General features: G+C 43.9%; 5 protein-coding genes and 1 long non-coding RNA gene across 11 annotated transcripts in view; 2 read left to right on the top strand and 4 right to left on the bottom strand.

The window, feature by feature from the left end:
• The first annotated feature begins 19,977 nt into the window (after window positions 1-19,977).
• LOC127344695 (uncharacterized) lies at window positions 19,978-23,304 on the top strand. Its single transcript, XM_051371034.2, has 3 exons — window positions 19,978-20,358; window positions 20,455-20,794; window positions 23,101-23,304. The coding sequence occupies exons 1-3, from the start codon at window positions 20,015-20,017 to the stop codon at window positions 23,164-23,166; spliced, it is 750 nt and encodes a 249-aa protein (XP_051226994.1). The 5' UTR covers window positions 19,978-20,014; the 3' UTR covers window positions 23,167-23,304.
• A 202-nt stretch (window positions 23,305-23,506) lies between these two features.
• LOC127344696 (uncharacterized protein At4g08330, chloroplastic-like) lies at window positions 23,507-24,748 on the top strand. Its single transcript, XM_051371035.2, has 2 exons — window positions 23,507-23,990; window positions 24,105-24,748. Exons 1-2 carry the CDS (start codon window positions 23,935-23,937, stop codon window positions 24,532-24,534), a joined length of 486 nt encoding a protein of 161 aa, XP_051226995.1. The 5' UTR covers window positions 23,507-23,934; the 3' UTR covers window positions 24,535-24,748.
• A 349-nt stretch (window positions 24,749-25,097) lies between these two features.
• On the bottom strand, window positions 25,098-29,405 carry LOC127344694 (serine carboxypeptidase-like 27). The gene is made up of 9 exons (XM_051371033.2): window positions 28,334-29,405; window positions 28,121-28,216; window positions 27,916-28,008; window positions 27,654-27,739; window positions 27,272-27,532; window positions 26,225-26,352; window positions 26,050-26,145; window positions 25,564-25,669; window positions 25,098-25,466 (listed from the first exon to the last, which is right to left on the bottom strand). The coding sequence occupies exons 1-9, from the start codon at window positions 28,677-28,679 to the stop codon at window positions 25,323-25,325; spliced, it is 1,356 nt and encodes a 451-aa protein (XP_051226993.1). The 5' UTR covers window positions 28,680-29,405; the 3' UTR covers window positions 25,098-25,322.
• Window positions 29,406-50,711: 21,306 nt separating this feature from the next.
• LOC127344693 (coatomer subunit delta-3) lies at window positions 50,712-56,814 on the bottom strand. The gene is made up of 12 exons (XM_051371032.1): window positions 56,670-56,814; window positions 55,501-55,583; window positions 55,256-55,295; window positions 54,685-54,908; window positions 54,167-54,409; window positions 53,965-54,079; window positions 53,364-53,680; window positions 52,805-52,991; window positions 52,578-52,731; window positions 51,853-51,915; window positions 51,628-51,724; window positions 50,712-51,032 (listed from the first exon to the last, which is right to left on the bottom strand). The coding sequence occupies exons 2-12, from the start codon at window positions 55,501-55,503 to the stop codon at window positions 50,946-50,948; spliced, it is 1,530 nt and encodes a 509-aa protein (XP_051226992.1). The 5' UTR covers window positions 55,504-55,583; window positions 56,670-56,814; the 3' UTR covers window positions 50,712-50,945.
• A 1,616-nt stretch (window positions 56,815-58,430) lies between these two features.
• LOC127344692 (protein IQ-DOMAIN 3) lies at window positions 58,431-62,796 on the bottom strand. Of its 6 annotated transcripts, none has more exons than XM_051371028.2 (6): window positions 62,612-62,796; window positions 61,346-61,451; window positions 60,846-61,235; window positions 60,134-60,355; window positions 59,582-59,701; window positions 58,431-59,438 (listed from the first exon to the last, which is right to left on the bottom strand). In XM_051371028.2, the coding sequence occupies exons 2-6, from the start codon at window positions 61,421-61,423 to the stop codon at window positions 58,746-58,748; spliced, it is 1,503 nt and encodes a 500-aa protein (XP_051226988.1). In that variant the 5' UTR covers window positions 61,424-61,451; window positions 62,612-62,796; the 3' UTR covers window positions 58,431-58,745. The 6 variants fall into 6 exon arrangements, with proteins under 6 accessions (XP_051226988.1, XP_051226987.1, XP_051226990.1 ...); XM_051371027.2 differs by lacking the exon at window positions 62,612-62,796 and adding an exon at window positions 62,357-62,603; XM_051371030.2 differs by lacking the exon at window positions 62,612-62,796 and adding an exon at window positions 62,357-62,603 and having other exon boundaries at window positions 61,346-61,445.
• Window positions 62,797-68,289: 5,493 nt separating this feature from the next.
• LOC139838573 (uncharacterized) overlaps window positions 68,290-70,641 on the bottom strand; it is a 3,082-nt gene continuing 730 nt past the window's right edge. The window contains exons 2-3 of the long non-coding RNA XR_011755929.1: window positions 70,018-70,137; window positions 68,290-69,590 (exon numbers count right to left, since the gene is read on the bottom strand). This is a non-coding gene — a long non-coding RNA (uncharacterized lncRNA). The remainder of the gene's footprint in view (window positions 69,591-70,017; window positions 70,138-70,641) is intronic.

The raw sequence follows: 70,641 nt of genomic DNA, 5'->3' as shown, positions 1-70,641 counted from the left end.
TTGAATTTGAAACCTTGGAATGATGAAACATCCATTGAATGATTTGAGGTTGAATGTGAACAAGAGAAGATAGTGATTTTTGATGAAAACCTGATATTGGTTTGAATGCGATACCTTTCCAATTTTTGAGTACCCCCACAATACCTGATTATGGGTAGGGCTTAACTGGAAGTTTATAGATTTTAGTATGAGTTCCCTCTAAACACACGTCATAGGGGTTATGCCGAGGCTGCCTCCGTTGTTGAGATATGATGTGAATTGAGGTGAATTGTACGGCCAAGCCCTATGCAGTTCCCAGGTTAACAGTTGGTTTTCACTGGGAGGCCAAGCTCATGGGGAGAGGTGCTCATACTAGGATGTGTAAGTGAAAGGTTATGGTTGATGATCCGCGTACTGTGTTACGATGATTCGGAGTTATTCCAACGGATGAAATCAAATGTTGTGGCACAAGTGTGCAACCTCTGCAGAGTGTAAATCTATTCGAATAGCCGTGTCCACGGTTACGGACGGTTGGAAAGGCCATACAGTTTCCTGTGTCAGATTTTTGAAAACCTTAGTGAATGTGAATGGTGACTTGGTGACTTGTTGGAATTACAACCAATGTTGTGGGGATGACACTAATGTTCCCACTTGAGTTAGTTAGCACATGATCAAATACTTGTGAACTAAAATATGGCTTATGCAAGTAAACTAGAGTTTAGCACCTTTACTTCAAGAGTTGGCATTTTACATTAGTATTAGTTTGCAAGTACTTAAAGTACTTACGGCTTTGTCCCTGGCTATTCAAATGGCCAGAGTACGATGATGAACAGAACTATCACGAGGATGACTAGCAGGACGCCTACGACAACTAGGGGTTTCTGACGTCAAATGTTGGCCTGTGGACTAGAGAGTCCATTCGTTGTTACGCTTCCGCTATGTATGAACTTGTGTATGTTTGTTGATCGATAGATCAACTATTTGTGTAAGATGAATCATGTGATTCAAGGTTGCAAGACATTATGGCTTGTAATAAATAATGACTGTGATATTCGACTATTATGCCTCGCAACAACATTATCCTGGGATTGCGATGAATGACATAATAGGCATCCGGACTTAAAAATCCGGGTGTTGACAGTAGGAATCAATGCACACAGTTGACACACGTGTTTGCTTCTAAGATAGAAAGAAATAGGTAAACTGACTCAACATAAAGTAAAAGAAAGGGCCCTTCGCAGAGGGAAGCATGGATTACTATTTTTGTGCTAGAGCTTTTATTTTGAAAACATAGAAACAATTTTGTCAACGGTAGTAATAATTCATATGTGTTATGCATAAGACATCTTATAAGTTGCAAGCCTCATGCATAGAATACCAATAGTGCTCGCACCTTGTCCTAATTAGCTTGGATTTACATGGATTATCATTGCATAACATATGTTTCAACCAAGTGTCACAAAGGGGTACCTCTATGCCGCCTGTACAAAGGTCCAAGGAGTTAGGTCACATTTGATTTCTCGTTTTTGATAGATCTCAACTAAGGACATCCATACCGGGACAACATAGAAAACAGATAATGCACTCCTCTTTAATGCATAAGCATTCAACAACAGATAATATTCTCATAAGAGATTGAGGATTAATGTCCAAACTGAAACTTCCACCATGATTCATGGCTTTAGTTAGCGGCCCAATGTTCTTCTCTAACAATATGCATACTCAAACCATTTAATCGTGATAAATCGCCCTTACTTCAGACAAGACGAACATGCATAGCAACTCACATGATATTCAACATAGGTGTAAAAAGTTGATGGCGTCCCCAGAAACATGGTTACCGCTCAACAAGCAACTTATAAGAAATAAGATACATAGCAACATATTCAATACCACAATAGTTTTTAAGCTATTTTCCCATGAGCTATATATTGCAAAGACAAAGAATGAAATTTTAAAGGTAGCACTCAAGTAATTTACTTTGGAATGGCAGAGAAATACCACATAGTAGGTAGGTATGGTGGACACAAATGGCATAGGTTTTGGCTCAAGGTTTTGGATGCACGAGAAGTATTCCCTCTCAGTACAAGGCTTTGGCTAGCAAGGTTGTTTGAAGCAAACACAAGTATGAACCGGTACAGCAAAACTTACATAAGAACATATTGCAAGCATTATAAGACTCTACACTGTCTTCCTTGTTGTTCAAACACTTCACCAGAAAATATCTAGACTTTAGAGAGACCAATCATGCAAACCAAATTTCAACAAGCTCTATGGTAGTTCTTCATTAATAGGTGCAAAGTACATGATGCAAGAGCTTAAACATGATCTATTTGAGCACAACAATTTCCAAGTATCAAATTATTCAAGACAATATACCAATTACCACATGAAGCATTTTCTATTTCCAACCATATAGCCATTAACGAAGCAGTTTCAACCTTCGCCATGAACATTAAAAGTAAAGCTAAGAACATCAGTGTTCATATGAACGAGCGGAGCGTGTATCTCTCCCACATAAGCATGAATTTATTCAGAGAATGAACATAACAAAACGAAAATAAAAGCACACAGACGCTCCAAGTAAAGTACATAAGATGTGACGGAATAAAAATATAGTTTCACTAGAGATGACCTGATAAGTTGTTGATGAAGAAGGGGATGCCTTGGGCATCCCCAAGCTTAGACGCTTGGGTCTTCTTGAAATATGCAGGGATGGACCACGGGGGCATCCCCAAGCTTAGACTCTTCACTCTTCTTGATCACATTATATCATCCTCCTCTCTTGATCCTTGAAAACTTCCTCCACACCAAACTCAAAACAAACTCATTAGAGGGTTAGTGCATAATCAAAAATTCACATGTTCAGAGGTGAAATAATCATTCTTAACACTTCTGGACATTGCACAAAGCTACTGAAAGTTAATGGAACAAAGAAATCCATCAAACATAGCAAAACAGGCAATGCGAAATAAAAGGCAGAATCTGTCAAAACAGAACAGTTCGTAAAGACGAATTTTTCTGGGGCACTTAACTTGCTCAGATGAAAAAGCTCAAATTGAATGAAAGTTTCGTACATGTCTGAGGATCACGCACATAAATTGGCAGATTTTTCTGAGTTACCTACAGACGGGGCTGCTCAATTTCGTGACAGTAAGAAATCTGTTTCTGCGCAGTAATCCAAATCTAGTATCAACCCTACTATCAAAGACTTTACTTGGCACAACAATGCAATAAAATAAAGATAAGGAGATGTTGCTACAGTAGTAACAACTTTCAAGACACAACAAAACTGTAATAAAAACATACATGGGTTATCTCCCAAGAAGTGCTTTCTTTATAGTCATTAAGATGGGCTCAGTAATTTTAATGATGCTCGCGCAAGAAATAGAGTTGAAGTAAAAGAGAGCATCAAGAAGCAAATTCAAAACACATTTAAGTCTAACCCACTTCCTATGAAAAGGAATCTTGTACACTAATAATTCATGAGGAGCAAAGTGACAAGCATAGGAAGATAAAACACGAGTAACTTCAAGATTCTCAACATAAAGAGGGGAAACTTAATATTATTAAGATGCATATAACCATGTTTCCCTCTCTCATGATAACTTTCAGTAGCATCATGAACAAACTCAACAATATAACTATCACATGAAACATTCTTATCATGAGCTACATGCATAAAATTATTACTCTCCACATAAGCATAGTCATTACTATTAATTGTAGTGAGAGCAAATTCAATAAAATAGGTATCATTATTATTCTCATCACCATAATCATCATATATAGGAGGCATATTGTAATCATAATTAATCTTCTCCTCAATAGTAGGTGGACTGAAAATATCATATTCATCATTGTAATCATCATAAATGGGAGGTAAAGTATCATCAAAGTAAATTTTCTCCTCCATGCTTGGGGGACTAAAAATATCATGCTTCTCAAAACCAGCTTCCCCAAGCTTAGAATTTTCCATAGCATTATCAATAATGGTGTTCAAAGCATTCATACTAATAACATTGCCATTAGCATGCATATAAAGTTCCATAGGTTTTTTAATTTTCTCTTCAAACACCTAATGTCCTAACTCAAGATAAATACTATAAAGATCTCTAATATTTTTGTTGTTTTCCATTAAGCCTAACTAGTGAAAATAAAAACAAGAAACAAAAAGATATAATTGCAGGATCTAAAGGAGATACCTTCGAGCACTCACACACCGGCAACAGTGCTAGGAAATAGCTTAGTAGTCGGAGGATGTGAATACCTTTTACCTTACCTCCCCGGCAACGGCGCTAGAAAATAGCTTGTTGCCGTGGGAGGCAATTCTCTGTGGTGTAACTTTTCTTCAGATCCCCGGCAACGGCGCCAGAAAATAGCTTGATGTCTACGCACGCTTCTATTCCTGTAGACAGTGTTGGGCCTCCAAGAGCAGAGGTTTATAGAATAGCAGCAAGTTTCCCTTAAGTGATTCACCCAAGGTTTATCGAACTCAGGGAGGTAGAGGTCAGAGATATCCCTCTCAAGCAACCCTGCAATTAAGATACAAGAAGTCTCTTGTGTCCCCAACACACCTAATACACTTGTCAGATGTATAGGTGCACTAGTTCGGCGAAGAGATAGTGAAATACAAGTAATATGGATGATTGTAGGTAGTAATAACAATCTGAAATAAATATGGCAGCAAGCAATCATGTAGCAGAACTTGTTGGAAACGGTGTTTCAATGCTTAGAAACAAGGCTTGGGGATCATACTTTCACTAGTGGACACTCTCAACATTGCAATCATAATTGAATATAAATATAAGCACTTCACTATGCTATTCTGAATTACTCTCTGGCGGGATAACGAACACTAATTCACCGTGTAGGGCTGCAAAAGCAAACCTTAAAGATGTATTCCCAATTACTAATAAACACCCCATGTTGTCACTATGAGCATTCATAGGAGGTACTAACACACCACAATTTCATAGAGACATCCAACTCAAATCATAACCCAGTGAACAAGTATTCTGTGAAATATAGCCTAAGAGACCCACACGGTGCACACACTGTCACCTTTACACACGTGGGACAAGGAGTCTCCGGAGATCACATAAGTAAAATCCACTTGAATAGCATAACAACATCTAGATTACAAAGCTCATCATATGGATCTCAATCATGTAAGGCAGCTCATGAGATCATTGTATTGAAGTACATGGGAGAGAGATTAACCACATAGCTACCGGTAAAGCCCTTAGCCTCGGGGGAGAACTACTACTCCCTCCTCATCATAGGAGACAACAGCGGCGATGAAGATGGCGGTGGTGTCGATGGAGATGGCTTCCGGGGGCAATTCCCCGTCCCGGCAGCGTGCCGGAACAGAGACTTCTGTCCCCCGAACTTGGCTTCGCGATGGCGGCGTCTGCGTAACTTTTCTCGTCTCGTGGCTTATCTTTTTAGGGTTTTCGCGTCGGAGAGACTTTATAGGCGGAAGGGCAGGGTCGGTGGAGGCGCAGGGGCCCCACACCATAGGCCGGTGCGGGCCCCTCCTTGGCCGCGCCGCCCTATGGTTACGGCCCCTCGTGGCCCCACTTCGTAAGCTCTTCGGTCTTCTGGAAGCTCCGTGGAAAAATAAGACCCTGGGCGTTGATTTCGTCCAATTCCGAGAATATTTCCTTTGTAGGATTTCTGAAACCAAAAACAGCAGAAAACAACAACTGGCTCTTCGGCATCTCGTTAATAGGTTAGTGCCGGAAAATGCGTATAAATGATGTAAAGTGTGTATAAAACATGTGAGTATTGTCATAAAACTAGCATGGAACATAAGAAATTATGGATACGTTTGAGACGTATCAGGCGCTGTTCGTTGCGTCGTCTGCCGCGGCGCAATTTTAACCATTGATTTTGCTTCAGACATGGATAGCGACGACGAGATGATTGCCCAACTGCTGGAGGATGAGCAAGCCTTCGACGACGACCTCCGGGGGCATTTGCTGATCATCGCGGCCCTCCAGGGCGTGCTTAACGCCGAGGCAGATAAGAGGAAGAGGCCGCGCTGCGGAGGATCAAGGCCGGGGAGAAAGAAGTCAAAGCCCCGACAGAGGATGGAGGGGCATACCATGCTTCACAACGACTACTTCGCAGATGACGCAACACATGCCAACAATTTTCGGCGCCGGTATAGGATGAGCAAGGGTCTATTCATGAATATCCTCCACGACGTTCGAGAGTTTGACCCCTACTTCAAGCTCAAGCACAACGCTGTAGGCGATGTCGGGTTCTCGTCGATTCAGAAGTGCACCACCGCCATGAGGATGCTTGCATACGGAGCACCTGCCGATACACATGACGACTACCTTCGCATGAGTGAGTCTACTGCCATTGAGTGCATGTACAAGTTTTGCCGAGCTGTGGTGAGAAAGTTTGGCAAATACTACTTGAGAGGGCCAACTGAGGAAGAGACTACAAGGATCATGGCACAAAATGCTGCCAGAGGATTCCCTGGAATGCTCGGAAGCATCGATTGCATGCACTGGTCATGGAAGAACTGCATGTTTGCTTGGCAATGTATATACAAAGGGCGTCATGGATATTGCAGTGTGGTGCTTGAAGCTGTGGCAGATTATGACCTCTGGATTTGACATTCTTTCTTTGGCATGGCCAGATCACACAATAACATCAACGTGTTGCAGCAATCTCCAGTGTTCAGCAGACTAGTGGAAGGGCATGCTCCACCATGCAACTATGAGATCAATGGCCACCAATATACCAAAGACTATTATCTAACGATGATATATATCCAACATGGGCCACTTTTGTCAAAACAATCTCGAATCCATCAGGTCAGAAGAATTCCCACTTTGCTACACGACAGGAGGCTTGCAGGAAGGATGTCGAGCGGGCATTTGGTGTGCTTCAAGCTTAATTTGCAATTGTTCGGTACCCTGCTCTAAGCTGGTCTCACGACCAAATGTGGGAGGTGATGCAGGCTTGTGTGATCATGCACAACATGATCATCGAGGATGACCGCAAGAATCATGCCATGTTGCATGTTGGTTCCTATAAGTGTGAAGGCCCTCTTGCGGAGGTTGATCATGAGTTGCCTGCAGATTTTGCTGATTTTCTTGCCATGCACGCAGAAATCCGTGATAGCAATGTTCACGAGCAACTTCAAGGTGATCTCGTTGAGAATTCGTGGAGGATCAAAGGATTATCGGCAAATGCCGCGGGACATTGATCTAGCCCTGTTTATTTACATTTGTTTAGTTGTTTTATTGTTCGTTGTATTTTAATTTGAAAACAATCTCCGCAAACATATTTATTTGTATGCTATATTTAATAAATAGTTGTGTTTTCAAAAACCCTTATTTAATGTTTAGGGGCGACGTTTGGGGATGCGACTGGAGAGCGACGTCCCCCAAACGCGGCACGAAAGAAATACGTCTCCCAAACACTCAATCGACGCTGTTTAGGGAACGGATTGGGGACGCGAAGATGCTGTTAGTATTGGGCTTAAGAAACTGATAAAAGAGTAGACGTCTCCTGCTTGTCATCACTCGACGTCTCCTGCTTGTCTACGTTATCCGGCCAATGGTAGCTGGATGGGCTGCTTTAGATTTTTTTTTTCGAGCGGTTGCTTTAGAATTTAAAACTGATAAAACAGTCTTGACGTCACACTCTGGATGAGTGCAAAAGGCTATCAGGATACACGCTGGTCGTTGAGCTGTCTCCACACAAAAAAATCCTGCAAAGTTTATCCACTCGAGCGAAATTGAATTTGCCACCAAATTCGTGCCAGTGAAGTAATTTACCATCAAATTCAGCAGTTCAGATTAGAGTATATGTATTCTGATTATGTGTTTGTTAGATTAGCTCGACTGTAGTGTCCACGCTAAAAGCATGAGAAGATGCTCTGGTTTGTTTAGCAGCTTTCCAAGGTTGCGTTTACAGATTGGTCTGCACTGGCACCTCAGATCTGGAAAAGAAGGTACCAGAGGAGAAAAATGGCTGTCATCAGTTCGGCGGTACCGCAACACAGCCGCACCTACCTCCTCGAGCGAGGCAAGGTGGTTTTCGCCAACTTTTCGACGCGCCAAACGTTTCTTTCGTAACATTTGCACGGTGGCAGATTCTTTGGCGAACTAGAGCGAAAGCGAAATGGGTACCTGATATTTTTCTTCCTTCGTTTCTGGCTTTCGGCAGCGAACAAAAGTCTTTTTCTTTTGAAAGTAGCAGCGAACAAAAGTCTAGCATGGCATGTGGCAATGTTTCAGGCAGTGCTAATGGGACTTTTGGTGCAACAAACTCTCCCAAGCGGCCGGTCATCGTGAGAGGTATCTGATGACTGATGGTGCGCTATAGCCTACACTGTCACCAATCATCGGATTTTCCGAAGCTGCAAAGTAGCAACAGACTGTGGCGTCTGGTTGCACTTTGTGCGGGTAGTGCAGATTACTGAGGATTGGTTGGACGTGGTAGAAACTCTAGCCGCCGCTGCCACTACAGCCTTCTCCCCCGATGTCGTTGGAGGATGTCAACGGGCAAAAGCCGCCTGGTCGACCATGGCGGCGGGGCTGTCTTCTCGTGCGGTGTTCGTGCGGGCAGCCCTTCGGATGCGGTGGCGTGTCGCCCCGAACGACGCGGCAAAGACAGTGGAGTTAGGGAGTTGGGGCGGCGGCCCTAGGCAGTAGGGCCCCGAACCACAATTTTCACCTTGTGGGGTTTCAAGGGGATGTGTTCTGAAGCTTTGCTTCTCGTTAACTCCATGGGACATGTCGATGTTTCTGATTTTCATGGTGTTGGTAGAGGTGGGGAAAGTCAAGACGACTATGATCGGAAGATCTGAAGGTATTGACGAAGACGGAGTCTTGAGACGATGGAGATATTGCTTCACAGGATGTTGTGCGGGCACGGCTGAGGATGTTGTTAATGTCTGGATCGTGCATATGCATTCAAGCCTAGTGATTGATGCTTTGCAGCGGCGACCTTGGTGAGTAGGAGCGGCGTCACTTGGAAACTTCAGTTTTGGTAGTGCTCTTCGAGTACTGAGTTTCGATATCTAGGGTGAAAAGTTAAGATCTGGCCTTCATTGGACATTAATAAGAAATTCTAGATTTCCTCTAAGGTAAAAACCTACAATATTTTAACCAGGTGTAATTCTAGATACAGCCCACCCAGGTTCAAGTCCTAGACTTGACATGGGTGTTTGCATTTACCTGGATTTATTCCAGGATTTAACCGGCGCTATGCTTTCAGTGGTAGGTGACGTGCCCGTCAACAGCGAGGCGCCAGTGGTGACTTTGTCAACCTCAAGATATGCCGGCTCAGTCCCTCGGAGGTGCTCATAGGGGTAGGGTGTGCGTGCGTGCGTTCATAGTGTTGGAGATATGCCCAAGAGGCAATAATAAAAGTGGTTATTATATATCTTTATGTTTATGATAAATGTTTATATACCATGCTATAATTGTATTAACCGAAACATTAGTACATGTGTGATATGTAGACAACAAGAAGTCCCTAGTATGCCTCTTAAACTAGCTTGTTGATTAATGGATGATTAGTTTCATAATCATGAACATTGGATGTTATTAATAACAAGGTTATATCATTATATGAATGATGTAATGGACACACCCAATTAAGCGTAGCATAAGATCTCGTCATTAAGTTATTTGCTATAAGCTTTCGATACATAGTTACCTAGTCCTTATGACCATGAGATCATGTAAATCACTTATACCGGAAAGGTACTTTGATTACACCAAACGCCACTGCGTAAATGGGTGGTTATAAAGGTGGGATTAAGTATCCGGAAAGTATGAGTTGAGGCATATGGATCAACAGTGGGATTTGTCCACCCCGATGATGGATAGATATACTCTGGGCCCTCTCGGTGGAATGTCGTCTAATGTCTTGCAAGCATATGAATAAGTTCATAAGAGACCACATACCACGGTACGAGTAAAGAGTACTTGTCAGGAGACGAGGTTGAACAAGGTATAGAGTGATACCGAAGATCAAACCTCGGACAAGTAAAATATCGCGTGACAAAGGGAATTGGTATTGTATGTGAATGGTTCATTCGATCAGTAAAGTCATCGTTGAATATGTGGGAGCCATTATGGATCTCCAGATCCCGCTATTGGTTATTGGTCAGAGTGAGTACTCAACCATGTCCGCATAGTTCGCGAACCGTAGGGTGACACACTTAAAGTTGGATGTTGAAATGGTAGAACTTGAATATGGAATGGAGTTCGAATATTTGTTCGGAGTCCCGGATGAGATCCCGGACATCACGAGGAGTTCCGGAATGGTCCGGAGAATAAGATTCATATATAGGATGTCATTTTATGTGAATTAAAATGATGCGGAAGGTTCTATGGAAGGTTCTAGAAAAGTCCGGAAGAAACCACCAAGGAAGGCCATGGCCGGCCAACCCTAGTGGGGGAGGAGTCCCAAGTGGACTCCCCCTATGAGGGCCGGCCACCCCCCCCCCCCACATGGAAGGGGGGAATCCCACCCAAGTGGGATTCCCACCTTGGGTAGGTTTCCCTATCACATGGAAGGTTTTGGGTTCGGGTCTTATTCGGAGACTTGTAGTCCAACACTTGGGGCTTCCACCTATATAATGAGGGGCCAAGGGGAGGGGGCCGGCCACCCCAAGACCACAACCTGGCTGCCCCCCTTGAGTGGCCGGCCACCCCCTCCCAAACCCTAGCCGCCCCTTCTCCTCCATAGCTCCCGCGTGCTTTAGCGAAGCTCCGCCGGAGTTCTCCACTGCCACCGACACCACGCCGTCGTGCTGTCGGATTCAAGAGGAGCTACTACTTCCGCTGCCCGCTGGAACGGGAGGTGGACGTCGTCTTCATCAACAACCGAACGTGTGACCGAGTGCGGAGGTGCTGCCCGTTCGTGGCGCCGTGATCAAGATCTTCTACGCGCTTTTGCAAGCGGCAAGTGAACGTCTACCGCAGCAACAAGAGCCTCATCTTGTAGGCTTTGGAATCTCTTCAAGGGTGAGATTCGATAATCCCCTCGTTGCTACCGTCTTCTAGATTGCATCTTGGCTTGGATTTCGTGTTCGCGGTAGGGATTTTTTTGTTTTCTATGCAACGTTATCCTACAGTGGTATCAGAGCCGTGTCTATGCATAGATGGTTGCACGAGTAGAACACAATGGTTTTGTGGGCGTTGATGCTCTTGTTATCTTTAGTTGAGTACTTTGCATCTTTATGGCATAGTGGGATGAAGCGGCTCGGACTAACTTTACATGACCGCGTTCATGAGACTTGTTCCTCGTTCGACATGCAACTTGTATTGCATAAGAGGCTTTGCGGGTGTCTGTCTCTCCTACTATAGTAAAGATTCAATTTACTCTTATATTGACAACACTAGTATCACCGTTGTGGTTCATGTTCGTAGGTAGATTGGATCTCACTCGAAAACCCTAAACCACGTAAAATATGCAAACCAAATTAGAGAACGTCTAACTTGTTTTTGCAGGGTTTGGTGATGTGATATGGCCATAATGTGATGATGACTATGTATGAGATGATCATTATTGTATTGTGGCAACCGGCAGGAGCCTTATGGTTGTCTTTAAATTTCATGTTGAGTAGTATTTCAAAGTAGTTGTAATAGTTGCTACATGGAGGACAATCATGAAGACGGCGCCATTGACCTTGGTGCTTCGCCGACGATGATGGAGATCATGCCCGTTGATGATGGAGATCATGTCCGTGCTTTGGAGTTGAAGATCAAAAGGCGCAAAGATAAAAGGGCCATATCATATCACATATGAACTGCATGTGATGTTAATCCTTTTATGCATCTTATTTTGCTTAGATCACGACGGTAGCATTATAAGATGATCCCTCTCACTAAAATCTCAAGATAATAAAGTGTTCATCCTTAGTAGCACCGTTGCCAAGACTTGTCGTTTCGAAGCATCTCGTGATGATCGGGTGTGATAGAATCAACAAGTGCATACAACGGGTCCAAGCCAGTTTTGCACATGCGGATACTAAGGTGGCCTTGACGAGCCTAGCATGTACAGATATGGTCTCGGAACACGTGATACCAAAAGGTAGAGCATGAATCATATGATTGATATGATGAACACTTTGAGTGTTCGCCATTGAAGTTACATCTTGTCTCGTGATGATCGGACTTGGTGTGGTGGATTTGGTTCGTGTGATTACTAAGACAATGCGAGGGATATTGTTTTGAGTGGGAGTTCACCTAGTTTTTAATTATATTGAATTAAAATTTGAACTCAATTTGTCATAAACATTAGTCTAAACTATTGCAAATATGTTGTAGATATGGCGTCCTCAATCAATTTTAACCAGTTCCTAGAGAAAGAAAAGCTTAAGAGCAACGGTAGCAACTTCACCGACTGGTTCCGTCATGTGAGGATTTTCCTCAATGGCGGAAATCTGCAATATGTGCTTGATGCACCGCTAGGTGATCCTCCTGCAGAAACTGAAACCGATGAAGTAAAAGCTGTTTACGAGACTCGGAAAACTCGGTACTCTCAAGTTCAGTGTGCCATCTTATGCAGTCTTGAAGCCGATCTTCAAAAACGTTTTGAGCACCACGATCCACATGAGTTAATCAATGAGTTGAAGACTATATTTGAGACTCATGCGGCCGTGGAATGCTATGAAGCATCGAAACACTTCTTCAGCTGCATGATGGAAGAAGGCAGCTCCGTTAGTGAGCACATGCTCGCCATGACCGGGCATGCGAAGAAACTCAGTGACTTGGGAATAGTGATTCCTAATAGACTAGGGATTAATCGTGTCCTTCAATCACTGCCACCTAGTTACAAGAACTTTGTGATGAACTACAATATGCAGAACATGAACAAAGAGTTACCTGAACTCTTCTCCATGCTGAAATCTGCTGAGATTGAGATCAAGAAAGAGCACCAAGTGTTGATGGTCAACAAGACCACCAGTTTCAAGAAACAGGGCAAGTCTAAGGGAAATTCAAGAAGGGTGGCAAGAAAGCTGCCACACCTCCCGTGAAACCTAAGACCGGCCCTAAGCCCGATGCCGAGTGCTATTATCGCAAGGAGAAGGGACACTGGAAGCGTAATTGCTCCAAGTATTTGGCGGATCTGAAGAGCGGCCTTGTCAAGAAGAAGAAAGAAGGTATATCTGATATACATGTTATAGATGTTTATCTTACTGGTTCTCGTACTAGTACCTGGGTATTTGATACTGGTTCGGTTGCTCATATTTGTAACTCGAAACAGGGACTAAAGAATAAACGAAGACTACTAAAAGATGAAGTGACCATGCGCGTTGGAAATGGATCCAAAGTCGATGTGATCGCTGTCGGCACACTTCCTCTACATCTACCTTCGGGATTAGTTTTAAGCCTCAATAATTGTTATTTTGTACCCGCGTTGAGCATGAACATTATATCTGGATCTTGTTTAATGCAAGACGGTTATTCATTCAAGTCTGAGAATAATGGTTGTTCTATTTTTATGAATAATATCTTTTATGGTCGAGCACACGAAAAGAATGGCTTATTTCGTTAGATCTCGATAGTAGTGATACACATATACATAACATTGATGCTAAGCGAATTAAATTGAATGATAATTCTACTTATATGTGGCACTGCTGCCTTGGTCATATTGGAGTGAAACGCATGAAGAAACTCCATACCGATGGATTACTTGAATCACTTGACTTTGAGTCACTTGATAGATGCGAAGCATGTCTAATGGGAAAAATGACTAAGACTCCATTCTCTGGTATTATGGAGCGAGCTACTGACTTATTGGAAATCATACATACCGATGTGTGTGGACCAATGAGTGTAGCATCGCGCGGTGGTTATCGTTATGTTCTAACCTTCACAGATGATCTGAGTAGATATGGGTATATCTATTTCCTGAAACATAAATCCGAAACTTTTGAGAAGTTTAAGGAATTCCAAAGTGAAGTAGAAAATCAACGTAACAAGAAGATTAAATTTCTACGATCTGATCGTGGAGGTGAATATCTGAGTTATGAGTTTGGCATGCATTTAAAGAAATGCGGAATACTTTCACAATTGACACCGCCGGGAACACCACAACGGAACGGTGTGTCCGAACGTCGTAATCGAACTCTCTTAGATATGGTTCGTTCTATGATGTCTCTTACTGATTTGCCGTTATCATTTTGGAGTTATGCATTAGAGACAGCCGCATTCACTTTAAATAGAGCACCATCAAAATCCGTTGAAACGACACCGTATGAATTATGGTTTAATAAGAAACCTAAGCTGTCGTTCCTGAAAGTTTGGGGTTGCGAAGCCTATGTAAAAAAGTTACAACCGGACAAGCTAGAACCCAAAGCGGAGAAATGCGTCTTCATAGGATACCCTAAGGAAACTATAGGGTACACTTTCTATCACAGATCCGAAGGCAAGATTTTTGTTGCTAAGAACGAAACCTTTCTTGAGAAAGAATTTCTCACTAAAGAAGTGACTGGAAGAAAAGTAGAACTCGATGAGATTGAAGAATCTCTACTCGTTGATCAGAGTAGCGCAGTACCGGAAGATGTTCCTGTACCGCCTGCACCGGCAACAGAGGAAGCTAATGATAATGATCATGAAACTTCAAATGAGATAGCTACTGAACCTCGCAGATCGACAAGGGAACGTGCCACTCCAGATTGGTATGATCCTTGTCTAAATGTCATGATTGTGGATAACAATGATGAAGACCCTGCGACGTATGAAGAAGCGATGATGAGCCTAGATTCCAACAAATGGCAAGAAGCCATGAAATCCAAAATGGGATCCATGTATGATAACAAAGTATGGACTTTGGTAGACTTACCTGATAGCCGAAAGGCTGTCGAGAATAAATGGATCTTCAAGAGAAAAACAGATGCTGATGGTAATATTACTGTCTATAAAGCTCGACTTGTCGCAAAGGGTTTCCGATAAATTCAAGGTGTTGACTACGATGAGACTTTCTCACCTGTAGCGAAGCTAAAATCTGTGAGGATTTTGTTAGCAATAGCTGCATTTTTCGATTTTGAGATTTGGCAGATGGATGTCAAAACGGCGTTCCTTAATGGAGACATTGAGGAAGAGTTGTATATGGTACAACCCAAAGGTTTTGTCGATCCTAAAAATGCAGACAAAGTATGCAAACTTCAGCGTTCAATCTATGGACTGAAGCAAGCATCGAGAAGTTGGAACCGACGTTTTGATAAGGTGATCAAAGACTTCGGGTTTATACAGTGTCATGGAGAGGCCTGTATTTACAAGAAAGTGAGTGGGAGCTCTGTAGCATTCCTGATATTATATGTAGATGACATATTATTGATTGGGAATGATATAGAACTATTAAGCAGTGTAAAGGGTTATTTGAATAATAGTTTTTCAATGAAAGACCTTGGTGAAGCATCGTATATATTAGGCATCAAGATTTATAGAGATAGATCAAGACGTCTAATAGGGCTATCACGAGTACATACTGGACAAGATTCTAAAGAAGTTTAGAATGGACGAAAGTAAGAAAGGATTCTTACCTATGTTACCAGCAAGGTCTTGGGTAAGACTCAAGGTCCAAATACGGCAGAAGAAAGAGAAAGGATGAGTCGATCCCCTATGCCTCGGCGAGAGGCTCTATCATGTATGCCATGCTATGTACAAGACCGGATATAGCACATGCCGTTAGTTTGACTAGCGAGATATCAAAGTGATCCAGAATGGAACACTCGGACAGCGATCGAGAATATCCTGAAGTACTTGAAAAGAACTAAGGATATGTTTCTTTGTTATGGAGGTGACCAAGAGCTCGTTGTAACAAGTTACACCGATGCAAGTTGGAACACCGATCCCGATGACTCTAAGTCACAATCTGGGTACGTGTTTATATTGAATGGTGCGCAGTAAGCCGGGCAAGCTCGAAGCGATGCACGGTGGCAAAATCCTCAACCGAATCGGAGTAACTAGCGGCTTCAGAGGATTCGTCAGAAGCGGTATGGATGAAGAGGTTCATTGTAGAGCTCGGTGTGGTTCCTAGTGCATTGGACCCACTAGTCATCTATTGTGACAACATGGGTGCCATCGCCAATGCACAAGAACCAAGGTCACACAAGACGCTGAAGCATATCAAGCTGCGTTATCATTCGATTCGCGAGTACATCGAAGATGGAGAAGTAAAGATTTGCAAAGTACACACTGATCTGAATGTAGCAGATCCGTTGACTAAAGCTCTCCCTAGGGCAAAGCATGACCAACACCAGAATGCCATGGGTGTTAGGTACCTTACAATGTAATCTAGATTATTGACTCTAGTGCAAGTGGGAGACTATTGGAGATATGCCCAAGAGGCAATAATAAAAGTGGTTATTATATATCTTTATGTTTATGATAAATGTTTATATACCATGCTATAATTGTATTAACCGAAACATTAGTACATGTGTGATATGTAGGCAACAAGAAGTCCCTAGTATGCCTCTTAAACTAGCTTGTTGATTAATGGATGATTAGTTTCATAATCATGAACATTGGATGTTATTAATAACAAGGTTATATCATTATATGAATGATGTAATGGACACACCCAATTAAGCGTAGCATAAGATCTCGTCATTAAGTTATTTGCTATAAGCTTTCGATACATAGTTACCTAGTCCTTATGACCATGAGATCATGTAAATCACTTATACCGGAAAGGTACTTTGATTACACCAAACGCCACTGCGTAAATGAGTGGTTATAAAGGTGGGATTAAGTATCCGGAAAGTATGAGTTGAGGCATATGGATCAACAGTGGGATTTGTCCATCCCGATGACGGATAGATATACTCTAGGCCCTCTCGGTGGAATGTCGTCTAATGTCTTGCAAGCATATGAATAAGTTCATAAGAGACCACATACCACGGTACGAGTAAAGAGTACTTGTCAGGAGACGAGGTTGAACAAGGTATAGAGTGATACCGAAGATCAAACCTCGGACAAGTAAAATATCGCGTGACAAAGGGAATTGGTATTGTATGTGAATGGTTCATTCGATCACTAAAGTCATCGTTGAATATGTGGGAGCCATTATGGATCTCCAGATCCCGCTATTGGTTATTGGTCAGAGTGAGTACTCAACCATGTCCGCATAGTTCGCGAACCGTAGAGTGACACACTTAAAGTTGGATGTTGAAATGGTAGAACTTGAATATGGAATGGAGTTCGAATATTTGTTCGGAGTCCCGGATGAGATCCCGGACATCACGAGGAGTTCCGGAATGGTCCAGAGAATAAGATTCATATATAGGATGTCATTTTATGTGAATTAAAATGATGCGGAAGGTTCTATGGAAGGTTCTAGAAGGTTCTAGAAAAGTCCGGAAGAAACCACCAAGGAAGGTGGAGTCCCGGAGGGACTCCACCTCCATGGCCGGCCAACCCTAGTGGGGGAGGAGTCCCAAGTGGACTCCCCCTATGAGGGCCGGCCACCCCCCCCACATGGAAGGGGGGAATCCCACCCAAGTGGGATTCCCACCTTGGGTAGGTTTCCCTATCACATGGAAGGTTTTGGGTTCGGGTCTTATTCGGAGACTTGTAGTCCAACACTTGGGGCTTCCACCTATATAATGAGGGGCCAAGGGGAGGGGGCCGGCCACCCCAAGACCACAACCTGGCTGCCCCCCTTGAGTGGCCGGCCACCCCCTCCCAAACCCTAGCCGCCCCCTTCTCCTCCATAGCTCCCGCGTGCTTTAGCGAAGCTCCGCCGGAGTTCTCCACCGCCACCGACACCACGCCGTCGTGTTGTCGGATTCAAGAGGAGCTACTACTTCCGCTGCCCGCTGGAACGGGAGGTGGACGTCGTCTTCATCAACAACCGAACGTGTGACCGAGTACGGAGGTGCTGCCCGTTCGTGGCGCCGTGATCAAGATCTTCTACGCGCTTTTGCAAGCGGCAAGTGAACGTCTACCGCAGCAACAAGAGCCTCATCTTGTAGGCTTTGGAATCTCTTCAAGGGTGAGATTCGATAATCCCCTCGTTGCTACCGTCTTCTAGATTGCATCTTGGCTTGGATTTCGTGTTCGCGGTAGGAAAATTTTTGTTTTCTATGCAACGTTATCCTACACATAGGGGTGTTTGTACGTGCGTGTTTGTGAGCGTCTGCATTGTACTGTGTTCTCAAAAAAAAAAAACCTACAATATTTTATTTGCCTTTTTCTTTGTGGCGGAGTATTTTTCCTTTTTCTTTCTTTGTGTTTTCCTTTTTGGTTGTTTGCATCCTTAATGTCTCAACTCGTTCTTGACATTACGTTGGGGGGTCAAGCCAAAGAGAGAAATCACAAAAATAAGCTAACAAATGATTTAATGATCAATGATACGATCCGCCCATGTAGTGTGACCGTACCATATGTCAGTAGCTTCGTCCCGCCAAATACTTTCACACCTTGCAATAGATCGGAGATGCGAGACTTAGAGACACGGTAGAACAAGGAAACCTCACATCCGAAAAGGATCTAGAGTGCAAACTCGCAAAGGGAATCCACCGCTGCCGTTGCTTGGATCTTGGAGGCTTTGGCATCGATCTTCATCATCATCAACACCTTCATCATCTGCATTCATCTTGTTGTAATCCTAAACCCTATTGTGGATTTTTCACTTGTATTCATTCTATCCCTCATATTCCACTCATATAATGATGATGATGTCATTTTCCTTCATGTGTGAGTAGTTCTATTTTTGGGGGAAATAACGAAACCCTAGCAACATTATAAAATTAAACAAAAATTTGTGTTTGCTCTTTTGGAATATATGTGTGGTGGCCTTCTTCAATGATGTTATGTGTTGTCGACCACATAATATTTGTCTTTGAGGCATTGGGGGAAAAACATCATTTGTATGTAATTGGAGGAACATGGGAGTTAAGTACGTGGTATCATCCACCACCTCCACCAACTATGTATAACTCAACAGTTAATATCTATAACGGTAGGGAACCCTTAATTACTTAGGATTCCAGCCAATGGCTAGGGGAACTAGTGGTGATTATGAGGGGCATATGTTAGTGCCACTAAGTGCACATTTATGTGGACCTCATCGTATACACACTACAATGGCTTCGTAATATCCTAATCAAAGACTTCATAATATTGTAGTGGTGAGTCTTCAGCTCCGTGAGGACACTTTATCGTTATTGAGTTTCAAGTCCTTTATATCGTCATGTTATCTCTTCTCTGTATTCACGTTTTGAAATTAGCTACATACACCATGTGCACTTGCAGACATCACCCGGCGAAGGTGACCCCCACCCCCACCCTCAACTGTAAGTTCCTTCCTCCAACAAGCTAGGTTGGCCGACCCTCTCAATCTCTCTCTCTCTCTCTCTCTTATGGTTTCTCTCATGGGTTGCAGTTGAGGTAAGGTTGGGTGGCTAATTGACTTGACTAAGAGTAATATAAATCTCAGCTAGCCGAGAATTAGCAAAACCGGATTATCACCTTATAGACATACCCTTATCATAACAGTTTGATATTAATATATTTCCTTTCATCGAAAAGATGCAGATCTTTTAGGATCCAATCGGTTTTCGTTTTTGTTAGTGTCGTTTTACATTTGACACTTTTTCGATCTATGGATCATATTTGGCATTGGTTGATGCTCTGGTAAGCTGGTCCTTTCGAATCTTACCATGACGACTTTTCATTTATCTACTACAACAAAATTTAATATGGCAAACTTTGTTCGACTTTAGCAATGGAGGAACGAGGGACGACAACGCGCTTTCGGTTCGCATTAGTGTCTATAATCGTCGCTAGCTGGTGTAAAAACCAATTTATAATTTTATTAGTTTGGATTTTTTACTACGATAGACCAGTAGACTTTTTTAAAAAAAAAAAGCTAAGGTAAACACACGCACAATGCACCGGTGGTCCGGTGCACCCACACCGCACAGCTTGGTAGCACTATCACTATCAGACACCCGTCGCCCGGTCGGCCTCTCAGTCTAGGCTACGAGTATACGGACCCGAGGGGACCGACCGAGCCGACTGAGCACGCGAGCGGGATGCAGCAGGCGCTGGGCCTGGGCCGCGCGTGCAGCCTCGGCCATTCCTGCCGCCGCAGCACGGCCACCACTCCTTCCCCCGCCCCTCCACCTCTCCCTCCTCGCACCACCACCACCAGCAAGAGCGGCGGCAGAGCCGTAGCTGTGCGCGCCGAAGCCGCCTCGTCGGCGCCGCGGACGATGGAAGCCACCAAGCGGGAGGAGCCGACGGTGCTCACGCTGCGGGCCGTGGAGGCCACGCCGGAGTCCTTCGCGCCGTTCGGGCAGGTCATCGCCGCCTCCCCGGACGGCGACCAGTTCGGGCCCCAGGACGCCCAGCTCGACCTCAGCCGCGGCATCCCCAGGTCACGCACCCTCTCTAGATTCCGCACGAACCAGCCCCAGCCAACCATCCTCTGCTACCTGGCCTAAACTGAAGATTGCGACCTCCGCTTTGGCAGGTTCTACATCATGAGGCTGGAGAGCAAGCCGCTCAAGTTCTCCACAATCACGCACCACGCCGGCGTGACGCAGTGCCTGGGCTCCATCGGCGGCCAGGACTGGTACCTCGGCGTCGCCAAGCCTTCCGTCGTGGACGGGGCGGCGGAACAGAGTGGCGGCAGGAGCCCCGTGCAGTCGCGCGCTGGGCATTACTACCTGCCTCCCGATCCGGCCGAGGTCTGCGTGTTCCGGGTCTCCGGTCCCAAGTTTCTCAAGCTGCACACGGGCACCTGGCACGCCGGGCCGCTGTTTAAGGCAGACGCCGTGGATTTCTATAACCTCGAGCTCAGCGACACCAATGTGAGTTCTGTGATATTCAAACCATTAATTACTGCATTTAATGCTTCTGGAAGATAATCGTTGCATCTACTAGATTATTTTGTGGAGCTATGCGGTGTCATGAAGTTATAAAATTCTATATATGTAGTGTCATTAAGATTGAGAATCTCAATTGCTTCATAGAGCAGATGCATCAGTAGTGATCTTTAGCAGCAGTAGTGCATCGTGCATTTGATTGTAACATGTCATTAAAAGTTCAAAACCACAACACTAAGGTAAGAGTTTCTTCTAGAATAGCTTCTATGAGGTTTCGTGAAACAATTCATTATGTTTGCTTTTTTTTTTTTTTTTTTGGAGAGAATCGTGTTATTGATTAAACCACATCATTACAAAGTACTTCCTGGATGCACTCTGGGATAACATCAAAAGAAAGATTACAAATAGAATGCTCACTACTATGAGCTAAAGTATGCGCCGTGACATTTGCCTTACTCTGAACTCTGAGGCGAGACGTTTGATATCATCCATCACAAAGCCTACAAGAGACCGATCCCTCGCTGGGGCTGAAATCTTCTGAATCAGAGAGAGACAATCTGACGGCAGTGTAATGTGTCTGAAGCCATGACCCCTTGTGATCACAAAAGGTCTCCGAACCGCCGTAGCCTCTGCAAGTTCAGGGGAGATAATGCTATCACCCCCTTCACTCCAGGCTAGTTTGAGGGTACCTGAGTGGTCATGCACCACAGCACCCAAGCCCATCCGCTTCTCAGCCTTGAACACGGCAGCATCTACGTTCATGCAAACTAGACCGGCATGTGGTGGAGTCCAACGTGAGGGGAGGAGGAATCACACCTTTTTTGAAATGGAGGGTGTACCCCTGGCCTCTGTATCAAAATGATGCACACAGCCTTTTTTAAATAATTGGAGGAATCACACCTGTTAGCCGCCGAGGTTTTGAAGCAGCACTGTACGATGTTGTCCACATAAGCCATGATCTTGCTAGCTATCTGCACTGGTTGCAGCCGGTCATTTCTGTTTCTGGCACCGTTTCTTGCGCCCCATAGATGCCAGCACGGTGACTACCATTGTATTCGTCTGTATAGGAGACACTCTATCCAGGAACTCAAAACTCCACTGTTTCATATCTGAAAAGGAACCTCTGCTGAGCTTATCTGAACATGCTCTTTCACCGCATCCCAAACCGTCTGCAAAAATGGTCAAATAAGATGTGGTCCACTTTTTCCGAACGTACACAGAAAACACATCGATCTTCTGCTGGGATCTCACTGGAGCTGGAACTGGAACCCGGTTGGAAAGCAATGGCGAGCCATTCGCCATAGCACGGTGTTCCAAGCTTTATCTGAACATGCTCTTTCACCGTGTCCCAAGCCATGATGTTTGCATTTTTGTGCATTGTTTACACTTTGCAAAACTAAGTTACTTATAGCAAATTTTGAATGTCTGTCAGGCACTTCATCATGAGTTTGTAATTTTATACTAGTATTTCACTTAGCAGTCTACATGTCTTTTAGCCTTTTAGGCACCTATTTACTGTTTTGCTCACCCCGTGCTGCAGTGCATAAACCTTAGTCTCTCATACTATATGTATATATATGTATGTCAGCTGAGTAGTGAATTAACTTGGTATGTTGCCAAAACTCATAACTTAAACGGCAACCACCTTAACAGAAAACTTGATATGTTGTCTATCTAGTGAATTAACTTGGTTCTCTTTTATTTCTGACTCTTGTTCTTGTTTCTTACTTGTTACATGTCTATAAAGCTTTCACTTAGTCCATGTGCTACTGCTGTGTAGAGCGGTATCTTGTCTTAAGTGAATTATTATTGTGAGCTCAGCCTGACCTAACTGCTAGTGTATCCAGAGCCGGAATCCTGATAAAACTCTTGTACAAATGCATTATTATTGTTCAGCTGGAATTGGTAACCAACTTGTCTCTCCTAGACTGAATAATGTATGTAGAGTTGATAGCTACATGGAGCCCAGTTTTTTTTTTAAATAGAACTGGTGCTCACCTAATCTACAAAATAACTCGATCTTATTTAGACCAAACTCAGTATTATGTGCCTAAAAGATTCGACCGTGTAGTTGATCAACTGGAAGTGTACCATCTCAAATCTTCCATGATGTGACGATGCGAAGCTTGCAAAACCATGCCACTTTACAACTCCCCTGCCAGTACTGTGCTTGAGTTAGATGTTGCTAGTTGAGTTGCAATCGTTGTAATCTTGGGCTTAATCTGAGGCGTTTGCTTCGCTTGGATGCGCTACAGTTCTAGTCTGATGCTTCTTTCTGCAAATATTCGCAGGTTGTGGATCACACCACGCACTATTTCGAGAAGCAGGATGGTGTAACCTTTGTGATCGAGGATTGAAATGGCCTAGGCACGAAGCTGTGGTTGAATGCACCGGCGCACCCACAGCTTTTGTAACGAACGACCCGTATGTAAATGTAATAAGCCACGTAATAATACAGTAACGTGATTACAAGTTACAAGCCACGTATGTCTGACGTCTCGTTAGTCTGCTGCTTCTTCAGTCTGTTTTGTTGCTCGGAGTCGAATTGGGCTGCGCGCCTGCGCCTGTCCAAAACTGGAGCGACGCCCGTTCCGGTACCCCAGCTGCAGCCGGCCGCCCGGCACCACATGGCGCGCGGCCGCCATGGACACGGAGGCCACCAGCCGACCACCGGCAGGTTTCAATAGAGGGAGAAAGTTATGTGGCCGCCGGTTGTCCCTCCATCACGCTTGGCTGGCACGAACACGATGGTTGTATGCAGCTCCCCTCGACACCAACACGTCTCCGCCGTCGTCGCAACAGGCGTTGGGTGCTTTGTTGGTCAGAGCAAGGAAACACAGCACCCATGCCGATTGGCAATTACCCGCTGCTCCCAACTAATTAACAAACGACTTTATTAAAGCGCACGACGCGCGAGGTGGCGACACGGGAGGCGCCGGACGCTGCCCAAATTCCTCCGCGTCTGGGTCTGCGTCTGCCTGACTAGACACCGGACAATCAACCGCTCTTTTTAGTCGTTTTCTCCCCGTCCCCCACTCGCTCCACTCTCCCCACTCTGATCGGCCAAAGGTAAAGCGGACGCCCCGGCGAAGAAGCTCTCGAACGCCGCCGATCCATCGTCGTCCATGGTGAGGTCCCAGTCGCTCGACAGCTACTCCTCCGTCCAGGACGTCACCTACAGGTTCCAACTCCATCCAATTCCACCGATGCTTCTTCAGCTCCTGTCGCCTGCCTGTTGTCATCTTCGCATCAGGGAAACTGATGTATATGTTGCGCTTCCTCCCTGACTTGGCAGCTGCGGCTACTGCGGCTACGCGCTGAACCTGAGCTCCTCGGCGCGGGACACGGCCACCATCGGCTACTCCAAGTACGGCAAGCAGATCAGGAAGGGCGTCGTCGCCTTCCACGCCGTCGACGAGTCCCGATTCACGCTGGCCGACGAGGTCACCTGCGCGCCCCACCTCCGCCCGGGGCGCGCCTGGTCATGGTCGTGGGGCCTCTTCAGGAGGAGGTCCCGCCTGCTCTGCCGCAAGTGCGGCGGCCGCATCGGCGCCGCGTACCAGCAGGACGAGGGTGATGACGGCGGCTCGGACGACGACCTGCGCACGAGCTCAGGCGACAGCGGCGGCGGTGGCGGCGCGTCGAGAAGGAGGAGCTACGTGATCAAGATCAGCGCGCTGCAGCCCTCGTCGGACGATTTTACCGCTGTTCCCTTCTCTCTATGACGAGTAGGGCGTCGCGAATTGCCTCCATTAAGATTTAAAGAGTGTATACCGCGAGTATTGTTGCTCAATTTTGTTTCTCTGATTGTACTAGACTAGAAGAGCTTGATGTACTCCTTATGTAAATTGGATCCCGCAGAGTTTGTGTTTTGTAGTGAAGTTCACCATATGTCACAGTTTTGAGTCACCTTGTACTATGTATCAATGGCTTAATTTCTGTGTGGTTTTGCCTGTCCATGGACACCAGTTACTGACATGAAATTCTATGTAGACATCTAAAGGACGATTAAATATTTTCCGTTTTTTCCAACATAATAAGCCGACTTGGAAAAAAATCTGAATATGAATTTTGGTTGTGCTTAACAATATCAGTTCTTCTAACTCACTGTGAGTTGGGAATTTGGAGCACAGTCTGAAGGTTTGCAGTCAGGACTCCAGGTAAGTCAATGCAATCAGTACCTCAGTTAGTCAGTTGGATGTCATGGCGAGTCCTCGCCATCCGACTAATCCAAAAAACTTGGATATGCAAAAGGCCAGTCATTCTCTTTCTGTGCAATCAGTAAATCTAGAAAATTGCACTGCTCAAACAATCACTATCATTATCATATACAAGGACCTGTTTAGCTGCTGCACTACACTTGCCAGGTTTCCCTATTAGCTATGAAACATACATACAATTCAATAGGGATAACTGAATAACATGTTGTAATAATAAAATCAATCGAAGAAGAATGTAAAAAAAAAACAGTGAATATGACTTTCGTGGTTTGCTATCGTTTTGCTTCTAGCGGCTATTGAGATGGCATTGGTGTGTCCTTCAAAAAATGTCTGAATATTATTAACGCTTGTCGAGGCCGGTGCAGAGGCACCTCATGCCCTGCACCTGCTACGGTCACGAGGGTTAGTCCTTTGTAAACCTGACTCCAACCCCCAACCTGCAAAACAAAGAGGAGTACTCAATATCAAGCTGAAAATAGTTCTTTCTCAGCCAGAATTTTCTCGATTTAGTGATAAGCCTTTTAGTAAACCGACCTTTCCGTGGTCATACCAAGGGTACCAATTCATCAGCGTTGGTAGCTTCAGAGCACTTATCGAGTATCTTGTTGCAGTTACAGGAACTACCGCATCAGTATCCCCACTGTGAAAAAAGTAAATTGCATGGTCACTCATTATTCTAGGTCATGATCATACAATAGATTATTTTGCAGCAACCAGAAATCATTTCAGAATGTGGTAACAAGGAATTTTCATTCCTCTTCCTTCCTTGAAGGGGGAATAGTAAAAAAAAAAATGTTTGGAGAAGATCTTCACTTGTACAATAGGTCGACAACAATATAAGGTGGTACTAATATACCGTAGTTAGTCGAACATAACACATAAAGATGAAACAAGACAGTCTCCATGTTAAGCTGCCTAAACCATGTACTAGACATCCTGAAATAAAACTTAGTAGATGGCTCTGTCATGCAAAATATAGGAGATCTCAAATAAGCAAGTGCTGGGCCTTCTGGCGCTTACCTGAAAACCCATATCTTCATACCAGCTGCAATTAACTCGTGGTAAATAGGAAGCATAGATTTGGGGGAATCCGCCCAGTACGGGCCGACAATATCACTGCAAAAAATAGGTAAATGAGTACTTAAAATAAGGGAAAGAACTTTAAAATTTATTTTTCAGTCAAAATGATAAAAACCTGCAAGTTTGCCAAGGGTATTGAATTCCAGTAGTGTTAGCATGTAACGCCATCTGCACTTCTGGTAGATTGTAGTAGATATTTGAATATCTTTCCGTGCAAGGATCATAAGCTCTAGACAACCAAGGCTGTATATAAAGTAAATTTTAAAAATATAATTAAAAAATACGTAGTTATGTACATTCACCCATTCAATCAAGTGGAAAATAGCAATTCTAGGTACACAAATAAGAAGCAAAAATGGAGCAAATAGTTCAAGAGTGATGAAAGTTACTGTAGCAAATTTCATAGCATGACCTTTCATGTTAAGATACCTATCAATCGGAAGTAGAATACTTGATACAATTATACCCAAATTCAAGCAGTGTTAATGGCCACAGGTGCATGAATGCACTCTCTACAAGAACACCCAAATGGAACCCTCTGAAAGAAAATGCAAAACCATCTAATTGGAAGTAGTCATCACCAAATTAAGTTGCTTAACAGATTGTGTTTCACCCATTACATCACTTTTAGTGATTTTCTAATTTTTGGTTCCTATTTATTGGAACACTGGCAATTTTATACTTCATTATTTCTTAACCACCGCTGCTGAGCCTCGAGAGTTGAGACTGAACTACTTGCTCATTGTCCAGCCTAAAATAATGGTGAACCATTTGGGTGATAGTAAATCGATCTCAACCGTCTACTCAGTTTCATGTTCTCTAGGTTTATATGCATTTACTACAAGACATCATGTGTCAAAGTAACATAGCAGTGCCATGTTAAGTACTCTTACTCTATTAATAAAAGGCCGTGTGCATCATCACGATGCAGAAGCCGGGGTTCCATTCCCCATTTCGAAAAAAAAAAAGTTAAACACTCTGATGTTTAACTAACATTTTGTGTTCGACAATGCACCGATGCCTGCTCGTAGAATCCATACTCCAATTATCTTGTAAGCAACTAGTTATAATAATACTGTACCATTACATTTTGATGTAACAATTAGAATTAACAAAGTTACAGCAGGATCAGTTTTCAAGATTTAGAAGATAAAATACTTACATAGCGTCCTCCGAGGCCAAGTTTGAGAGAGGCTGTGTTATTGCAGGGCTTTGTATAGAGACTGTAAGGATCAATATTGCCTTCTTCGGCACTAGCCAGGTTCAGGTTCTTGGCACATTCAGGAGAAGGGTGCGTTGCGGAATCAAAAATGCACGTCGCCTTCAAGTTGTGGTAAGTGCTATCAGAGATCAGACCATGGCTCCACCAGTACTCAAATGTGCCAAGATAGTCGTGGTAGTCGTCCGTAACCGCATTCCCCACCTTTCATGATCAGGAATAGTATGTTTTCAGAAACTAGCATACATAATATTCACCACATGGATTTCACCACATGTACTCAAATGAAACTTGTACAATCAAAACATGGATTTCAAATATTCACCACGAATCCTTTGAGGTTAAGTATTGGGTTCTGAATGCCCTTGTTCTTTTCGTATATGATCTTGGCTAGTTGCGGAACATAATGCCCTGAAAATATCACACATGCCATATAGTTTGAGTCTTCCTTTTGGCAAAAACGCCAGAACAGCAAATTAAAAATTCAGGCCCCGTTTGGAACAAGGGGGGGTTTCACCAATTCCTGTAGAATATTTTTTACAAAATTCTTGCATTTAAAACAAGCCTTTATAGCATACAGTATATACCTGCATAGCTCTCTCCAGCAATGTAGAACTCCCTGTACTTGTACTGTGGGAATCTCTCCAGCCAATTCACCAGAAAAGCGTAGGAATCCAGTGCTAGAAGACAAAAATGACACCAAAGGACAGGAAGTTGGTACCAGAATTCTGAAGAATCAGTGTCACCGGACGGCTTTGCACAAAAATGGTCAAGAATGGAGCAATCAATTACCAGTCTTGGCATCTCCCGCGGTGTACAGATCCACCGTTGTGTTGGAGTAGGAGAAGCCCACGCCGGCCGGCGACTCCAGGAAGAGCAAATTGGCCGCTGCAACCACAAGCAACATTAACACACTCACACTGAATAAAAATTCGGCCACTAGCGATGATACACTGCTGCTGCTGCTGCTGCTGATAAGCTGGAGCTGAAGTGAAGAAGACGGACCCTTGTTCCAGGAATTGGGGTTGAGAGAGAGCGTCTTCCCGTCGGGCCTGATGCGGAACGGGCCGACCTCCTCGGACGCGCCGTAGCCGACGGAGGAGCAGCCTGGCCCGCCGTTGAGCCAGAGGACGAGCGGCGCGATGGGCCCGGCCGCCGGCTCCGCCTCGACGAGCCAGTAGAAGAGCGCGCGGCCGCGGGCCTGGTTGACCGTGACGTAGCCGGAGTACTGCGAGAAGGCCACATTGGGCGGCTGCCCGGGGAGCTGCCGGATCCGGTCGCTTTCCTGGTCGGCCAGGGCGGCGGCCGCTGACAGCAGTAGCGCCAGCAAAGCCGCGACCTCGCGAGCCATTGGGGGTGGAGCAGACAGAGCAGCAAGCTTCAGCGGCTGGAGCTGGACCGGCTGTTGGCCTGCTGCGCGCGCAGCGGCACTCTATAGTAGTCTGAGCTGAGCTGAGCTTGCTTGCGCTTGCTCAGTACGCAAAGCTTCTTGTGCCTGCTGCAGGCACTGGAGAGTGGAGACTGACAGCGGGAGAGGAGCTATAAGAAATTCATGGCCAGCACCAAGAAGTCGGGATTGCTTGCATGGATTTCAGCTGCGGGCTGCAGGGGATTTTGGTTTTCGATCCTTACGCCAGCGACAGCTCAGGTCAAGGGACCTCGGCTGGGCTGGGTCCCCTCGACGGAAGCGCTAGCTAGAGGAATGGTGGTGGTGGCGGGCGGCCGATCTCACATTCTCATTCCTTCTGACCGGCGCGCCCCACCGAGGCGCGCGGTGGGTACGGGGGAAGCAAGTAGGAGATGAAAATGTGCCAAGATTTTTTTGCTTCGCGTGATGCGATGATTGACTAGCAGAAGTAGAGTACAGCTCAGGGGCGAAGGAGAAAGTGAGAATCAGATCGTGTACTTGGCTCAGTGGATTTCAAGACTAAATTAGGTGCCCTTCGTGCTGCCGGTGCTGTGTGCAGTGTGCTACAGATCGGTGGGCATTGCGTTGCGTGGTTAGCGGCGCAACGACGCGGAAAGTGGCCCGTCCGTCGGCAATAGTATAGTGGCGGGTCGGCGAGCGTGGGTTTGTGTGAACGGAGGTAGACGAAGCTGGAGTGGGCACATGGGGGTTGGAGGGAAAACGGGAGGTGGTGGCGCGCGGCAGCCAGCAGCGAATAGTAATAATTCATTGGGGAACGCATCTATCCGCTGTTCGCCGCGGCAGCTAGCGGTGGCCGTCGTGCTCGTGCACGCGTTGGGCGGCCGGACCGCCGCGACACGGGCGCGGCAGTGAGCTGTGCTCGTTCCCGTGTCGTTAACCACCGTCTCCTATGGTGCTCGGCCGACATGGACAGTCTGAGACGCGCTGGACGGCTGGAGCGGATAAACCAGAGCCGGTGGACGGCAGACGGCAGTAGGAATCTGCCCTGCCGCCACTGTGATCAGCAAAAGGGCTTTGGAGACGCTGTGATGATGGCGAGCGGTAGTACACTGCAGCGTCGGAGGCTCCCGAAAAGAATAACATGCTGACTGCCGCATGATTGCAGTGCGCACACGCAGAACAGAAAGCAGAGATTGCTTGGGGGAAAGCGCTCACGTTTACGCGCGCATTATATTCTTTATAGGCTTCCATCTTTTCTAGCGCACCGTCTGTGTCTCTCTCACTCACGTTAGGCTCTTCTGTCTACAGCGCCCAACAACGAACCTCATGTCATGTGGGTGGGCGCGTGCGTCGTTGAGAGATGAAATGATGTGGCCTACGTGCGTGCAGGCCCTATGCCAAGTTTGGTGCCCGTAGCGACGTGTCGACGTATCAGCATGCTCTTCAGCGTCGCCGTGTGTGGCATGATATACGCCCAACTGAACTAGTTCTACGCGCTGACCGGCGGATCTCGGATGCCATCAAACACTGAATCAGTATGCCCTCCGTACAGTTGCGGAGGGAGGGATTGAAGTGGGCCGGGTCGGAGAAATAAGTTCTACTGTATTTTTTTTTTTACAAAAAAACACGTATTCAACCAAAAATCCATATCTTGTGAGTTATGATGTAACAAACTATATATCCTGACCAATGTCAATCCTTGTGGGTGGACAGGAGCCTGGTCTTGTAATGATCTTTTGAATCAATATATTTAGGAGGGGAGTTTTTCCCCGGTGAAAGTTTCAAAAAGAAAAGCGGCTCCATATCGGTTCAATTTGCACATTTCATCAAGTATAACTACAAAATGGCTAAAAATAATTAGAATGTACAAACTAAAGCTACATTTTTATAAGATAGTATCACACTATTAAGTTGTATCAATTTGGCAAGTTGAAACTGTCGAGGAACCGTAGCATAACCTTCTTGTCATCATTTTTTTGCAAATATCTCTTTGTCAACATAGCTTGTTCATTATCCTATAACATTGAAATTGAAATTAATCTTCAGCAATCTCTTACGCACTACTAGTCACTAGACCTAGTCACTAAACAAGTACACCTAGAAAATAAAACTGACATTTGAAGTAAAAGGGGAAATCAAGGGGGAGACTCGTATAGGATCTCTACTTTGGGTGAGATCCTAGGATCTACACATAAAAATCATATTTAAAAATTGTGAAAAAATCTGAAACTTCTATACAACATACCTACGGGTTGTTTCTACAAGTCCAAGAAATTTTTGGTTCAAATTTGACCTACAGTTAGAGAAACAAAAAAGACAAATTGTACAATGAATAGTGTCAGTTTTGGGTGAACACTATCCACAAGCAAATTTATCCTTTTTTGGTTCTCTAAGTATAGGTCGAATTTGAAGCTGCAAATTCTTGCTCTCCATATGTAGCATAGATGTGTATTGTCAACTTTTTTGAGAATATTTGAACATGTCTTGCCTTTTCAAAAATAAATGATCTCATAGATCCTATATAATGGTAGATCGTACCCAAGTCATGCCCGGGAAATCAACCTCCTGCTGTGTTGTTGTTGGTGTGCCCTCTTTCTCAAGCCTTTTGCCTATTTTTCTTGCTAAGCTAGAGCCAGTGCCGATGTTTCTTCCTCCTCCACTTGAATCCACTCAGCTTCCTCGTTGGCGTCCATTGGAGCAGGGAGGGCAGACGCAGGGAGTGGTGGGGCAAACGGGCACGACTCGATCAGGGCCTGTTTTCTTTTTGCCTCGAACTGAGCCAGTTCGGTCGACCAACCTCGACCCCCCTACTGGCTCTGCATGTGCCTCCGTACCCTGGGTGTTGGGTGGCTTGTATCAAACACTTGATCAGTATGCAAAAGTACTATCACCAAATTGGATATACATGGCATCTAGGGAGATGTCGTTTGAGACCCATATGCCGAGAATAACCCGGCCTATGAGATCGGAGATCACGTGAATTAGGACCTAGGAAAAAAACCAAAGCAACTATGTTAAGAGAAACTTTTAGTAGTCCCACTCTGATGCAGATGCAACTCTCTCATAGCTATAGTAAGGCATGTTGAGATGTGCGGCTCTTAATGAGCAAAGAGGGTGTCCCACAAGGCAATCTGAAGGAACACACATATATGAGCAACACTGACACATTGTGGGAGAATTGGGTGAATCTCTAGCAAGTTCATGAAAGACTGGGGAGTATGATTTGTAAGCTCCACCCGAGGAAAGCCTATGGAGCCTAGTACAATACCGACATTAAGTGAAACTTGCTGCACAAGACTAACAATACAAGACATACTCAATTATTCACTTGTAGTCAAGCGTAGCTCCTTATCTAAGTGGAAGTTTAACTTAACAGTCTCCACTAAAGTGTATGTATATTAATTGGTGATTGAAACTAATGTGCCTTTGAGATCTGGTAGGGGATTTGTCGGATGTAGATGGGCGGAAAGCAGCCCATATAGCCTACAATTTTTGAAATCTCAAGACCCATCACGTGAGGGCTTGGAGATAACTTTGGGGACTAAAGTTTAGTCCCACATTGCTAGTTGCGAGGGAGTCGGAGCTGTTTATAAGGGTTGCTGTTCTAGTCCTTGTAAGTTAGTGCGAAGAGAATGAGTCATCGCGCACTCTGTAACTGAAAGTGCATGGAGATCCCATGTGTGGTTTTGGTAATTGATGACAATCCCCTATGGACTAATGTTTGCATCGAGTTATATTTGTAGGAGTTGTCCATAGGATGCTTGAACCATATGTTGGATTCAAGGTTGTAATAAGGAGAAATTGATGAATAATATCAAGTGTCAAGTATGTCTTGAAGATGAAGATGAAGAGAGCCCTCAAGTTTAACTTCAAGACATCAACATGATGAAGAATGAAGAAATGAAATGCAAGTTCAAGATGAACCATCTCGAAGAGATCATTTACTTGAAGTTGACATTCATATGGTGATCATGGATATGTGAAGATGCGCCGAATAAGAATCTCTCCCATGGTAGATTATGGGGGAGCAATCCACAAGATTTCTTCATGCAAGCACTATCAAGAAAGGCGTTCCATCTTGTTACGGTCAAGATCATCATCATCGAGCTCAAGAGGAACGTGCAAGGTTAAGGTTTTCTCTTGATAGGGTTTCTTTCTTACCGGTCTCATGTTGTAGTTGGAGATCGATTATAGTTTAGTTGCCGTACTATCAAGAGAGCTCTCGAGTGAGTAACTCGATCGTATTCTTCGGAGAGCTCAAACCTTTGCATCCTTGCATCACTTTATTGGTTGTTATTTAGATCTTATCCATGTGATGTTTTACATCTTGTGCTTATTCTCATGACAAGCTCTAATTTATAGAGAATGGTTTTTGGACGGGAAACTTGTTGCATTTTTGAGGTTGGAGGTTTTACCGGTTTGTCTTTTATAGATATGTCAAACCTTTTATCGTTTTTTTCTATCATCCCTTGTTGTACTATGAGGGTTCCCTGCATTATCTTATAGATCTCGTTACTAGCTTCAAAACGAGCCCAAGATCATCAAAATCGGTGTCTGGATGCTCAAGTTATGGTCTTTCTCGTTTTGATGTTGCTGCTAGTTTTCCCCAGGCCGGATAATCCGGGGCCGGATATTTGCAATATCCCCCTGAAAAATGCTAAGGACTAAGCGGCCGAGCCCCCAGTATACCCTATGGATATTTGGCCGGATATTTTTCTTGGATTATCCGACCCATGGTATTCCCCAATGGATCGATTTTCTGGGGGATATAAATACCCCCTTCTTCCTCCTTGGGCGGTAGCTTCTCTCACTCTCTCTCTCTTCTCCATTGTTGACCTTGAGAAGCTTGCTCTATCTCTCAATCCCTCCATGATGCTTGCCCCCATTTGAGGAAAAAGAGAGAGGAGATCTTGATCTACATTTCTACCAATCGAATCCCTATCTTAGTGAATGGAATCCTCTAGATCTTGATCTTAGAGTTCTATGTGAATTTCCTTATTTCTTCCTCTCTTCTTCCTCCACAAGCTTTTGTAGCTTTGGTGAAATTTGAGAGTGAAGGATTTTCCATTGCATTTGGTGCATCGGTTTGAGTTCTCCACGATGATTCGTGGTGGTGAAAGGAAGAAGATTGTTGCTCTTAGGTTCTTGGAACCCTAGACGGATTCTAGACCTTTGTGGTGATTTGTTGGGAACCTCCAATTAAGTTATGGATGTGTTCCCCAACCTTTGTGTAAGGCTCGGTTTCCGCCTCGAAGGAAATCCCTTAGTGGAACATTGACCTAGGCCTTTGTGGCAAGGGTCACCGGAGAATAAGGTGAGGCGCCTTCGTGGCGCTCGGTGTATGGTGTGACTACCGCATATTTGGGTGAGGCCTCTATGGCGTTGGTGTGCATCGAGCAACCACACCTGAACATGAGGCCTCTTGTGGCGTTCGGGAGCACTAAGCCACTGCACCTCTCCAACGAAGATTAGCACTCGCAAGAGTGTGAACTTCAGGATAAATCATTGTCTCCCGTGTGTCTCGGTTATCTCTATACCCCGAGCATTTTACTTATGCACTTTACTTTGTGATAGCCATCGTTCTTGAAGTTATATATATTGCTTAGCATAACTTGTTGGTGCACATAGATGAACCTTGATATATAGCTTTGGACTTGACAAAGTAAACGCTAGTTTATTCCGCATTTGTTAAGCCGATCTCGTAAAAGTTTTAAACCGCCTATTCACCACCCTCTAGGCGACATCTGTTTCCTTTCAGTAACATCCCAACTTTGTTTAATAAATAAAGGAGCGATCATGTATATTTCATGCATCTAGTTTGTATTTGAGCAAAATTTGCATCAAACCCTAATGTGCAAATTCTTCTCTATTTTTAATTGCTTTCAAAATCTCTCATGTTTTTACAAGATAAGCATCATGGTTTTGTTGTTATTCAATGATCCCATGTGTGCTTTGAAATATCTCTGAAAAGTTTGAGTTTTCAAACCACATTCAAATAGATTCAAATTCAAATTTGATTTGGGAAATAAAAACCAGAAAAAAGGAAAAGAGAGAGAGAGCTCACTTCTCTCTCCCCTCGGCTCAGCCCACTTTTCCCTCTCTTTCTCCTCTCCCTGGACGAAGCCCAACTCGGCCCAACCAGCAGCCCATCGGCCTAACATTTCCCGCAGGTTTTTTTTTTCGCAAAAGCGTCTTCGTCCCCGCGCCTCCAAGCTTCTCGCTGGCAGCCTCGCTGACCACCCGATGCACCAATTGCGTGGAAATCCTCCGCCACCGCCCAGGGACCCTAGGTCTCCCAGTTCCCCCTCTCTCTCACTCCCGCGCCGGAGAACCCTAACCTTAACCCTCGTAGATGCTGGCCACCCCTGCCAAACTCTTCACCGGCGAGCCCCCTCCAGCCTCGCCGTCACCGCCATCGCCACCAGGGTGAGCCCCTCTTCCTCTCCATGCCCTCGCCCTGCCCGATTGCGCCCCGTAGCGCTGCCGCGACGAGGCACCTGCCTCGGCCGCCGCTCGGCCTTGTCGGTGGCCACTCTCCGACCACCATTTGGTAGCGGCGTCGCCAGCAAATGGTCGGCCACATCGCGCTGCCCGTTTTCCCCTCGCGCGCGCCCTCTCGCGGTCGAAATCGCCGAAGCCAAGCTCGCCTGTGAGCTCATGGCCATGCTGATGTCAGCATCACGCCATAACTCTTTATTTTCTGTAAATATTTCTGTAATTCATTTTTCTATTTAGGAAAATAGTATGACATGTGGGACCCTCTGTCAGATATTTGATTATTTCTTAATTATTTAGAAAATAATAAAGTTATGACGAGTGGGCCATATCTGTCAAAGTTTTAATAATTTATGGAAATTTCAGAAAATGTTTTAAAATGAATTAAACTTTGGAAATTCATTTTAAATCAGGAAAATACAAATAATATATCAAAATGTTCAAAAAAACAAATCCTAACTGTTTATCCATGTGTCATACATGCTTGAACCAACTAAAATTCAAATCTTAGCGGAACCCTAATCAACCCCTCTCATATATCGGGTTCGATGCAGATTCCCCTTTAATTTCAGTTGATGCACCTAGGGTTGTTCCAACCCCTTTAATTGTATGTGCATTGCATTGTGCCATGTCTTGTTTGTGATCTTCCTTTCCGGTATTTGGTTCTTCTCGATAGGGACCGAACGCGAGCCCGTGATCAACGCCACCGAAGAGCATCACACGAACAACGAGGGACAAGGCAAGCCCCAACCTGGTTCATATATGGTTTTGAAATGTTTTTACTTCTGGTTCTTACATATTCCATATGCTCCAAATATGTATTATTGGTAGTTATAGTTATCCTATGTGTGCATATTCCATCCTTGTAGCCTAAAGTTCCTGATCCACCGCTCCAACCAAAACTAGGTTTGAGCTTGTACGCATCGCTAGAGTCGTATGAGATATGCTTAGCCATGCTTAGTTGCTGAAGTCTGATCCATCCGGTTGATGAATCAGAGCTACGAATGAACCTAGTATGACAGGATGATGTGGTATGATCAGTAAAGATAATAATCATGTTTAAACACTTGGATGGGCCACCACATGGGGATGTGGTGATTTGAGTCGTTCTCGTCGATACTAGGACCTGATTTCTCGCCATCAGAACCAAGACTGAGCGTACAGACACACGGGGCCTATGGGAACCCCTTAGCCCGAACTTGCCTAGCTTACCCATGAGTCACTTAGTTTGCGAGTTCCATTTTCCATACGCATGGGGAAATGGTAGAAAAGGTTTTCAAAGATGCATCATACAGGGCGTGGCCGGGGCATTAAACTGGATCCTATGCGCACAATAACCGGGACCGCCTCGAAGAATGGCTACCTACGATGACGGAGTTCTCCAGTTAAGTTGACTCATGGAATATGCGAAGTAAGGGAAATGTTTTAGTCGACCACCCTCTGCTGGCACACCAAGGAAGTGTGTTAACCTAGTGGCATTAAGAGTCAGTCGGCGCGTATGAGTAAAGTTGTACACCCCTGCAAGGTTAAATCTTTTCGAAAAGTCGTGTCCACGGTTACAGACGACTTGGTGATGGATTCTGTGATCATAGATAACTTGGACATAATTGTAAAACTTGTATCAAGTGTGTGAATAAGGATCCGTTCTCAGGGTATTGAGGGGGTGATCCTAGTTGATAGGTTCAACAAATGATGAAGATTCGGTGGATTCAACATGATGATATAGAGCTAGAGTTGTTATCACTCTATTATCCGTTTTAAAAATGGTCTGGATAGACGAGCTTCTTCTCCCTCTTGTTTACAAAGGAAAACTGGCTTTACACAAAATAAGCTCCATATAAAGCCTCACATACCCGCTTTGCTAACAGGTTGTACTAAGTCTTGCCGAGTCCCTGTACTCAGCTTTGCATACTTTGTTTCAGACAATGCCCCTCCAACAGATGGTGATTTCTACCTTGACGTCGTCGAGTAGTTTGGAGTTCCCAGGCGGCAGCCTGAGACTTATGGGCTTGGATGTCGCCTTATGTTATGGCCTCTTAGGCCGTTTGCAGTTTTGTTATATAGAATAGCATAATTTGTTTCCGTTACTTGTTGTAATGTGGTCGGTCAGTGACCACTACGTGTAATAATTTGGATCTTAACTCTGTTAAGAGTTGTAATATATTTTCTTTCAGCCGTAGAGTCACTGTTGTATTACCGATTCTTACACTGTAGGCCCTAGAGATCTAGGTTAGGTTTATGCCAGATGTGAATCTGGGTTTGTCTAGCCCCGACCTCCGGGGTTCCCGACACACTCCTCCTCCTCAGCACCCCCCCCCCCCCCCGCGCGCGCCTCACCTCGTCAAGCATCGCACACACGTGCGTCGTGTTTCGTGACTCGAGTTCTAGTTCGAAATCAGTTTTGTGGAGCCTAATTTTTTTGCTTGGTGCACCAACTGAGAAGGGTACGTGTCAGCGTACGTGTGCATGCTTGCCGCGTGTATGCGACTTTTTACTCATGGCGGTTGGAACGCATCTAGAGTTCTCCACTCACCCCCTCTCTCTCTCTCTCTCGCCATGTTTCTTTTGTTACGTCGCCCTCTAGTCTTCCCTATCGCGGCGACTAAGTGCACGGCCGTACAGGAGAGCAGGTTTCCGAAACCCCGCCTGTCGACATCCTGCACCGAGAGGCGGATGATAAGGGTTTTGAGAGCTTCTCGGCGCGACTGCTCGATGATGTTCGTCTTCTTCCGCGTTGTCCTTATTTTTCTTCGACGGATCCGACCTCTCCGACAACAACATGGGCGACATCAACAACGTCCATTGTGTGATATGTGTGCTCTTCATCTCAAATATTGCAGCACTACTTGTTCCATATTCAGGTATGTCCCATGTGTTGAGTCTGATGTGTATGGTTAAATATGCTAGTGCAATTTTGGTATTGCTTTTGGTAATTAAATACAATCGGAATTTGCCTAATAAATATCCATAGAAGTAACTTCTTCTCTTTTAATCCTTTAATTTCTATAACGAAATTAAGTACTTGGGAGACTATACACATGGCTTGACCCTATTATAAAAAATTGGATATAATCCTTGTCTCTTCTAAGTGTGGAGTTTGGCTTTCCCCTAGCTCAAATAACGTGGGAACAGTGATATTCTGGATCATGGATCATGTTCTTTTATGGTTATCTTGCGCCTCCTCAAAAGTTTCTTAGTGGATCGAGGATTTCTTTTTTGGTGGGAAGGATAGAGGAGAACACTGCTCCAACAAGTGTAGCATATGCAAGGGTATGAACTTCGGGATACATCATCGTCTCCGTGTGCCTTGGTTACTTCCCAACCCGAGCTTCTTTACTTTGCAATAACTTCCATGCTTGATATTCTATAACCTTGCTGCTTATATTGCTTAGCATAGGTTGTTGATGCACGGCAAACCCTAGTTTATAGATTTTGTGCTTGATAAGTAAAAATGTAATTTAATTCTGCACTCGTTTAAGCCCCAGCGTGGAAGTTTTTTTAGACCACTTATTCATGCCCCTCCCACTCTAGGAGGCATCCTTGGTCTTCCAGAAGTGCAAAACCATACCCACCATGGCATGATAAAAAAGAACACATTGCATGCAGTGGCGCAGAATGGTTCGAAATGTTGGTATGACCAACGTAAAAGACGTAGTATTGTACATGGGAAACTGCCCCCCCCCCCAACACACACACAGACATAGGAATGTAATGTATATGTGTCATGTGTGCTCCTCCCTTCTCCGCCTCCCCCTCCCCTCCTCCCCCCCCCCCCCCGCGTCAGGACGCGTTGAATGAGCCGAGAGCCGAGCGGAGGTAAGACATGTGCCTCTGTATTATAAATCAATCGACCATTTAATCAAAATCAGTCTATCCAATCATTTAGCTGCTTGCTACAGACCATCCAACCCAACTATTTAGAAATTCCAAGCACATCCAATACAACTACTTAGAAGCTTAACCCGCGTCTACTAAAAAAAAAGCTTAACCTGCATGTACCATTTTTCTTCGACGGGGGTGAGTAGTGGTACTAGCGGCAACGACTTGGTCTTGATTGGTTGGACCCGATATCTAGGATGAAAACCTAGCCCCAGCCATCTCATGATGGACATGGCGACAAGATCAGCGCGAATGGTTTTCCCTTTTTCTTAATCGTGTTGCAACTAAAGAGGCGATTTTGGCATAGCTGCTTTTTAAAATGGTGGTATCTGTTTATTTCATTGAATAATTTTGTGGTTCTTCCCTTGCTGTCTATTCCATGTACCAGTAGATGTCTTTGGTGCTCCAAAATTCAGCAACGGAAACGCACGGCGACATCACACGGGATCAAATTGCCATGTCCAATGCGGGCTCGATGGCAGATCGCGGAGTCCCTGGCGGACCATCATGTGCGCGTAGAACTCCATGCTACTGTTCATGCATCATTTTTTTTCTTCAGAAAAAGCCCAAAAGGTTGCTACTATATGTAAGCATAGCCACGTGTGTTAAGACGAAAAGGAAAAGGTTAGGAGGTTCAAGTCTTAAAGCTGCAGAACCAACCTGAAGTTAGGTGGTTAGGAGGGTGGTTGTATCCCGAGTCAGTGGTGAAACTGTGAGTGGTGGAGCTGCACTCGGTGCTACCGGTGCTGTAGGGCACCATCCCAGCAGCTACACTACAACGCGTTATTCCTCCGTTTTAAGGTTACAAACATGAAATGTCTAGCTAATTAGCACCACTAAGCCTGTATTAGCACCACACTTGATTGTTTCTAGCTCCATCCCTGCGCCTAGCCCACTAGAGTTTAAACCCCAGATTTGACATTTGTGTGTCTCATAAAGGAGGAATATTCATTCAGTGGGAGGCGACGTTCCCGTCGACAATGAGACACCTGTGATTTCGGAGGTGCTCACAGAGGTAAGGTGTGTATATGTACATTCATAGTGGTAATAGTGAGGTAAGGTGTGTATATGTACATTCATAGTGGTAATAGTGAGGTAAGGTGTGTATATGTACATTCATCTGAAGGTATAATAGCTGCCCCCCCATGGGGGTCTCACAGCGATTAGCGCTTCGTGACCGTTAGATCTTGTCAGATGGTGAATCTTGGCCGTTAATTTTTTTCACTGCCACATATAAAAACGAATCCTCCAGCAGAAAACCCTAGCAGCCATTCTCTTCTGCCCCTCACGCTCGCGTCCGCCCCCAATCAGCAGCCCCCATTCCTCCCCAACCCCTGCCCCGTCTCTCCCCCAATCCCCTCTAGATCCTCTTCGCCCCGTTCTCCTCCGCTGGTCTTCTCCATGGCTGGAGAGACAAAGGGCCAACCATGGCACCATGGATGAGGATGCGGAGCTCGATGTGGAGAAGCACCCCGGGATGCCCAGCAGCGTCTCAAGGAGGATTTCCTCACCATCTATGCATCATCCCCATGTGTAGTAGTCATTTTTACCTTGCTTCCCATCTCCATCCTAAAACATCTTCTTATTTGCTCTATTGTTGTGAGGTTGCAGGTATGCAGAGAAGGTGTTTGTGTAAATGCCTAATGGCAAAAACTGCTATGGTGACGCCCTCACCCTCTACATCGACCTCCCGAGCTCCAACCCCCTCAAATTTGACCACCTCCAGTACCCAGCATCGACAATGACGTCATCCTGCTCTAGCTCGCCTCCCCTTCATGCTCTGGCACGGTCTGGTTTCTCCAGATCGGTGGTATGGTGGTGGTGGTGACCGTGTTGTGATGGTGTTGCAACCTAGGTCAGGTTCGTCGTGGCCTCCCATACCTCCACTCGGTGGTAGGCTGCGGCTAGCCCGGCCCCTACTTCGACTACGACGTCTCCCTGGACCATGGCCTCGGTCGCCCATCAAGGGTAAGATACGCTTTTAGTGATCATCTCTTATTCATCATAAATCAGATAAGTAGGGAATAAAATCTGATGCTATGTTCTAGGCTAGCTTTCGTGGTGTTCATCTATGATATTTTTGGTAGTACTGGTGGTCTCCTGGACGTGTGTATATGTGTGTCCATGTGCTGAAGATGAGCTCTAGGTTGTGAGATGTAGATTGTAGTGGTATATGTAGTTCTTCTGATGCACATGTATATGTTGTGTGGACTGATACTGGTGGTAATTGTGGTGCTCAAGTTTGGATGATTTGGAAGAAGACAACTCGCCAACAGTGGCCATGGTGCATATCTCTTCTTAATTTACAGAGGCTTACTATTATGTTCAGGTTATTTGATTTATTTTCCTCTTGGTGGATATTTAATTTGGTTAAAAGTATGATTTTTTTTAAGTCAATGTTGTGAAATTTCCACATATTTACCTAAGAGACACGCTAGAACACCCAGTCGAGGCGAGACGCCAGTACTCACCATACAAGAGCATCGCGCGGATGCTTTGATGATGGCATCAGAAAGGGTGATGATGCCACCAAGGTATGTGGTCAGAGGACCACAACAAGGTGTACGAACAGTTGCGGCGAGACGCCACTACTCACCATACGAGAGCGTCGCTCGGATGCTTTGATGATGGCATCAGAAAGGGTGATGATGCCGCCAAGGTATGTGGTGAGAGGACCACAACAAGGTGTACGAACAGTTGCTCCCCATCCGCCCCATGCCAGGAAAAAAATCTCATTTATATTCATCGCATGATGTTTCTAAATTTTGTTAATTTCTACAGCAGGGAAGAATAATCATATAGATGCCATGCTTGTATGATTTATTTATGACTGAAACTAATGTAGCTTTGAATCCTTTTGAGTTGTGTCCGGCCAGTCATTTCTCTGATTGTCCTATTGTCTCACCATGGTCATTTTCATTCCAGTGTTTATAGATGGAGAAGGATCATCTAAACAATGATGTACTAAATTGGAGTCGGAGGTTCAGCTACATTGATACCCTTGCTGGATATGCGCCCACTAATGAAGTTGTTGATGCTCAATCCATGGAAAAGGAGCAAAGAGCAAAGCCAAAACATGTAAATCTACCCACAGTAAATGTCTTTGTCTGAAGAGGATTCTCTTCCCTTATATTTGCATGTCCCTTGCAGGGATTGGATGGCAGACATCCTCTCTTAGGAGAAGACCAAGAAATACACACCTAGGGGAAAGAAGAGGAAAAAGGGGCGTAGGGATAATCTGGCATATTGAAGTAAGTGGCATATTTTCCCGCAAAAAAAGAGAGAAGTAAGTGGCATATTGAAGTAAGACAGTGACATTGTTCCCTACAACCCTTTCTTGTTTCTTTCCCTCGTGGCGAGTTTGCTTCTGCTGGCTGCATATATATGTAACTGATATAACATTGGTTGTTGCATGTCAGCAGTGTGTTTGATTCTGTATCTTGGTTTCTTGTGCTAAAGTTAATGGAAATGCATGTCTTAATTTTTTTATTGTTTTGGTATGTCAGTTAGTTTATTGCTGTTGACCAGTTTATTAATTTACTGAATTCTCTCGATGGTTTTTTGCCAAATCTAACAATCCATGGTTGACACTATTAAAAATTGCCATCTATTTTGAAAATATAAATGGTTCCTAAATCAAAGCTTCGGCGAAAGTTATGCGGTAATCAACATTAGCCTTTTAATTGACACTTTTATCTTAACAACAACACAATACTGGATGCGTAGCCATTTTGAGTTAACTGCTATAATCAACTGGGGCATGTAAATAAAATATGATTTTCTTACTCAAGAAAGAGGAACATGAGTTTCACAGCAGGTCAGCTTGCATTGTTGACTTAAATGGATGATTCCAAGGGTGGCTTTCAGTCTAATTGACGGTCTGTGACACCGAATCTCCAGTGACCAGCGTGCCGTTGAGCTGGTGTTTGGACCTTCATCATCTGCTTCCTTGCGGTAACACTGCACCAAGCACTGTTGGCGGAGCCTCTTCGACGAAGAAACGAAGTCCTCACAGTAGAACTATGGCACACCAACAAAAGCACCATGGCGACATTCCTCTATTGGGGTTGTGTCATCTGGTTCTAGAAGCAAGGAGCAATATAAGAATTTAGACGCCATCAAAAGTAGACGTTCGTAATTTGTTGAGCATGGAAATTTTTGCATACAATTTTACAAATAGCTTTTTTTCGAAATGGGGATTTTACCCCAGCCTCTACATCAAAATGATTTTAAAAATAGCTACATTTCTTAGTTGTCAGCTATCTCGACGGAATCTTAATACCGAGGCATTTGTAAAACTACTAGGGCTGCTAATCTCAAAGAAAATGTCAAGTGGTGCACTTATCGGATTTGGTAGGGAGCAGTTAATTTTGCGTTGTTTGCAATGCTTTATCAAGTGATGATCTTGAACAAAAATGGTAAAAGAAACTTCTGTGAGCATATTTCTATCTTATATAAATATATTCTTTATTTTGAGGCATCTTTTTATGCAGGTGAGCAAGGCAGGTGATGGCTACCGGTGCCGGGCGAGCTAGCGGGTGAGAGACCAGAGAGTAAAGGGAAGAAGGCGGCGTATCAAAAGATAGCGTGTGGCGATGGCTGGCCCTCTTTGGCATGGCTCTGAGCATGAAAAGAATGAAGGTGGGCTAGGAAACGATGAGGAATCGACAAGGTGAATCTGACTCCTTCCAGTTTCTCTCATTCTTTGCCTCCTTGCTGTTTTCTTTTCCCTCATGTTGATTTGTTGTCTGATGCCTCTGGTTTTTGTGAAGAATTGGACTATGTCCTGTTCATTTGCTGCGGCAGTTTTCATTGAATTTGTGGTTGTGTATGCCTTCCATGAGTGTATGTGTTGTTGATGTCTGCTGCTCGTCCGCAAGGTCAGCCCCCTTGGCCTCCTCTGACCCATGTCGGCATCGTGGACTTCAAAAAAGAAAGTAATCTTTTTTGTTTTGCATGCCATACATCTATACAGATTCAAGATATTTTCAAAATGGGGCTTTTGTTCAATACTTCATTTTCTGAATGATATTGTATTTTTCTACAGTTCCCTAGCTTTTCTTCATAGCAGCATCATTGAAGGTGCTATGATGCATTCGTACCCTTACAGTGTGCATATCGATTCTATCTGTTGATAGATATGAGAGGCAGTTAGGAAAGCAACAGTGACCATCTTCAGTAAAGCAGTATGTCTCTTGTGGTGTGATAATGTGCGCACATACCGAGATCCTAATGGTAGCTTGATTTCTCCAAAAAAAAGTATGAATATGCACTTCTTATGTTCAAGTTCAGTTCATAGCCATCAGTATCTATCAAGTAGCACGTCTTATTTGCAGTCCGTGCATCAATGGATAATCATGAAGCTTCTAATTCATAATTACCTCATGGATTCTTATTTATCACTCTAGGTGCACCGTCATTTCTTATCTGCCTGATTACCTTGATCTCATTTGGCTCTAAATTTGGCTCGAAATGCAGCAGAGTGAAGATGGTGTAGTGCTGCTTTGTACATCAAGATATCGCAGAAAGGTTTTCTTCAAGCAAGGCCATGTGAAACCAGGAATAGCTTGCTTCGTCACACATGGATACAATCTGGCATCAAAGAGGGAAGAGAATGGTAAGGTACACAAATCTGTTTTGCCTTTTTCTCATAGGTCCTTTGCTGTTGGGCATCATTCTTGGTCCTACTTATGTTGGCTATTGATTGAGTTTGCTGATGAATTATTTGTTCACCATTGACCTTTACAGTCAACTGTTTTTGTTTCTCAATCAGGGTTCGAGATTTCAACAATGTGAATACTAATTAATCATGCTTTTAAATAATTGTAGTTTTTTTGAGCGAGGTTAGAAAGAGAAAAGACAGTTACAAAGAGGTACAGTTCTGAACTTATGTCCTATTTTCTCACCATATTAGTATTCCTTTGTCCGCTTCAGGGGTTGCCCATCGGCGACCCGGTCCATTTACATTTCTATGTATTATCTTATTCTCCCGCTGTGGAATGATATTGTTTTCCTAGATCTTCTTTAAATATAATCGTGCTTAAAAGTTAACGGAAGAACATTATTTTTTTCTTGGAGCAGCCACACACCATATTATTTTATAAATAAATTTCAATGAGTGTTATACATATTGGTATGTCTAAAAAGAAAAATTAACCAACTTACATGTCAGAGATGCTTGCAAGATCGATTGATTAATCTATGGATGCATTAACACATTTACCGGGACCAACATGTGAAATAGGAATCTAAAAGTCAACAACCTAAGTGGATGAATTGATTCATGGAATAACAGATCCTGGACACTTCATTCGACATAGAGAAGATGAGAACACTCAAATGGTTTTTGTTATGTTTGGTTTCCTATATTCTTTGCTTGCTTAATTTTCATTAATTTGTTTAGGTAACCTTAGTCAATTGGTAACTGTCCTGTAGCAAATCATATGTCAGATTTTAAGCTTCAAATTGGGGTTTATGAAGCACCGCATTTGAAGTCATGAAATTTGTTGTGGGTATGCCATTGACTCTATTTTTCTTGCGTATATATGGTAGCCAATTATCGTGACTCAGTGTATAGCCTACGAAAGTTGTTGTATGGTTCTTATGCGTGTGACTATACAATGACTAAAAAAGCATGCACATTAGTTATACGTCAGATTATGCAAGAATATATATATGAGAAATTAACATGTTTCAAGCGTATACATGATACATATATGGTATGTTCTTTGTTGTCGCAGATGCATTCCTCTTGATACTTTATGTGTTTGAACATGGATTCTTAGTTCCCACTAATGTATAGGCTATACTTATGTACTGAACTTTGGTTATCGGGTTGTAGCATATTCTGGCAGCTATATTTGTGTGGGAAGAGACAACAGCAAAAGGTATATGCTTACTTATCAGAACCATGTCCTAAGATGCATTCATCTTCATACTTGATATGTTTTGGTTCCTACTAATCTAGAGTTATACTTTTGTGTTCAAATTTGGTTATCAGGCTGTACAAAATGCTGACACCTCTATTTGTGTGGGAAGAGACAAAGGTAAAAGGTATATACTCATGTATCAGAACCATTTCCTTGCGGTAATTGGAACGAGCCAAAAAAGAAGAAGATATCGAATGGCATTCTACTAAAGTTAATCCAATAATTTTTGGTATTGTCTCAAACAGATAAAAGAGTACCAAATGAGCCAAATACAAGGTGAAGTGGAGACATACCTTAGCTTGGACACTGTCTGCAAGGAAACCACATAACAATTGCATGGAGAGCGGACACCCCTAGGAATTTCAAACCACGAGCCGAAGTTGAGGGTTGGTTTTGCCCCTACAAAACATCAACCAAGCCACAGGTTTATGCAATGGTACATGAATGACTATCACAGAGCTGGGAAATGGATTCATTGAGGCACAAATAATCATAGTAACACATGCATGCAAAAAAGGTATACATAACAAAACTCACCATGTCACCAAGAAGACACAAAGTGGGTTTTCGTGTTGAAAAGAAGATTATCCGCTATCAGTATGCTTGGCCAAGGTCAGTCTCGCATTATCAAGAGCAAAGGACCAAAGATCCCGATTGACAACAATGAGTGCCCAAGCGAAGACAGAGATATTGTAGCTCCATTTGCAGTTCAAGAAAATTATGCACTAAATGTTGAGATGGAAAAAAGGTTGTCCATTTGATGATTTGATGAAGAGTGTATAGACATATTATAGATTGCAGTTCTATTTTTTTCCTTTGCATGGTTACAATACATAAGGAATTATGTTCTCTTATGATGTACTGCAATAATCCAAAGGTTTGTAACACATCTACTTGAATGTAAAGAAAATATTCAGGTCAATTATGGATACTATTCCCAGTTTTTAAAATACATATATGTTGACAAATTGACTACCTAATGCAAAGTCAAAAGTGTTACACCATTTTCCAAACCAAGATGCTGGTAGAGAACTAGACTATCAACACTTCAACAGTAATCTCAAGAAACGATTTAAATGGTGAAAATGAAAGGACATGCATAGCCAACCCGGAAGTGTGGGTCAACAATTGAGAGGAGGTGGTCGTTAAACCAAAGGATATGAGAACAGGGCAGTCACCTCAGAGATTGGACACGAAGACCATGATCAATTCGGTCGGAAATGGACATTCCACCCAACGACACGACTCCTCCCGGTGACTCCCGCTTGGAGCAACGCTGGTGACGTCGAGGTCGGTTTGCACTTTGCATCATCCCCAACCTGCCGGCAGCACCGCCGCACCCACTCGCCTCCAGCTCCAATTATGCAGAGAAGGTAGCCGACGCCGCTCCTCACAGCAGCAGCAGCACCACCCTGTTGACAACAACCGTCGCCGTTTTCAGCAGAGACATCGTTCGTCGTAGCATCGTCGTCGCTGGTCCGCGTAAGTGAGCAACTTTGGGGGACGGCTTGTAGCAACGCCAGCGGCCACTGCAGATAGTGTCGGCGGCCGGTGGTAGCTGATGGCCGGCGGCCGGTGGTAGCAGAACCGACAGCCGGTTGTACCAGCGGGGGCCATCCGGCCATGGGGGACTTCGAGGGGGTAGGGGCAGTGGGCCTCTGGGGTGAGCTTGCCGGCATCAATCCAGACCTCGAGGAGGCGGATCTCGCAGTCCACTACGACCCATCTTGGACACGAGGTGGCGCTTCGACCGGCGTATGCCACCGGCTGTGAGCGGCGGCGATCTGGCGCATGGAGGAGGGCGCTGGGCTGCAGGGTAGCTGCCGACGCCAGCGCCGGGAGGTGTGCGAGCACAAAATAAGTGGTCTGTGAGAGGGAGGCGTGGCAGAGGGGACGAGCTCGTGGAGAAGATGCTCATGGAGAAGACAAGGTTGGAGCGGCTCTCTTTTTCTCTCCACGTGGAGGGAGACACGGCGTGCAAAGAAGCGGTGGATCGCCAGGCCTTGTTTCCCTCAGATAATATTCAGCATTTTCCAATTCGTATAGAAGACAAATGGTAATTTTTCTTTGGTTTCTTTTCATAACGGAGAAATGCAGAGATGGGCCATGGGCATGCCTTGGCCGCTAGGGCCTGGTCCGCCTGGAGCCCTGGATGCACTAAAACGTGACCCGGTTTTCAATGATTATTAGGGGAAAAATTGAGATGATGATTAGGGAATTTAACTCGGTGAAGAATGTGCAGGATACTGCTCTAACCTAAAAATATAAAATAATAGATAATTACACGTAATATGTGAAAACATAGGGGCATACCATTAAATTAATCAGACTAAATCTTGTGAATATGAAGTGTATTTCAAAATGATGTTGAATTTGAAAATAAAAATGCAGGGGAATATAATCTGATCCTCAAAATTATCAAAAAGCAAAATGCTACCTAAATTTATATTTATAATCTATATTCTTTAAATTCTATTAGATATAGAAAAATGCGTTTGTTAGAACACTATTAAGCCACAACTAAGAATTATGAGTTCAAAATAGCAAGGAGGACTAATCAAAAAGATTTTTAAGAACTTCTTACGAAAATGATTCAATCAGGCAGAATTTATCTATGGTTCATTTGCATGTTCCTTCTGGTTCTTCCAATTTGTTGAGATACAGTTACTTCATGCTCGACTAAATTTTATGTACTTCCTATTGGAATGATTTAGTCATATGTGTTATTCATGTACCGATTATTCAGAATATATTTTTATGTATAGTTAGTATAGTGGTTGACAAATCGTTTGCCAACGTGAATGGATCCGATTATTCATAATATACCATGTTAAATATATTCTCCTATTTCCGTGTGTATGTATCTGTTTGTTATCCCGTTCGTAACTTCGTGTGCTTTATGCTAATTTTATCCTTTCGGTTTCATTTTGTAAAATCAAAAAAAGTACCATTATTTTTTCACCTGACTTTCATCATCGTTACGTAAACTGTAAATCAATGAATTTAGCGGGGTCGTGCGCCAAAGTAAATCAGGTTACCAATTCACACTATTCCTGAACTGTGTAGTTTGGAACAGCAAAGTAATACTTCACTTTTAGATGTATAACATGTATGGCTGGTTTTAGCCACATGACTTAACTAGCAGGTTATTTCTCTACTAACAGTAGCATTTAGCTGAACCAATATATTAAATCAGGTTTTGTTAACAAATTATTTTTACAAAAAGCTAATGCAAAAGCTAAAATCCAAGTTAACTGAAATATTCCGTTGAACCATGTGAACTAAAATCTGTTTTTAAACTAAAATAAATTTGAGTTAGCATCTACAGCTGACTTCAAACTAAATCAAAGTGCGCAAAAATAATTTACTTTCTCAGACTACATATAAGAAAGCACAAATGTTCTTTATGTACAAGGCAAGGCTGATACCTTTTACCCTTAGCTAATATAATCGCCCGTCCTTTCTTACCAGGTTTAAGCCATGTAAGTCGTTGAGATTCCATCCATGGTCATGATGAAGTCGGCTTCCAAAGCCATTGTATAATGGTATACCCACGAAGAGGAGCGAAGTCCTTCGAGCAAGCAGTGTTGCCTATATAGTTAGCACCATGTAGTAAGACATATTACAATACCGAAGATTTACATAGTGTTTCACCCATCAGGTTATCATTGATTTCTACAAATGCTTAATATGGCGTTTTATAAAGTGTTTGCAATTATATAAGGGTGTGCTACTCCTTTCATGATTCCAGGGGTCTTATCCTAATTTTGTTCTATGGACATTATTTTGTAAAACCATATTATTTCCCCTCTTTATTTTCATTGATGTTATTTAAACTGTAAAAATGGCTCAATCTTACGGGGTCGTGCGCCAAGGCGCACATCTAAATCTAGTAGTGGTAATAGTGGTAAGTGTATGCACTTATGTGTGAGCGTCTGCATTTATACTGTGTTTCTAAAAAAAAAATTAAAGCTGCATGCACGAGTAGTAGCTTTGCGTTGCCTCCTACAGAAAATTGAAATTCTGTCAAAAAAAACAGAAAATTGAAATGCACGCTCGATTGGGTGTTCGTGAAGATGGCGGGATACATACCATTTTTTTATTTTTTTTTTGAGGGAGGCGGGATACATACCAAGCTTCGCGGTGTGGCGTACTTCGTCTACGCGGGATTTATTCAGGGTTCAGCAAAGAAAGTGCCAAAATTTATAGGACTGCGACATTTCGTGCCGTGTTTTGCAGGTAAACAGTCAACCTGCGCCTGTGCACAGTATGATTGGGGGAAACATTGACTAGCATTACGGATGACTTGAAATATTATTCATACCTTTGGTATTCGTGGCGGGTTCCAGAAGTAACCATAGATCAACGCAGTTTCAAGCAGAAAGGGAGCAATGGCTATGAATGTACAGAGTACAAAAGTGTATAAACGCACACAACAGTACAACACATTGGCCAGCAACGACATGATTTCGTTTTCTAGCCATCAACAAATGGGTCTTGCTGGAACGTAAAAGAAATAACACAGACCAAGGATCCAGATTCCAGAACCAGAAGAAAATTGCAGTCGTGCTTCCTAAGCAGCCAGAGACATTAAGGTGAAAGCACGTCTCACTGAACAGATGACCACACAATAAGATAAAACCATATGATACTGGATTGATATTGCAACCCGATTAGTCACCTTGCCTATATGACGATTCAACAAGGCAGATAATATCACAAAACGAGCATCGAACGAAGCACATATTTCCATGTTGTATGTGAGTAGGAAGAACGCCAGCATTTCGTTCAACACTTCAAAATATAATAAATTACAAAAAGGTAAGGTATTGTCTGTACTAAATTTTTATCCATGTGCAATGGCCCCACGAGTCACGAGAAAAACAAAAACCCTATGTACTTCCAATGCCCTATCATTTGACCAGAAAAAAACTTCAGTGGGACGTCAAACTACTTCATATTTGTCAGTGACCAGTCGAACCCGCTGGGAATATTTTGAGCTACCTCCCCCCAATGGACGAACGGCAGTAACCTGAAACCAGAATTTGCAGGAAATCACAAGAATTATAAATTTGAAGTGGAGGAACATGAAATTTGGACAGTTGAATTAACTCAACCAAAGCAGAATGTTTCTGGAATTATAGGGTACAGTGACAACAGATAAACAGTAAGAAATACTGTATCAGAAAGGCCATCATAAAATGAGGTGCAGCGTAGAAACATATATAAACTTTATCTGGTTAAAGTGCTGCTCCAATGAAATGACATGGCAAACCGGTTTTAGAAAAGTGTATTTCTGTACAAAGGGTGGAGATAAAAAAAATTGAAACATGGCTCAATTTTTTTTATTGCAAATCAGAGTAGATCAAGAAGTTGTAAAAGCCAGTAGGAGGGCCATCTTACTGCTTGGTATAGTTCACCGGCTAACATCACACTATTCTGTGAACAGGAAGTCCCACAATAAACCACGGTTGTTCCCAATCAATTTTCAACTAAGTCCAATGCTAGTAAAATGATGTAATACAGCAGGACATCCATGCGAATTCCACGCTAGTTTCGAAGGCACTAGAACAAACAAAGGGTAAAGCAAGTATGCATATATCACTGAGAAGTATAATAAAACAAACCTTCAAACTACTGAATGTATTTAATGCAGAAAATCCAACAGAGATTGGGAAAAATGTTGATGGATCGGCTGCAGGAACAGAAAACTCCATGGAACCACTGCAAATGGAGAAAAATGACAAGTGTTACTAACACTGTCGAACAAACTGGAGGATATAAATTTTGCAAAAAGGAAAACGGAGGATATAAAAGTAACACTGTATTGAGAAAACGTATACTGCATGTACCTTCGGTTGGATTGATCAATAAGAATAACAGACCATTCCAGAACTGACTTTCTCGGGTCATACCTGGATGCAAAAAAATAGATAAATCGAAAGTATAACTGATGAATGCAGGTAAAGTTGAAATAGATGGTTGATCAGGGGAAACTTGAGTCCAGTAAAAACTGTTTACATATAAAGTAATAAATGATAAAGAATAACCGGGCTGGTGGCCAGGAGAAACTACAATCCAAGAAAATTATTTTTCTATTAAGAAATGAATTTAATTGTAACACTTTGTTTCTAAAGTTGCTTAGCTTATTAGGCTACAGATGAAATGGAACATCTAGCCATTTAAAATAAAGACTTGATGCTAAATATACACCAAATTGCTACTCCCTCCAATTGACTATATACTGTCCTCAGTTTACTGCGTGAATCAAGAACATAGTAATTGCCATATTTCCACTCCATAACCTCACAAACTAGAAAAGAAGTTAAGAGGGTTGTTGTAACATGTCAATACAGTAGAACTGAAATTTATCATTAAATTTCTCACAATTTTAGCGTTCCTTGGTCTGTGCACATGGTGCACTGCTCGACGAAACATCATATATAGTTTTGTTATTCTCTTGCAGGTGTACTGTGTAAAACCTAGAGCTATTAGCATTACTCTGGCTGTACAGGACAGTCTTACACATCCATGTTAGCATGGTATTTAGGACAAGATGAGGGAATCAGAACATTACTTCCATTCTCCATCTATATGTTTAACACTCGGAGCCTCCCTGAGTGCAGGCAGAGGGATAGAGATGACAACATTGTCCAAATCGAACATCTCCGAAGCTTCATAATCAATGTTAACATTGGCTGTATTTCCATGCACGGAAGGCCAGCAATTGACTACAAGTGGCAAAACCAGGTTACACAAGTCCAAAGTGGCAAAGCTATGAGAACAAGCAAAACTGCAGTATACCTGTCAATGGCAGAAAAGATTCACCCAACCCCTCGATTCTCCACCTCACCAGATGTGTTTCATTTTGACCACTGGGGAAAGGCCGGTTTGGATCTGTTGCCCCAACAATTTGCTGACCGTTGAACAGCTCTTTGTTAATATTAGGGTGCGTCTTGAAGGTAAGTCCAGGCACATCTTGTTTCTCAATCTGTACCAAATGCATAAAAAATTAGTACCTTCAAATTTAAATTTTAAGTCATTTCCAAAGTGCTGCTAACCAAAAAGGCAGTGTTTGCAGGCAAGCAATTCCTAAACATGTTGCTATAGTAGCACTATAGCCAGGGATACTAAACAAAGTTGCAACCAATTTTCCTGATGCTAGTGGCTCAAACGAATATTGAGGAACCATTTGAGATGTACAAAAAAAAGTGTGACTATATACTATAAATACACATGAGCAAAAAGCAGTTTGCAGCTTCACATTAAAACTGAATTAACAGACTGCAGCTCAATAGTCTGAATGTTCCAAACAGAAGTCTTTGGATAATGAGAATGATTCAGAATCAAATATAGAGAGGACCTGCAGCTGGAGAAAACCATCAACAACATTAAGAACTTGGAGAGCAAGAGTTCCTTGAATATAAAAATTACTAAATCCACCATCCATTTTAACAGTGGCATTGAGCTTCTCTTCAATGGTCACCGTGATAGGATCACTTGGTGGAATAGATGATGAAGACCTTGACTGAATTGCGCTTAGATGAGTATCCTCAAGAATAACTTCTCCTTCAGCTTCCAAAGACTTTATGAACTGATCTGTCTTCTTCTGTTCTTTACTTAACACCATTCCCTTAACTGGCGCTTTTTTCAGAGCATCAGAAGGAGCAGATGGGTGCTCTGTACAAATGGCCATAGGAGTCAAGACAAAATAATAGACACAAGACAAAATATTCAGACATGACTGCATGATCTCTCCTCTAACCACACGCTTGCTATAAAATAAATGCTTTATATATATGAAGTCATGCACGGTCCCAGCAATTGAGTGTCAGAATGCAGATTTATTTTCCATCCGGATTTGTTGTCAATCAAAACACATTGAAACTTCCAAACACAAATATGTTACTAATATGCGCAGACCTTTCTGTTTCCACACAACATCCACATGTTCGAGTACATACCTTTCGCCTTGTTAGGTAACAGGTCAATATCATGAAATACTGGATCCCTGTTCATGTCATTGTTTGGAGTTCTCTTGGGACCAGATTTTTCATTCTCAGTCTTGTTTCTCTCAATCTGCATGAATTCCAATGAAATGATAGTTATATCCATGTGTCACGGAGGAGGGGGGGGGGGGGGGGGTGTAGGATATGTAGAACAGACCTTGATTTTCTCAATCTCAGTTACTTTCCTCCGCATGACCTCGTTAGTATCATTTATCTTGCTTTGCATCATCAGCTTGTGCAGCTTCTCTCCCTGGCTCTCCATTTCGCAATTTTGTATAACTTGTGCAACAGTTACGTTTTCCTTGTTTCCAAGAGAAAGGGCTTCATCGAAAGCAAATATAAGTTGAAATGCTGCCTTGCAGACACCCTCTTCATCCAATGAAGGGGAGTATTCAGGTACCTTTACACATGTTCAAGGAAACCATTGCATTGGATTGATTTACATAAAAAGCAAATTATATAACTATACCCTGAGCCCCTGAGCAAGAACAGATGGTAACAATCTACTGATTTGATCACCAAGTTAACTTTTGCTTCAAAACAAAACTGATTATCCAGTTGCAAGCATTTTGTTTTGTTTTTTCGCGATTGATATAACTTTTCATTTCGCAACTGCAACAACCTAGTTTCTGACAATAGAATATATAACACGACTGAAATTTGAAAATAGGATACAAGTTTGGAGAGCAGCCTCAGTGTATCCAGATCTTCAAGAATGTTACTCTGCTTATTTGTGATGAGTAGCAGATATAGCGCTTCAATTGGTTGATAAACATAACGAACATTTTCAGTCTCCACATAAGTATGTTGCTTTCCAGTTCCAACCAGCTTTGGAAATGCTGCAAGCAGGCCCTCGATCCTTATCCGGGACATATCAACAAATTGCCTTGAAGCAAGTACTGCAGTTCAAGTAATAAATAAATAAATAATAAAACCACTTCACGATTGTTAATAATAACATCACAGGAAAAGAAATGGCACTATCTTTGTTCTTGACATCGTATCAGATGTAGTATAAAACTATTGATGCAAACACGGGCTAAAACATTCATAAATTTATTAAGCAACAGTTAAGCGGAAAGGCCATTTCAGTGCTGTTATTTTGAAGAACTGTATTATCATGTACATAGCATATGACATCAAATTGAGATATACGCTACAGCTACTAAGATTCTGTTGCATTTTTTTTTTTTTGCCTGAAAATTCATAAAGACTTCAGTGACTAGGGACTTTCAGAGAAGCTCACCTTTTCCAGACTTTGATATAATAGAAGCCGCAAGAACCACCTGTGTTGCATATAAAAGAAAGTCATTTCTTCTTCTCACTATTATACTGAAAAAAATACTACTTAGAATAAACTAATAATAACACATATTCTTTCACTGTGATGCATATCCAGACACCTGAATGTCCAGAAGTAAATCAGATTGCAAAATGGAGAATAAAATACTACAAGAGTGCAGGACAACAATTTGAAGCAATCAGTCATACCATTTTCAACGGTTTTGTCAGTCCCAGGAATTACCAAAGCCAAGTAGAGAGTTGCCCTAAAAAAGCCTTGACAAGGTATGTAACTGCAAGAGAGTAGCTAATTATTTCCAACACAAACAAGCCATAATTGGGAGGAAGTAATTCATTGGAACTGCAAATGCACAACCATTAATAGTACACACAGGATGGTCCAACAAACAATGTTTTTTGCGCATATCAAACAGCATACAGCAGAACGAAAATCAGCATATCAAATTATCTTAATGATGATATCCAGATACCACAAGGTGGCCATTATTATTGAAATACAAGAACAGAAGACAAGGAAACAACTGCATGAACATAATCATTATGAAGAATTGTTAATTCAGATATTCTCCCCAATAACAGCTTTTATGAATTCCGAAAGTACAGTGTGCAGATAACTGATAGACGCAGTTCAAACTAACGCTATGCCAAACCGCCACTCGGTGTGATGAAAATGCAGATTGTGATCTGAGAGAACACTTTCACGCCCATAGATACCAAACGGCAAGAACAATATGATCAGGTGTGCGTAATCAAACAACTTCAGGCCCCGATAAAAAAAATCAAAAACTGTAAAGCTAAACTAAGTTGGTCATCCAAGTCGAGCATAACGTTCAGAGGATATACAGATCGAGAACCCAAAAATAGTGGTGTGACAGCAGATAATTGGTAATCCAAATTGCGCGGTACGCTTCACAACTCGTCAGCCCGCACAATCCTCGCACTCCGCGCACGAACCATCACACGGAACCCAACCGGACGCACGTCGCTCAGAGAGGCACGAAGCAGCGCTCCTAACTAGCGAGAGCCGTACGGGAGCCTTACTAAGATCCGAACTAAATTTCAGCAAACTGCAGTACGCACAAGACCCCCCCGTAGAGAGAACCCGAAACCCGCGAGATTCCGCTCGGAAAAAACTCACGCAGAAAATTAAACACGAACAATGTCGCGCATGAAACGATTACGGACTCACGGATCTATCTAAGAACGCCGGCGAGAAAGTTGGCACGGCTCGTGGGCTGATCACAGCAGATCAGATCATGGCGCGCGCCCTAGGAGCGGAGCAAACCCTAGGGGGGGCGCGGGGAGAGACGGGGGCGGAGGAGGTGCGACGAGGAGGGACGGGAGAGCTGCGCGCGTACCTCAGATCGGCGAGCAATGGAGGGCGAGGGAAGTGCAGAGGACGGAGGAGGGCGGCGAGGAAGGCGAGTTTCGTGAAGTGGTGCCTTCGTACGCCGGCTTCCTCCAGGATTTGATGCCACGCGGTTACTTCGTTGGTAAGCCGGATTCCTTCTGGGCCAGGTATTGGATAGATACAAGATTTTGGGTCAGGTTATGTCGGTTTCGAAGCTAGCAGGCCCTGCTGCATTGATATGGGCCGAACGCTACGGCACGATGAGCGGCATTTCTTATTTCCCGGCCATAAATTTATTGTTTTTTCTTTTTAGCTTTTTTCCCTGTTTTCTTTGGTCTATTTTCCTCTTTTTTGTTTTTTCCTTTTGCCTTTTATCACTTTTTTCTAGTACTTTATTTTTTCCTTTTTAGTAATATATGGATATATTTTTAAGATACACAAAAATTAACCTTATGATACATGAGTATTTAATTCATTTTATTTATTATTAAATATGTTAATATTTCTCTTGTATAGATGAATATTTATTAGAAACATATGAAAATTTGTTTCCATATCATTGACATCTTCTTCAAAATATGTGAAAATGCATTTTCACATTTATGGATATACATTTATAATGCATGACACATTTTATTTTCAAACCCGTGAAAATTCTTCATTTAGTACACTTAATTTATGCATGTAATCATAGACAGTATCTAAAGTGATAACAACATAACCACGCAAGATGACATTTTGTATCTCTTAGAAACGACAACAAAATTATGAGGCGTGTCAAAACTTTCTGCTGCACTTTTCGAACTGCTGTTGTGTTGTTGGCATTAGAGAAAACCTTTTTTGCTTGTCATAGATGTTATGTTAAGCCCCCGCTAACAAAACCCTGGAAGATTTCAGAGTGGGCTTTGAGAAAGTCTACATAGTTCACGCCTTGTAACGTAGCCAAACATAAATCTAAGGGTCTCTTTGGTTCGTATGATTTCTAAAATACACGAATAAGAAAACGTACATATATGAGATCATGGTATGTTCAATCCCACAGAAATTGAAACACATTGGAAAATGCAATAGATGTCATAGTTATTGGTGGAATTTATATGAGATCATGGTATCCCACAGAAATTGAAACGTACATATATGAGATCATGGTATTCCACCAATAACTATCGCAGAGAATTTTATTGGAAAAATTTTATGTATGCCATAGTTATTGGTGGAATAAAGGAAAAAAAATCCTTTAGTTTCCACTCAATGGTTTTTTAAAATACATATAAAAGAGCCATGAAAATTTTGTAAAGCCTCTTATTACTGGAACAAATTAATAGGCGCGGCCATATACTATGTCCAGTACAAGCGTACTCCTCAGCTGTGTCAATTAATTTGGGCTGGTGGGAGTATCGCCAAGCACAACCCATGAAAGGACATCAAGATTGGGTAGGTGATAAAAAAGTGTACTCCAATTAGTGGTGCCTTAAACGAAACGTTACGGCAGGTGCAAGTGCAAGGCAATGAGTTCTGGAGTACAAGTCAAGTATGGCGAACAACCACGGATGGAAACAAATGAAAAGCGATGGTGATGAGATAAGCGTTTATCCTCTTCTCGCTACGCGCATGATAGGAAAAGACATACCATTACTCCTGCATACCGCAACACTGGAGTAACAGTTAGCAACACAGTAGGGATTTTAGGCATACATGTGCAACATCAAAACTGAGACTAGCCCAAGTACCAGGCCACTTATATTTTTACAGCAACAACATCAAGAAGTCAGGAAAATTCAACAACTTACATTTCAAGCATCATAATGTACACTGAAAGCCACGCACACACTTCATCCCTCCTCTTTTACTCCTCACCAACATCACACACGCAAATACGCAATCCACAGAGAAAAACCTCTGTCTGTTAACAGTCAAGAGTCGTCTCAAATTATAACCCAAACACATCATACATTTCATAGAGGGCTCAACCTTAAGAGGAAACAATCTAAACTAGAAAATACCAAAATGAAAAACAAGGCGATCAAACAGTCATAAGCGATGCGCCTGGTGTCATTTGATCATAGAAGTTCCTTCGATCATATCAGGGAACATGGACGTCTTTCAGGGAGGCAGGATCCACCTTCGGAGGTTCTGAATGACGCCTCGCTCTTTCCATCGGCTTATCAGCAGTAGCAACATTTGGTTTTTCTGCCACTGGGAAGGATAGGCGCTTCTTTATTGACGACTGGACCAGAGATGCTCTTTGAGGTACCTCAAACTTGTCGGCGAATACCATGTGGTACCGGGACTTTGCCCTTGCGGACTTTGTGGACTGCATGTAGCTGGGGAGAGCAGGCGTGCTTGTTAGGCTTGCATCATCCTGGACCGAGGCTCCACCTGTGCTCAGCCTCCTTGGCCGCTCGGAGCGTATGCTTGTGATGCTCCTCAGGTCATCATCCCTGTAGAGCCAGCTATCCCTTGGACTTGATGGTCTGAACTTTCCTGCAGACCAGGGGTCCTTTGATGGGGGTGTCGATGGTGATTGCCGGCTCGGTGGACGGCTTGACTTGCTTGGTGTTGCCGGTCTCTGGATTGAGAGAGCACGGGGTACAAAGGTTCGAGCGGCGCTAGTGCTGAGATTTTTCGTAAGAGCAGAGTCTTTAAGATCCTTGTTTGGCACCACTTGGTTATCGCACGGCCTTGCTGACATCCAGCGTTCCATCCAGCTCCAGCCCCAATTAGGATTCCCTTGGTCTGTGAATGTTGGTGTTACAGTTCGGCCAGAATTCTTCCACTGCATGAGGTTCAAAAATTTAGATATATAATGATAAATACAACGACATATGCTGAGCAGAACAGTACAATTACAGTAAGTAAGAACAAGGAGTAAACAATATAAGTAAAAGCCATCAAGGGAAACCAAAGAAGTGAACTTGCCTGATGAGAAAATGCATATGCAAGCCCTCTTTCTCGTCTTAGTGCAGCTTCCTGTTTCATCATTAAGCTGGCCTCGATCTGTTCTTTCGATTGATGGCTATGATCCCAGTCTTCATCCATCTGCCAAGTAAATTAGATAGTAGAGCGATATAAGATATCACATGAGAACTATAATTCTCATATTACTGCAGAAGTTTAAATGCCACTAATCAAAACGATATATGGTATCTCAATTCTTTCTTCAATGCGATTGGTATGTTTTTATTATTTATCACTAATAACTCTTTCTCCTATAAACAGAAAATAGGTAATCCCAAAAAGAGCCTTCTGCGAGGTCAATCAGATAAAAACAAGAAAGAAATACTTTAAGATGAAATTATGCTGAACCAGTTGGTTAGAGGTGCACGCACAGGTCCAACCAGCCACCCACATTCTTGCCTTTCCTTAATTAAAAAGGGCACTTGGGATAGTCTCTGCTGGTCTAGTTTTATGTTCGAGAAAAATAAAAATAAAATTATGAGGTTGCATGGGCTACATAAAAAAGGTGCTCACCTTCATTTTCTCGAGTTCCCTTTGGTGCTTCAACTGGAGCTGTCTTTGAAGAGCCTGTTTTTCCTCCTCCATCTTCACCCTTCTAGAGTAGATTTGGGTTTGAACTCTTGTCATTGTTTGTGTGCAATGCAAGGTGTGGGCTGTTTGGCGTTTGACAGCATTTCCATCAACTAGCGACTTTAGCCTAACTAGTCCTCTCAGTGCCCGCAGTGCTCTCCTTGCCTACAACATTATATTTTCCATATTTAGTAACTAATGAAATTTTCTGTATTAAAAAAAGAGAGTAAGCACTAAAACACACATGTATAACTTGCCATGCAAGATGAAATAATGTACACATTTTTTTTCATTCAGCTGTCATATCAGCATTGACACTCTCAGGTGCAAGAACAGCAGAATCATCAGTTGAATATATGATTGAAAATGACCAGCAAAGCACAATCTTGGTGGTATTCCAAAATGGACATCACACTGATACATTAGACAGCAACTCTGTACCAACCAAATCAGGTATCTTAATGGATCTTAACTCATAGCAGGTTGGTATCTTACGTGCATACTCGCAAATGCTAATAAAAACTGAAGATAGTGACCCAAACCAATCACATTGTCTGTTTGTTATTGTATTGCTACTGCAAGGACATACATTAATACAGATACAGATAGATAACAACAGCAAGCAATAAACATCCAGCGAGCATAGTTTCATTACCAGATAACCCCTGAAGGCGGTCTGAATCTTGACAGCAGCGAGTTCTTCCTTCGAGCAAACATGCGATTTTGGTGTAGCTGTGGGGACCGCTGTGAGACGGACGACCTCAGCAGCGGCCTGGGCGGCAACCGCAGCAGCTTCTGCAGCGACAGCGGAGGCAAGGGCAACAGAGTAGGCATGCTTGTTTTGTTCACTCTCCGTTTCCACTGGCTTGATATCCTTAATCTCCTCGGATTGCGGCTGAGGAGGCTCCGTAGGCGGAAGTGGCAGCGGCAGCGGCGATGGAGCTACTGGAGCGACCTCTGACACTGGCATGGTCGGTGGATCGAAGCGCTTTGACTTGCCAAATGGCCATTTCTTCCTGGATTTCGGCTTGTCGACCTTCTCAGTCTACAGGGTCACCAAAAGTCAAAATGGTTGAAAGGACAAGCTTTCATGGAAATGGGGGCAAATGCAAATTGAAGTAATTTTAGCACTTGTCAAGTACATGATTTTTATACCTTGGCTTCCTTCCCCTCCGGATCAGAGGAGCTGAAGACTCTCCTGACAGCACTGAACCACTTCCCTTTCTTACCCATACTTGGTACTCCTTTTCTGCGCCTTCACCTTGAAGTACAAGAACAGATCAGAGCTTCAATACACTGATGATACGAAAGAAAAAGAAAAAAAGAAAAAGACAGGCAGGCAGGCAGGAAAAATCAAAGGCTTTCAACATAAATCAGAGCATATGCAGGATCGGCCACAAGGACAGCTGTTCCATCAATACATTTAGAGATCAGAGGTTCTAACACTTGTCGTTCCCGAGCAAGCACCATGTGTAAAATCAATACATTTATTAGGGATCAGAGATTCTAACACTGCCGTTCCCAAGCAAGCACCATGTGTAAAATCGGGCAGAAGGAACGTTTTGACACCGTAAAAACAAACATTACCAACAGAAAACCAGCATCTCGACCACAAATCAGAACGAAATCAGCTACCGAGGGCGGAGCTAACAAGCACGCAAGCAATTCTGAGGACGCGGAAGGCTTTAGCAGAATCTACTAGTAGGGAAAAAAATCAGAAGGAACTGAACTCCAGGATGTAGTGCGTCAGAGAGCGAAATTCGCCGCTAGGAGGGTATAATTCTTCGCCATAAAATCACACCGTTTCACGAAACATGCATCAATCGGGCAGTGGAAGCAGAAACTGAAATAATCAAGGCGAACAGCAACCGAAACGGACTGAATTTTTAATCCCCCGCATAAACCCTCGGAGCAGCGCCGCCTACCTGAAGCCCGCGCACACTCCTCGCGAGAAATCAACCGAGCCGCGCCCCAGATGAAACCGAAGAAGTCTACTCAGCCGCGCGCCCGAAATGAAGTGCGCGACCAGCTGGAAGAACCAAGCATGGCCGAGGGCGCAGCGCCCAAAACGAAACGAAAAAGAGAGATCTCAGAATTTCACAGCGAGAAAGGCTCGCTTTCACCCCGAAAGCAAGCAACCGCCGAAAGCCGGCCTACCACACGCACCTTCCTCACCTCACTGAAGGCGGCAGGAACCCGAACCGCTCCCTGCCCGTCCTCGGACGCCACCTCCCTCCTCCGTCTGGTGGCTCCGCCTGCGGGTCAGATCAACCCGAGACCGAGACCGAGACCGGAGGCAGCAGCATTTCTAGTGGGCGGAAAGGGGTGGGAAAAATGGGAAAGGAAGGAGAAGGACGGCAAAGGGGGAATGGGAAGTAGCCCAGACTTTTCTACTCCGTAACTTACTTTTTCTCACCTCACCTTCAGCCGTCGAGAGACGCCGCCGCCCCGCTTTTATCGGCTCACCGCCCCGCCGAGAATTGATTCCCGTCGGCGGGACCCGCCGCTCCCGCACACGGCGACCACGGCGACCGAGAGGACGAGCGGCCGTTGGCGCCGGACGGGACCCGCCGGCGGAGCGTACGACGGCGAGCCGTTTCCTGATCTCCTCCGTATTCTCTCTCTCTCGTCTTGACGGCGTCGCGCGCCCCAGTGCCAGCTGAAAGGCAATGTCGCTGTCGATTCTTATGGGAGGGAAGGAAGGAGGCGGGTGGGCCCGACCCCCGCCCGCGGCGCGTGCCATGGACCAGAAACGGCAGAAGCCGGATCAGGCCAGTCCAGTCACGTCACGTCGCGGCAGGAACGGGCGCGGGACGTTGGGCGGGGAATACCGGCTGCCGCGCGCGAGACGCCGTTTTCTTTTTCTGTGGCCGGGCAGGGCGGGCTCGGGGTTGGTGGCCCACGCGTCAGTGGCGCGCCGCTAGCGACGCCCGTGGTTCCTGTAGCATCTCCCGAGTACGGGACGGCTGAACCGGGCCCGCGTGAACCGTTCCTTCTCTCGAGATGGATTCGTGTCCCTTTCACTTAATGCCGTGTTCAATGGGATGTTTAGGTTATCTTCAGCGGCACGATCGTAAAACAAACATTAAAAGTTGTATATATATATTTATTTTATTTAGGTCGGTTCCTCGATATTCAAATGGTTTTCCGGTCTCCTTTGTTTGTTTAGGTTGGGTGACGCAAAAAAAATAATATTATTTTTTTCGATATAAAATAAATTACGTAGAACAGAAAAGGTAAACAGGTAAAAATTAAACCTAGGCTGACTAGGCTTGCTGCCGGCATTGATGCCTACTCGTCTTCGTCCTCAGTGACGACGAGCACGGGAGGCGCCCACTGACAAGCTCAATACAAGGCGCCATGTGTGAGCGTAGCCATCGGTGTCGGAGGGTGTTTTGCTTGTGCCATCGGTGTTGATGTAGGCACTGCTATCGCTAGATGAGGTGGTGGCGCGGGCAGGTGGTTCCGCACAGGATCACTGAAGGGGTGATTGGCCTGCCCTGTCCAGCACGGACTCACGCAGCTGGACGGCGAGGCCATTCCAGTGTGCGCATTCCTCCAACTCACGCTGTGTCACTGTGTGGTTGCCATTTCTAGCGCCATCGTCACTGTCGTCGTCGTTCCCTCCGTCATCGTCAAAGGGGCCGCGGCCGTTCTCACGGGCGAAGAAGCCGACGTCGTCGAGATAGCCCGCGTGCCGGTGTGGGTTGAACTCCGAGGACCCAGTGTCCTAGTTCGCCAAGTCCAACGTGTAGATCGAACAACCCGATCTGTTTGCGTCGGATCGTTGGGCGGCTGAAACAGAACTTAATTTTGACCACGCGAGCCTAAACAGTATACATATTTTAGGGTGCGCAAAATGTCGCGGGGTTTGGAAAAGGCTTTGCACCCGCTCGCCGGTTTTTTACCTGCCAGCTTTTGTACCAACGCGTGTGCGATCTGTAAAGCGCACTCTACCTCTTGGATTTTGTAATCTCTTTGTAGCGCGAGCTGTTTCTTGTGGTTTTTCTTTTCGCCATCTTTCGCAGGCAGCCGATCAGATGCGCCTCGATGAGCATACGGATCGGGATGATTAGAATAGGATTGGGTGTCAGCGAGAGCGAGCGGGAGGCTCTGCCTGGCCGATGATGAGGCGGGATCCGTCACTTGCTAATTGTTTATCTCGGTGTGCCAGCCTTTCATGCGGTGTCTTGGATCTTGGTGGGGCTGGGGACTGAACCGGAGACACTGGACTGAAGGAGCTAGCGGGCTATGGATGGCCTTTGCCTCCATCGGTTCCTGCTGCAGGCTGCACATGCAGAATGCCAGATCGGGCAGGCGCAGGCCCGACCACCCGGCTCGGGACGCCTTTTCTTTTCTTTGCCTCCACGCCCGTACACCTACCACCAACGGCTCTGGCATCTCGCTGCTGCGTCTTTCCTTTCCGATTGCCTGTTTACCTCTGTCAGGCGCAGTGATACCGCTGCATTTCGGATCCTCGTCGCGACGGTGAAAAGTCCGTCGGCGGCTGCTGGTAACCTGCAGCTTTTCGCGCAGTGATCCCTACAATAATGGTGGCGCACACTGGCGCTGTGGTGGTGTTTCTGTATATACGTGTGTGTGTGTTGGCGGGTCGTCTTGAACAGTTGCTCGGAGACTCGGAGCACTTGTGGATTCACTAGTCACGCATGCACTCGTCCTCCTCAATAATCTCAATTGGTCAGTATAGCGGTACTACCCAATACCATAGTTTAAAATAGCCAGCTATCTCATTCAGTCTTGATTTTTTTGGAAGCTATAAAAGACTATAGCCGGGTTATAGCGGGCTATTCCATTTAGCACTTTTTTTCAAAAAAATGGAATATTTCTGTCATATCTTACCAAAAGAAGAGGAAACTATGACTCAAATACGATTCGTGATGCAAATTATTCAACTATTTAAGACAAATAAGTATTCAGTTATTCAACTCACAAGTTTTATTTAATTATATTGAACGCAAATTCAAAAAACAAGAAATGAAAAAAGAAAAAGGAAGATAAATTCAAAATGCAGGAGGTTTAGCGGCTAAATCAGAGGCTAAATAGGGGCTAAATTAGGCTATAGCCGGACATTAGCGATTTTTTCTCATTTAGCCTATAAAAGGTATAGCCGCAGCAGCAGATCTCCCGAAAGGCTATAGTCAGGCTATAGCCAGACTATAGCCGGCTATTTAAAACCATGCCCAATACTTCAATGATGCACCCGTAGTCTTCGTAGAACCAGTATAATGGCCCGACGCAGAGTGCAACGGCAACTGTATTTTCCGATGTAGCGGTCCTAGTCTCATAGACACATAGTGCAATACTGGGAGTGGAATCGTAGAAATTTACGTTTGTCCTCTACGCCCGCGTCAGCCGTCAGACCACTGATCTGCTCTCTTGTCATTCCTCTCCGTTATTATTAGCGGAACTACAAATCGTTTGTCTAATCAGCTAGGCCATGATGATGGTTCCTCGTGATGATGATTGGTCAGATCCGGATGACGATGCTTAGACAGGCTCCCTTCAAAATCCTAAGGCCGGGTGCGTGTTCATTAAAAATAATACAGAATGTACTAGTAACATGGACCGTTTGTTCGACGCGATTTTGTACAAGCCATCGCAATATTTTACAGCTTAGCAAATTGGCATAAAGAAAGAGAAGAAAATAAGATTTAGTACATTAGCATATTGACTCGTGGCATAAGCAAGCAAGATGTGTACATGTATCATGTATGGTATGGAGCTGATCATTGGATTGATACATGGAGCTAGTAAATCAGTCGAGCCATCAGCCTTACATGAGCATGGGCCACGTCCAGGCAGCTATAACATACACAAGCGCCTAAGCTGAGTATACGTACGTACACGTACATACGTCCGTCGGCTTGTGCATACGCGCATGGGACAAATATACCCGGATTAGTTTGTCTCAGCTAAAAAATATTTTGGCCAATATATTTTGATCTATCTAGATGGCCGGATGAGCATCGTACTGGCACGCCAGGTTTGGCCGGTCGCGTTTGGCTTGAAAGAGTTAGCGCGTGCGTAGGTGTATATCAATGAGATAAGCATCAGCAAAACAAATCCGAAAAAAGGGGCAGCCCATCGTCATCCACCGGCCGCGCCCGTTGCCTATAAAAAGAAGAGGTAGAAGAAGAGACGTGAAGAGAGAACACACGCACGCGGAGAGGTGAGGAAAAGAGAGAACGCACGCGGCCGCGGGAGGAAAGAAAGGCACGATCTCGCCACACCCTCGCACCGTGCAAGTTCGTCGTTCGCATCAGAATTTTGCAGCGGCGAACAACACCATATTCATCCATCTTGTTCGTCGTTCTTGCATCAGAATTTTGCAACGATTTAACGCCACACTTTCACCCACCAAATCTCGAGACGATTGCTGCGACGGAGCGGCGCCTATGGCAATTACTATGGGGCCAGGCGGAAAGCGCGTCTTTGATGGTAAGCAATGAATTTTGGCGTCTTGATATTTCTTCCTCAAAGTGTTTATTCTATGCATCCTCCACTGATTGAAGAGGCAAGATCAAGATCAAAGTAATTATATATTCCGCCATCGAAGCGAGGCTATAAATCATGGCCTCCCGATGTGATGGAATCGGCGATCGAATACATGAGCGCGGGACGACTATCCCCATGTTGTTGGTTTATCCCTACGATTGTGGATTACCTCAGCAAGGGTGGTCGACTGCGGCTCTACCATAGTTACAAGTTCTACCATCGATGTGAGGCTAATGATCAAAGCTTCCCGATGTTATGGAATCATCTTCCAAAAAATATATGAGCGCGTGATCTACCTATGTAGGTGGTGAGCTGCGGCTCCGTGCAAATTATGATGAGCGTACGCGGCTAAGTCCATGTGCGAAGAAGTCCAATTATCAAAATCGATCTTGCTCCTTACGAGGAAGCATGATTGATCATATTTACATCTACATTGCCTGTCACATGGCGGTGAGATCATATATACATGACATTGATTTTGCTCCTACAGGGAAGCGAGATTGATATATTTTTGAAGCATCATCCAACATGCGTATGTGATATTATTTTACATCGACACCTTGGCCAAGTGTCGACGAGACAATGGCTACATATCATTACCATCATGTCTAAGCTGACGAGGCTAGACGAAATCATGGCCAAGTGCCGACGAGGCTGGGTCACCATTATTCTCGACATGTCCCAAACCTACGGGATCGGACACCCTGTTGCTTGGCACCGACGAGGCGATAGCAACACATACACATGTCCGCGTCCGATGAAGTCAGGGTGTTACATGACTGGGCACCGACGAGGTGAAAGTCATCCCCTTCATCGACATATCCTGTTGGTCATACCAACATGGCGATAGTATAAGTGACTGGGTTTCGGCGAAACAAAGCCACCCGCACATATATTTTCCATTAATATTACAATGCATATGGATGAGCAATCCAAACATGACGACGACCATCAGCGCAGCTTAATCGGAGGTATTCTGTGGGCCTTGACCCTGCGGATGTAATTTACCGGATGCTTGCAAAGGCACCGGGAATCAGTGAACTACGCAATCTCCTATGTCAGATACTCCATGAGCACGACCGCAGAAGGCAAAAAGGATATAGTCCTATTGGAACATGCAATATGTATTTGCACAATGCAATGATATGAATAAAATGCAGTGTTCCCGATATGGTGTTTTATCTTTATTTGTCTATTTTATTGTATTTCTTGTTTTCATTAAGCAAGATGGCACGCCCGCATATTTGTACTCTAATGTACGCATCTAGCAAAACCCCTACATACCATGGGGGAACGTTTCGCTACTTTTTGTCGAAACAAAATTGGCACGCCCGGTGGGACATGATTCTCCTCCCATCTTTGCTGCGCTTCGAATGTCGTCAAAAAAAAAATCATGGATGTATTGCTCATAAAAGGTCGTTGAGACTGTGCATAAATATGCATATCCCGCCTGAAGCACGTTTGTTCAGTGCATTATAGAAATAAGCATCACACGTTGATGGATATTTTTTTCTCATGGATGCAAAATGTGATGCTTACGGGCTTGGTCATGTAAAAGGAAAAGATCACAAACCGTGGTGCACGTTATGCTAGTGTAACTAGATGCTTGTTATTAAAATTACACAAGTTCTGTTACATGGCAATGTACTAATTGAAGGATTCCCTTGTGTAGGTGAGTCCTTCCCAGATATCACTATGGAGGAGGCCAGGAAACACTCTTCAACTTCATTCGTGATGCAGTTCGGGTGCATGGCTCCATTGGCTGTTGTGGAGAAGGGTGACGAGCTCTACGTACACCGACTACAAGAGCCGACACGTCCCTGTGCTGCTGAAAACAAAAAGGCGCACATAGTCAAAGCGGTTAAAACTAGGGAAGAAAGAAACGACCTGATGCTTAAAGCCCGCAAAATGCTAGGTGGCTTGGAGCAGCTCCAGGTTACTTCCACGCCAAAAGAGCGTGTTCAGGCTATCGAACACCAGAAAGTTGATCTCCTGAATGAGCTTGATAAAGCTGCTTATGTTCTGTCTTGGTCGGTGCGCGACGCTCGATCTAGAAAAAATGCTAATGCACTGCGTAACTCTAAGAGGAAGCGTAGTCAAATTAAGAAGATGAGAGCTCAACTGAGCCATGCTGTTACCCAAGCTGACATGCCATTACAGGAGGAAGGATCAGAATATCCTGACCCTGTAGTTGAACCTTATACGGTTTTTCCAAATCCTCTGATCACTCAGCCTCATGAGTTGAAAGAGTCTGTGCGCCAAGCAATAATGAATGAATTCTGGACACGCATAGTGATGCGTCCAGTGAATTTTCCGGAATGTCGCCCGTCCATTGGTGATCGGAAGAGTCACTTTGAGCCTTCGGTGATAGCGTCTGCATGTCATATCTATATCTATACCTAATAATAAAGGAGCTAAGGTTTCTGCCAGATTTTTCGTCCAACATTTTTTGGACCATTTTACCCTCCCACCAACTCACATAATACTGGATTTGCCATCATACCGGTTCGGTCTTATGTCCCTCTTCATCCCTCGTCCGACCAGGAGGACTACCGGTTGACTTGTTCATCTTCCCACCCAATAAATTATGAGCTTGACCCGCGCGGATCGAGTAGGGTTCTTCCACAACAGGCCGCCGGAACTGGCTCCTCTGACGGCAAGGAGAGAAGTCAGAGAGTGACTTTGCTTCTCCAAACCGGGCAGTTCTCCTCTAAAAAATATAAAGAAAAGAAAAGGAACTAGCCCCACACAGGCCACCCACTTTTGGAGGGAAAAGGTCCCCGCCTGAACACAACTGCCGGCCAAAAGGCAAAGATCACCTTTCTTTGTTCAGCTAAACACCTCTTCTGTTCTTTCCTTTCTGTTGTGCCCACACCAACATTTCCTGACAAAAGAATCAAGCATTAGTTCTGGAGATCGATGGAGAACCAAGATCCAAACAAGTAAGTAAATTTTGAATCCTTTTCTCAATCAAATTTGCATCCTGTCAGATATTTGTTGGAGTAAAGTTTTGTTTGCATGCTTAGAAGCAAAATCTTAACAGCCATCCATTTCTAATTTCTTCTTTATTTGCTTATTTGGTAGGGGGCAGGGAATACCTAGATGGAAACCTCAACTTTGGATGAAGTTCAACACCGTGGCTGAGGCATGGGAATTTTGGAAATACTATGGAGAAAGTCTAAACAATGACCTAAAGAACCATGTGAAGTCAGATTTAGACATCATCCGGTTCTTTCATCATTTTGAAAGAGCAGTGGAAGTGAAAAGAAATACCGAGATAAATTCAGAGTATGAGTCTAGGAAGAGCCTACCTAGAACTTTATTTCGCATACCCATGGTGCAGCAAGTCAGTAAGTTGTATACTCCTGCTATCTTTGAAGCTTTTCAAGCTGAATATGGGAGATCAATGGCAGCTTGTGCAGATGAGCTACCTGGAGATAATGAATACATGGTTAAAATTGGAAGACTTGTGGATGAGCACAACTAATCCCGAGCCAAGGTGCGATGGCCAGGTGACTCCACAACCATCAGATGAATTGTTAACTGTTGCGCGTCTCAAGAAAAAGGAGGCTCAGAAGAAAAGCTCAAAAAGAAAGATGAGTTTCCTTGATAGGCAACACAAGATTAAGAGGAAAACACCAACTGCTCATAAGAAAGAAAAGGAAAATATGCCAATACAGACTGATTCAGTAGAGAATGCTGCCTCACAAAATTCAGCACCAAATGAACAAGCCTCTGGAAAATATGAGTTCATGGGAAGTTTCACTGATCTTTTGACAACTCCTGTTGTAGCTCAAGACTTGGATGATGATATATTACGATTATGAGAAATTTACAGTGTATTTAGGACAGTATTTTTGTACAGCTCAAAAATTCAGACTCATGTTCTGAATATGTGCTTGGTACTAGGCTACTGTCATCCTTTTGTATATTCC

Source organism: Lolium perenne, chromosome 3 (genome assembly GCF_019359855.2).
Source record: "Lolium perenne isolate Kyuss_39 chromosome 3, Kyuss_2.0, whole genome shotgun sequence".
In the NCBI taxonomy this organism is placed as follows: Eukaryota; Viridiplantae; Streptophyta; class Magnoliopsida; order Poales; family Poaceae; genus Lolium; species Lolium perenne.
This window is presented reverse-complemented; position numbering and strand designations above follow the sequence as displayed.

Excerpts from the sequence above, each read along its gene's own strand:
- LOC127344695 (XM_051371034.2), top strand. The coding sequence starts at position 20,015 with ATGCAGCAGGCGCTGGGCCTGGGCCGCGCGTGCAGCCTCGGCCATTCC. Across the intron at positions 20,359-20,454 it reads CTCAGCCGCGGCATCCCCAG|GTTCTACATCATGAGGCTGG; the intron begins GTCACGCACCCT and ends CCGCTTTGGCAG. Across the intron at positions 20,795-23,100 it reads TCGAGCTCAGCGACACCAAT|GTTGTGGATCACACCACGCA; the intron begins GTGAGTTCTGTG and ends AAATATTCGCAG.
- LOC127344696 (XM_051371035.2), top strand. The coding sequence starts at position 23,935 with ATGGTGAGGTCCCAGTCGCTCGACAGCTACTCCTCCGTCCAGGACGTC. Across the intron at positions 23,991-24,104 it reads GTCCAGGACGTCACCTACAG|CTGCGGCTACTGCGGCTACG; the intron begins GTTCCAACTCCA and ends CTGACTTGGCAG.
- LOC127344694 (XM_051371033.2), bottom strand. The coding sequence starts at position 28,679 with ATGGCTCGCGAGGTCGCGGCTTTGCTGGCGCTACTGCTGTCAGCGGCC. Across the intron at positions 28,009-28,120 it reads CGCGGGAGATGCCAAGACTG|CACTGGATTCCTACGCTTTT; the intron begins GTAATTGATTGC and ends TTTGTCTTCTAG. Across the intron at positions 26,146-26,224 it reads TACCCTTGGCAAACTTGCAG|TGATATTGTCGGCCCGTACT; the intron begins GTTTTTATCATT and ends TATTTTTTGCAG.
- LOC127344693 (XM_051371032.1), bottom strand. Across the intron at positions 54,080-54,166 it reads CTGAGATTGAGAAAATCAAG|ATTGAGAGAAACAAGACTGA; the intron begins GTCTGTTCTACA and ends GAATTCATGCAG. Across the intron at positions 51,916-52,577 it reads CATATAGATGGAGAATGGAA|GTATGACCCGAGAAAGTCAG; the intron begins GTAATGTTCTGA and ends TTTTGCATCCAG.
- LOC127344692 (XM_051371028.2), bottom strand. The coding sequence starts at position 61,423 with ATGGGTAAGAAAGGGAAGTGGTTCAGTGCTGTCAGGAGAGTCTTCAGC. Across the intron at positions 61,236-61,345 it reads CGGAGGGGAAGGAAGCCAAG|ACTGAGAAGGTCGACAAGCC; the intron begins GTATAAAAATCA and ends GTGACCCTGTAG. Across the intron at positions 60,356-60,845 it reads CCGCCTTCAGGGGTTATCTG|GCAAGGAGAGCACTGCGGGC; the intron begins GTAATGAAACTA and ends ATAATGTTGTAG.